At 45.7% G+C, this 71745-nt stretch overlaps 1 protein-coding gene and 1 long non-coding RNA gene across 4 annotated transcripts; one reads left to right on the top strand and one right to left on the bottom strand.

Annotated features, from left to right (window-relative positions):
• The first annotated feature begins 35150 nt into the window (after nucleotides 1-35150).
• On the top strand, nucleotides 35151-49153 carry LOC117312123 (uncharacterized). Of its 2 annotated transcripts, XR_004526283.2 has the most exons (7): nucleotides 35151-35441; nucleotides 36254-36321; nucleotides 36426-39485; nucleotides 41730-41837; nucleotides 43145-44992; nucleotides 45187-45275; nucleotides 45473-49153. It is a non-coding gene; the product is annotated as an uncharacterized lncRNA (long non-coding RNA). The 2 variants fall into 2 exon arrangements; XR_012331331.1 differs by lacking the exon at nucleotides 41730-41837 and having other exon boundaries at nucleotides 35157-35441; nucleotides 44432-49152.
• Nucleotides 39115-66840, bottom strand: RBP2 (retinol binding protein 2). Of its 2 annotated transcripts, XM_033855351.2 has the most exons (6): nucleotides 66742-66840; nucleotides 66537-66608; nucleotides 60999-61121; nucleotides 45911-46089; nucleotides 41015-41116; nucleotides 39115-39467 (listed from the first exon to the last, which is right to left on the bottom strand). In XM_033855351.2, the coding sequence occupies exons 3-6, from the start codon at nucleotides 61069-61071 to the stop codon at nucleotides 39417-39419; spliced, it is 405 nt and encodes a 134-aa protein (XP_033711242.1). In that variant the 5' UTR covers nucleotides 61072-61121; nucleotides 66537-66608; nucleotides 66742-66840; the 3' UTR covers nucleotides 39115-39416. The 2 variants fall into 2 exon arrangements, with proteins under 2 accessions (XP_033711242.1, XP_019789818.1); XM_019934259.3 differs by lacking the exons at nucleotides 60999-61121; nucleotides 66537-66608; nucleotides 66742-66840 and adding an exon at nucleotides 56691-56733.
• Between the last annotated feature and the right edge of the window lie 4905 nt (nucleotides 66841-71745).

Here is a 71745-nt window from a genome sequence, read left to right as displayed (position 1 = left end):
AAGGTGAAAACCAAAGACAAAAGGAGGAGGGTGGGATACCATCTGCCTTGGGCGATTGAGGAAGGCTTCTGGGAGGAGGAGACACTTAAGAATAGTCCAGATTTCAGCTGCTGGCTAGTAACAACAGTTGGCCATCTGCCACAGGGTTTGGCGCTTCATCCAGCAATCCTGAAAGTATCTCCATTTTGTAGATGAGAAATCTGGTGGTTGCAAAGGTTAAATAACTTGCTCCAGGTCACAGTATGTGAAAGAGCTGGGCCTCAAATCCAGATGAGTCTTGGAAGGTAACAGCCCTACCTATTATAAGGATAATGTTAACTTAACCGGGTCCCAGAACACTCAATAATAAACGAGCACTTGGTAAATGTTAGTTCCCTTCCCATCATTCTATATTGTGTCCCTTTACAGCATCTACCTCAGAAGTAAATGTTTAAGAAAAGGACCAAGAAAAAATGGGCTGGAGGATGGGGTTGAGGTGTGTAGGGCAGGAAACTGGTACAAATCATTGGGGCCTGGCAGGCTGGAAGAGGACCCAGTGCAAATCCCATGTAAAAGTTTCTAGCTGGTCTTCTATTGCTAAGGAGTTGAAAATAAGATCTTCACGAGGACACCTAAACCTACTATCTATAAATATTTGTTGACTGATTTCCAGAAAAAATACACACACACACACACACACACACACACACACACTAATATATGGTATATATCTAATACACCATATCTATTTATCATCTGTCTATCTGGATATCATGTGAGGGTAGCTATTTTTATTTTTTTCTAACTCATCTACAGTGAGCATTATTGTTTGTCTGCTCAGTACGTCCTTCCCATGTGGGGTATTTCCCCATCCCCTGGCAGCTTGGACTTAAGCATGGCCATGTGGCCTCGGTACAAACTGTCAGAGTGTTCCTGTCCGAGCTGAATCTTGAGAGACTGGTCAGCTGCTGATAATTCACAGTGGAATCCAACAGCATAGAGGACATGTCCAGGGTGATAAGCTGCAGTAGCACCAATGGACAGGATGCAGGACCATGATGCCTATGCAGTGCCCATAGCAGTATGCTGCATACACAGATCCTTGGTGGCATCATGGGTGGGCCTTGTTCCCCAGCAAATATGCACCTGATACATACCTAGAGTTAGTGTCTGTTGTTTTCAATAAAGAGCCCTGCGTAGTACAGCATCCAATAACCTGCCCACAAACAAAAGATGGTATGGTCCTCTCAACTGTAGTTTTGAAACCTGAAAGAAAGCCCCAGATGTCACGTTGATTTTAACAATAGCCAAAGCAAGTTTGGGGTAGTAAGTAGCCATTCCAAATTAGCCCTGGGTTTGGTTATCATTTATGGAAATTATGCTCTTTTCTCTCTTAGATATATGGGTGGTAAGAAAACAGTCTGAATCAACCATCAAACCAGGCCCGACCCTCGGCTCTGTGTGGCTCAGCTGATTTCTTGGTTGGTTTCTTATTTTATCAGAAGCCAGGTCAGACTGTTCAGGTGGAATGTTCATAAAAACCAAAGCCTTAGTGTGAACATTTTCTGCAAGGTCAGAGTAATTTACAGTCTGTCCAGAGAAGCTTTCAGAGATGTAGAACGTGATGTCGAATGTGACTGTTATCCACAATGCACTCTCGTTACCCTTCCCTCCTATTAGAAACTGGTTCTGGCATGGTTCCTTCAGGTGGAAAGTGACTCTGTCAGCAATTGCTGTTTCTTTTTTCACGCATTGGGGGTCCCCCAACCAAAGTATTAAAGCCTCTCTAACGTTCCTTTAGGAAAGGTTAAATACAGTTATCACCAACATTTGGAGTCTTGTATCTGCCTGTTATTTCTACTGTGATTTTCTCCTTGGACAATTAGCAATCATGTAGAGTGGAAGAGCTTTTCCTCAAATCGTGGGCTTGACTGTTCTCTATGCCAAGTGACCCTGAAGGAAAACATAGCCAAACAAGGCACTTAGCCCTGGCCGTGGTTTACAGCAGGTGTCTCCTTTTCTCCCTACCCCTGTGGATCTTCCTTGCACTTTAGGAACAGGTGACACTGTCACCAAACTATTTGTGACAACTTGCAGCTTGACTCTAGACAGGTCCAGAGAACACACTGGCCCCTTTCAATAGATGTGTTGAAGCTGACATAGAGGGAAGTCAATTCATCTTTGTATATGGCTATTAGAGTTCCTGTAACTTTCAGGGTAGGGTAATGTGATTGTTAATTTCATGGGTCAACTTAACAGGATCATGGGTGCCCAGCTACTTAGCTAAACGTTATCTTGCGGGGAGGGGGTGTCTGCGGGTGTGTTTCCAGATGAAATTAGCATTTGAGTTGGACTGAGTAAAGCAGATGGTCCTCCCCAGTGTGGGGCAAAAAAGTGGAGGAAGGGAGAATTTGCTCTCTGCCTGTTAGAGCCGGGACATCAGTCTTCTCCTGCTTTTGGACTGAGACTTAGACCTTTGGCTTCCCTGGTTCTCAGACCTTTGGACTCAGATTGAATTACACCACTGTCTTACCTGAGTCTTCAGCTTGCAGATGGCAGATCACAGGACTTCTAAGCCTCCATAACTGTATTCCTCATAATAAATTTCATTTTATGTATATATATATATATATATATATATATATATATATATATATATACACACACACACGTATTTGTTCTGTTTCATGAAGGACCCTAATACAGGTGGTGTCTCTTAATAGTGCCCATAGTGCTTACTTCCTGATATCATGTTTTTTAACCTGCTTAAATTCATGCCCTCTTTGGTTAAATATAAAAATTCTCCCATACCATATATTGGTCATTACATCTTTCACAGATTCCCAGATGTGAAGAAGATGTTAAGTTTAATTTTCTTTAAACCTATCACTTACTTTAAAACTTCCCAAATATGGAAGCATATTGAATATGCCTTTTAGAAATGAAGTAGATTCCCTGGAGATTTGGGTCAGCTAGCGTAGGGAGAGGCCCTTGGTTAACAGTTATGGATTATGGCAGACCTGCAGGGTGGTGGATCCAACAGCCATTCTCAACCTTCTCCTTATAGCCATCCACTTGAAACAGTGACCAGATTTTCCAGATTCCCTTGCAGTGAGCAATGGCCATGTTACATAGTTATTGTACCAGTGATATGCAAATAGAAGTCTGCCAGGTTCTGAAGGTTCTGGGAAAACCTTTGCTTTTACTAATAAAGGGGACAGACATAGCTGGCTCAGTCTCTTCACATCTTTTTCTTAACTTGGGGAAGTTCGCAACCTCTAGCAACCTCAGCCTTTTCAATGTAAACTGATAATAATACCTAACTCATGGATTGCTGCAAGAGTTATAAAGATAATATATTTGAAATGAGGATACCATTTTAAAAATATTAACTCATTTTTTTTGCACCTCATATTTCCTTTTTTTGTGTGTGCTAAAATTCCCCACCCCCATCCCCTTTTTCATATGATTACTACCACAGGGATGAGATGTACTGTATAAAAACAGAAGTCCCTTTTAGTCACTGAGTAGGTGTAGATGAGAAAAGAAAGACACAGGACATAGACCATAGAACTCAACAATTTGGATGTTTTAAAATTTGTAAATATCAGTACTTGACTTCCACTTCCAGGAAAATTAAATAGATGGATTTTTCCCTAGTCTTCTCCCTAAGTGTAAGACAACAGCTAGGGACCCCAAGACCCAAATAACAGCACAATGGTGAGTTCCCTGGCTTCTCTCTTTGTATTTACTATACATCCCAGAATTGAAGCTGAAGAAGCCAGCAATCTGGAAACACTGATGGGCACAAACAAACAAACAAAAAAGCCCAAATAAGAGCCTGTTCTTACTAATCAATGGACCAGGGAAGAGGCAGTCTAGAGAGACAGAAAGCTTTTAGATGATAAACACTCAACTCTAGCCAAACACCACAGAAAAAAATGCTGCCCCACCCCACTCATGACAGCAAAGACCAAGTAGTGAGCCTAGACTTCCACCCTGGTCAGACTATGATGAGATGTCCCAACCCTCTTGCTGCAGTGGTGTCAGAGAAGGCTAGCACAGAGCTGGATCCTTCGTCCCCACTGGATGATAAGGAGGCCCAGCTCTCCACAGTGTGGAGACAATGTGGGAAGCCTGGACTTCCCCCTCTACCTGTTAGTAAGGAGGTACCCCTCCATTCTGCTGGAGTGATATCAGTGGAGAGTTAGCAGTAAGGTGACCACCTTCCCCTCCCACACCGGGATGTTAGTGGAGACCACGTGGGGAAAAACAATGAGACACTCTTACCCCTCCCAGATAGAGAGGTATCATTGGAGGCTTAGTGGGGCCTCCCTCCACCTAACAATAACAGGGATCTTCCCCCATCCTGCTTTTAGGTGTCAAAGGAGGCTACATAGTGAACCTGAACTTCTATCTGCATCTGGCAATGAGATGCCCCTCTTCTCCCCCCATCACTAGAGCAGTGTCAGAGGAAGTCAGCTAAAACAGAAGGTTCAAATAAGGTCAAGAGTCAAACATAATACCCCAAATGTCCAGATTCCAATTGAAAATCACTCATCATACCAAGAACCAGGAAGATTTCAAACTGAAGGGGAAAATACAATTAGTAGATGTCAACACCAATATCCCAGAATTGTTAGAATTATCTGAAAAGGATTTTAAAGCAACCATCTTAAAAATGATTCACAAGCGATTATGAACATGCTTGAATAAATGAAAAGTAAAAAGAAAGTCTCAGCAAAGAAACAAAATATATAAGAAGAAGAATATTTGTGTTATCAGAGTCCTGAAAGGAGAGGAAAAGGAGGATGAGGCTGAAAAAATCTTCAAAGAAATAATGACCATAAACTTCCTAAATTTGGCAAAAGACATAAACCAACAGATTCAAGAAGCTGAGAGAACGCCAAACATGATAAACCCAAAGAAATCCATACCAAGACTATATCATAGTCAAACTTTTGAAAACTGAAGACAAAGAAAAAAATCTTGAAAGCAGCAAGAGAAATGCAACTTATAGGGGGAAAACCATCTGGATGGCAGATTTCTCATCAGAAACCATGGAGGCAGAGGAAGTAGCATAATATTTTTTATATGCTGAAAGAAGGCACTGTCAACTCAGAACACTGTATCAAGCAAAACTAACCTTCAAGATTGAAGGGGAAACTCAAGACATTTGCAGATGAAGGAAAACTAAGAAAACGTGTCACCAGTAGACCTGCTCTAAAACAGGGGTCCCCAACCCCCAGACCATGGACTGCTACTGGTCCTCAGCCTGTTAGGAACCGGGCTGCACAGCAGGAGGTGTGCAGCAGGCAAGCGAGCAAAGCTTCATCTGCCGCTCCCCATCATTACCCATCACTCGCATTACCACCTGAACCATTTCCGCCCCACCCACCGTCACTCCATGGAAAAATTGTCTTCCACGAAACCAGTCCCTGGTGCCAAAGAGGTTGGGGGCTGCTGCTCTAAAAGAATGGCTAAAGGAAATTCTCTAAACAGAAAGGAAATGATAAAAGAAGGAAATTTGAAACATCAGAGTGAAACAAAAACTTGAAAGCAAAATCTGGGTAAATACAATAGACTTTCCTTTTCCTGTTATGTTTTCTAACTATGTTTGATAATTAGGCAAAAAGTATACCATTGTCTAATATGGTTCTAATGAATGTGGAGGAAATGTTTAAGACAATTATATCAGTATCATAGGTGAGAGAGGGTGAAAATATGTAAAGGGTGATAAAGTTTCTACACTTCACTCAAACTGGTAAAATAATATCAGTGGACTTTGATGTTACATACATATAGTGTAATACCTATACCAACTGCTAAAAGAGCTATACAAAGAGATATGCTAAAAAAACTATAGATAAACTAAAATGGAATTCTTTAGAAAGTTTAGGTAACCCACAGGTAGGCAGGAAAAAGGAAACAGAAGTGAAAAACAGAGCAAATAGAAAACAAAAAATAAAATGACAAACTTATGTCTTGACAGATCAATAGTTACACTAAATGTAAATGGTCTGAATATCGATACACTAATTAAAAGACAAGAATTGGCAGAGTGGATTAAAAACTGACCCAATTACGTGTTATCTATAGGAAACTCACTTCAAATATAATGATACAGGCAGATTGAAAGGAAACGGATGGGATAAGATATATCATACAAACATTAGTCAACAGAAAGCATAGATGGCTATATTATATTAAATAGACTTCAGAGCAAAGAATTTCCAGAGACAGAGAGGGAAATTATATAATGATAATAACAATAAAAAAGACACAGCAATCCCAAATGTGTATGTACCAAAAATAGTGCCACAAACTATGTAAGGCAAAAAGTGACAGAACTGAACAGAGAATTAAACAAATTATAGCTGGAGATTTCAACACCCCTCTCTCAATGACTGGTAAAAACAACTAGACAGAAAGTCAGCAAGGACATAAGAGAACTCTATGAACTGAACAACATCATCAACAAACAGTATCTAATTAACATATATAGACCATTCTACCATACAATACCAGAATACACATTCTTTCCAAATGCTCACAGAATATACACCAAGATAAACCATATCTTGGGCCATAGAACAAAAATTCTAAAGAAAATTTTTTTAAAGAATTTAAATAATACAGAGTGTGTTATCTGATGACAATTGAATCAAACTAGAAATCAATAACTGAAAGATAACAGGAAAATCTCCAAACACTTGAAAACTAGATGATACACATCTAAATAATCAATGGATCACAGAGGAAATCTCAAGGGAAAGAAAAAAATACATTGAAAGGAATGAAAATGAAAATAAAACGTATCAAAACTTGTGGATCACGGCTAAGGCAGTGCTGACAGGGACGTTTATAGCACTAAATGCCTACATTAGCAAAGAGGAAATCTCAAATCAATTACCTAAGTTCCCGTCTCAAGAACCTAGAAGAAGAAGAGCAAAATAAACCCAAAACGCTTAAGCAGAAAGAAAAAAAAGTTGACCCTTTAACAACATGGGTTTGAACTGCGTGGGTCCAGATTTTTTCAATCAATATGTACTACAGTAGTGCGCGATCTGTGGTTGGTTGAATCTGTGGATGTGGAACCCAGATATGGAGGGCCGATTGCAAAGTTATACGGGGACTTTTTACTGTGTGAAGCGTCAGCGCTCTCTGCCCCCGCATTGGTCAGGGGTCAACTGTAATAAAGATAAGAGCAGAAATCAGTGAAATGAAAACAGAAAAATAATAGAGAGAATCAATGAAGCAAAGAGCTTGTTCTTTGAAAATATCAATAAAATAGACAAATCTCTAGCAAGACTGACAAAGGAATAAAAAAGAAAGGAGACGCAAATAACCAATAACAGAAATGAATACAGACTCTGCACAGACATCAAAAGGATAATAAAGGAATACTACAATGACTCTACATGAATATGACCACTTAGATGAAATGGGTCAATTTCTAAAAGAAACACAAATTACCATAACTCATCTAATATGAAATAGAAAATTTGAATAGCTTTATGACTACTAAGAAAATTGAGTTTATAATTTTAAAACTCTCCAAAGAGACTCTCCAGGCCCCAGTGATTTCACTGGAGAATTCTACCAAATGTTTAAAGACAAGTTAACACTGATTCTACACAGTCTCTTCTAGAGAAAAGAAAATAGAGAACTTTTCACTTCATTTTATAAAACTAGTGTTACCCTAATACCAAAACTAGGCAGAGATAGTACCAAAAATAAAAGTAAAAACCCTACAGACAAATATCCCTGATGAACTTAGAAACAAAAAGTCTCAAAAATATTAGCACCTATAATTCAGCAATACATAAAAATAATTATACACCAGGGCCAAGTGGGGTTTATTTACCAAGAATGCAAGGCTGCTTTAATATTTGTAAAAAGTGTAATCCACCACATCAATGGGCCAAAAAAAAATCACATGATAGTACCAGTTGGTGCAGAAGAAGCAGGTGACAAATTGTAACATCTATTCATGATAAAATCTCTCAGGAAAGTAGGAATAGAGGGAAACTTCCTCACCTTGATACAAAGCATCTATAAAAACCTTTAGCTAACATTATACTTAATGGCAAAGGATTGAATACTTTCCCCCTAAGATCAGGAACAAGGCAAAGATGTCGACTTTCATCACTCTTATTCAACATAGTGATAGAAGTTCTAACACATGCAATAAGGCAAGAAAAGAAAAATAAAAAGCATGCATATTGGAAAGGAAGAAATAAAACTGTTCCTATTTACAGATGACATGGGTGTCTATATAGAAAATCTCAAGTATTCTCCATATAACTATAACTAATAAGTGCGTTTAGCAAATTTGCAGGATATAAGATAAACATGCAAGAATAATTTATTGCTATATACTAGCAATGAACATGTAGACAATGAAATTAAAAATACAATACCATTTACAATTGCTTTAAAAATTAAATACTTAGATGTAAATGTAACAAAACATGTATAAAACTTGTATGCTGAAAACTGCATAACACTGATAAAATAAAGAAGATCTAAAATAAATGGAGAGACAGCTCTTGTTCACAGATTAGAAGACTCAACATAGTAGAGGTGTCAAGTCTCCCCAGATTGATACAGAGATTTGTACATATTTGCAATTCCTATCAAAATTCCAGAAAAGTATTTTGTACATATAGACAAGATTATTCTAAAATTTATATTGAAAGGCAACGGAACTAGAATGGCTAAAACAATTTTGAAAGGAAAAGTGAGAGGAATAGTCTTTTTAAGTCTTATTATGTAGCTACAGTAACAAGACCATGTGGTATTGGAAGAGGGATATTCACATAGATCAAAGGAACAGAATAGCGAATCCAGAAATAGATGCACACATAGATGCTGTACTGGTTTTTAACAGAAGTGCAAACACAATTCAATTGAAGAAATATGGGCTTTTCAACGAATGGTACTGGAGCAGTTGAATATCCACAGAGGGAAAAAAGAGAACCTCACGCTAAGTCTCATACTTTGCATAAAAATAAACTCAAGATGGATCATGGACTTAAATGTAAAACATGAAACTATAGAGGAAAAATAGGAGAAAAATCTTCATATCTAGAGTTAGGCAAAGAGTTCTTACACTTGGCACCGAAAGCACAATCCATAAAAGGAAAAACTGATAAATTGAACTTCATCAAAATTGAAAACTTTTTGCTCTGTGAAAGACCCTGTAAAGAGGATAAAAAGACAAGCTACAGACTGGGATAAATATTTGTATACCCCTTGGTAATAACTGAATAAATGACAGTGAGTATTGTGAATAAAGGTATATATATGCATATGCCTAGTAATGTATGAATGAGTATGAGTGTGTGGTCTGTTCTGAGCAGAAAGAGCAACATGCTCAAATCCTGGAGATAGAAGAGAGCATGTATATTTTGGGAACTTCAGACCATTCATGGGAAAGTACACATCAATTGGCTGTACTTGGCAGGTGGGGTTCTTATCTATACTGTGTTGTGTTACTTCTTTTACACAGTGACATGGGTGCAATGCACCAAGTTGTGATGCCAGGAAGAACATCTTTTTTATGAAATGCCATACCTACTATCTGGACAATGGTGTTGCATGTCTTTGGTTCTCCAGACCATCCCAGAGGGTGTGCTGCCATTGACCATGAGGGGGCGCCCTCAGCACGTTTATGAGTGTGGGTGGGGCGACTTGCCTCTCCTTCACCCAAGTGATGAGCCGCTGAAGGGACAGCTCAGCCAGTTCACCACCAAGAAAACTCCCTAACACCCTGCAGCTCTTTATGGACTGGGACTCAGACTTCCAGGCTTGTGGAATGATAGAATTTCAGACCAAAGAGGTTCCTAGAGGAGCCAACACCAAAGATTTTACAAGTGGAGAGACTGAGGCACAAATAGAGAAGGATTCCTGGTCTAAGCGTGCCCAGCAAGCCAGTGACTGAGTCTCTGGGTCTCTGAGCCCCCATCCCAGTGTTTTCTGGCTACTTCACCACATTTCATGACCCTCTGGGGTAGCCTCCACCTGGGAAAGCACTACCTGCTCCCGCAGCCCACCTAAATCTTACCCAGCTTTCAAATCCGCCCCCCCATATGTCCCCTGAATTAAACTTTATCATGACAATTCTTGTCAATACTATTTGGCAATTAAACAAGCATTGTCTTAATGCCTTATCTTCTACGGTTGTTCTGTCGGCTTGAATACATATGCATATATACATTGAGATTACTTAACTTCTTAACCAATTATGCATTACCTTATCCAATAAAACTATTTAATTCTCAAGGATGGGCATCATACTCTGTGTGTGTGTGTGTATGTGTGTGTGTGTGTGTGTGTGTGTGTGTGTTCTCTCAACAGTACCAAGCACAGTACCATGCATCAAGTGGATATACAATATTAGTTGATTGGATGCCGGTAACACAAGCTCACTGCAGTGTAATATGTGCCACAAAGGCAGTGTAATATGGAGGTTAATAACATGCGTTCAGGAGTTAGTAGGCTTGGTTTTGACAGGTTGTGTGACCTTGGGCAAGTTGCTTAAGTTCTGAGCCATATATATACATGGCATACAACATACTTATATACACACATGGTCACAGCCATAAGCCTTCAGTTCATGGCGGCTATTACGGCTACTAATGTCATGGGTTGGAAATCACTGAAGGTCTATTAACTCCATGGAATTCTGTGGCCTCAAACTCAACCTTCAACAAACACAGTCATTTCAACACCTCACAGAAGGGTTACAGGATCCAGGCAGGGACGTGTGGGTGTGTGACCATAATTCTCACCCACTCTTATCCCCATCCCACTCTCATCTCCATAAAAAATGGTGATGGGGACTTCCCTGGTGGCACAGTGGTTAAGAATCAGCCTGCTGATGCAGGGGAGATGGGTTCGAGCCCTGGTCTGGGAAGATGCCACATGCTGCAGAGCAACTAAGCCCGTGCGCCACAACTACTGAGCCTGCGCTCTAGAGCTTGCGAACCACAACTACTGAGCCCGCACGCCTGGAGCCCGTGCTCTGCAACAAGAGAAGCCACCGTGATGAGAAGCCCGTACACCGCAACGAAAAGTAGCCCCCGGTCACAGCAACTAGAGAAAGCCCACGCACAGCAATGAAGACCCAATGCAGCCATAAATAAATAAATAAGTAAATTTATTTTTTAAAGTGGTCATGTTATTTGATACATTATATATATATATATATATATATATATATATATATATATATATATATATATATATAATTTTCAACAGATATTTGCAGGGCATCCGCTCCAAAAAACCCCACACAAACAAGCCGGTATCCTGTCCTACAATTGTTAGCCATATTCTGTCTCTGCATAAATAGTTTCAGCCACTAGACAGTGCTTTAGTTCTCCTCAGTGGCAGCATTTTTGCTTGTCAACACCAGGGAGTCAGCTCTAAAAGCCTTTAAGTGAATCTTTCTTTCTCAACCTACTGCAGAGTGAGCAAATCATTCCCTCTGCTGATTCAGATGTATTATGATGTGTTGGGAAACCTGAGCATTCTCTCACTGCATGGAGATTAATTACCTTGAAATAGTCATTGGATTAAATGTATTTAAACATGCACTGTTAAAGCTCAGGGCTGCAAAATGCCATACTCAAGATCTATATTGTGGGCATCAAATAATAAACTTTATCGTGTGAAGGGGAGGGAGAGAGGGAGAGAAGAAGAGAGGAGGAGAGAAAGAGACGGGGGGGGGGAGCTTATTTAGTACTAGGCCATGGGTGAGACTGATAGCCTCCAAGTCTCTTTCCACAAATCCACGAAATCCTAGCTAGAATTATGTGACCTTGGGCAAAACACTTAACCTCCCTAAGCCTCGGCTTCCTCATCTGTAAAAAAGGAATGATAGGACCTCAGAAGTATGAGTGTTACATGTCGAATACATGAAAAGTCGTGGGCATCGTCTAACACATAGCAGGCACTCATATAAAACAAGATTCGGGGTTTTTTCTTTTTGCTCCTTTAGAGGCAGAGAAGGCCTTTGTCCTGGCTCTGTGGCACTCTTCTTCCTGCCCCGTGCCAAAGTGTTTCCCCTTAGCTCTGGGAGAAGCATTAGAGCACGGATGTTAAGTGCATGGACTCAGGAGCCAAACAGCCCCGGTCCGTGGCCCAGCTCCACCACATACCCGCTGTGGGACCTTGGGCAAATTTCTAAACTCCTAGTGCCTCAGTTTCTTTATCTATAAAAGGGGATAGTAATAGTACCTTGTCTCATAGGGTTGTTAGATGGGTCGAATGAGTCATCATTTCTAAAACCATGAGAACAGTACCTGCTGCATAGTTAGTGCTCTGCAGGTGTTGGCTACTCCTATTATTTCAGGTTCAATTCAGGACTCATGTGCATTCACCTCTTCGCTGGCCTTCACACCCAGGGTAGGGGCTGTATTGCCACCCAGTGCCCCAACCTGTTTGTCTCAGTGCCATGCTCAGATCTTGGAACTTCTAGAAGTCCCTATGCAGACCTACCTTCTGCATACGGCACCTGCCCCATGCTCTAAACCTTCCCTCTTTTACTTGTTGAAATCTCCCCCTCCTTAGTAGCCTGATTTGTAGCTGCTGTAGAAAATGGAGCAAACCAACTAATTCATACTAAGATGCTAATGACTGTTTATAAGCTCCAGGGGAAGAGGCGTCTCATCTGTCTTTTTCTCCGCCTATCCCTAGTACCTAACAGTTGCCAGGTGGGGTTCTTATCTATACTGTGTTGTGTTACTTCTTTTACACAGTGACATGGGTGCAATGCACCAAGTTGTGATGCCAGGAAGAACATCTTTTTTATGAAATGCCATACCTACTATCTGGACAATGGTGTTGCATGTCTTTGGTTTCTGAACGTAGAAAGTGCTCAATAAATATCTGTTGCATGACTATTTGGACCTTAGTTGAAAGGCATGCGTCTTGACTGATGGGATTTCAGACATCTTGACAGACTGGAGAGGAAAACGTGAAAGCAGGGGACTCCTACCTGTGTCCCTCAGACCACAGTGTCTAAGGGAACTCCTACTTCACTTAAGTATACAGCAGTATTTTTTTTTTCACTTTTTATTTTGAAATGAATTTTGACTTACAGAAAAGTTGCCCCGAAAGGACCCATCTCTCAGCTCCTCTGGAAGTAAATGCTAACATCTTACCTAGCTGTAGTCCAGTGATCAATACCATGAAATTAACAGTGGTACTATGAATGTTATTATTAGCACTATTATGATTTGAATTTCACCAGTTCTTCCACTGATGTGGCTCTCACATTGCATTTAGTTGCCACATCTCCTAGTCTCTACCAACCTGTGACCGTTTCTTAGTCTTTCCTCAACTTTGGTGACTTTGCCAGTTTTAAAGCATACTGGTCAGTTATACTGTAGAATATCTGTCAATTGGGGTTTGTTTCTCACTACTAGATTGAGGTTAAGGATTTTTGGCAGGAATATCTCAGAGGGATGTGACCTTCTCAGCGTACATATTGGGGGTAGATGATGTCAATATGCCTTACTACTGGTGATAATTAACCTTGAGCAGTTGGTTAAGGTGGTGTCTGCTGGGTTTCTCTACTGTAAAATTGTTATTTTCCCTTTATAATTAATAAACATCTCGGGGGAAATACTTTGAAACTCTGCAACTATTCTGTTTCTCCTCAAACCTTCTCATACTAATTTGAGCATCCATCTGTAGGTTTTGCCTGTGATAACTATCACTGTGGTGTTTGCCTAATCGTGATTGGTTACATTTCTTATTTCTTCTACATTTATTTCTTGGAATTCTTTAAGGAAGAGCTGTCCCTTCTTCCCCATTTATTTATGCAGCTGAAAATTTATATCAGTATGGAATCATGGATGTTTATGTTATTTTATGGATTATTACACAGTCCTTACTTATTTCTCATTTTGTTCCAGTTTTGGCCGATGGGGTTGCCTTCAGGTTGGTGGTGTGTCTTGTCACGTGCCCCAGTTTTTCCTGAGCCCTCCCATAAGGTCATATCTGGTAACCGTGGAGATCACCTGGGCATATCCCCCATCATACACTGGGGGGGAGGGTCCGAGAAGGCAGGCTGCTGTTAGGGGTGGTTGGGCTTAGAAGCCAGGTCTCCTGAATGCCTGTCCTGCTCTCTGCCAAGGGACCTGTTGCCTCTCTGCACTTCACAGCCTTTGTTTACCAAGAAATTCATGTAATCCCAGGCATCCCTCCCATTTCTGATTCCCAGGGCTCAGCCTGTCACTGGGAGGCTGGGAGCCATGGCTCTCTCTCCACTTACGCCTGACAACTCCTGGAGCCAAGTGCCATGGAGGACTGGCCTCTGGTGGCTCTTTGTGTCTTACCCAGCTCCTGGCAAGCAGTCAATCGTTTGGGAAGGTAAACCTTTAGGTTATCGTTATTGTTGCTGTTATATGACTATAAAAGTAAATCATCTCATTTTTCAGCTGGTGTGGACAGCCAGAGCTCTTGTAAGTACAATGCATTTCTTATTCACATAATAATGGTTCAAATGCAGATGAGGCTGGTTAAAGGAACCAGGATGTCTAAGCTGAAAACTCTTTCCTCTACAGAGAGAGGAGTAAGTGAAAGCATACCACCAGGAAACATCAAGACATATCCAGAGTGTGGAATGTTCTACAAGAAAATTGGCCTGGACTCTTTACAAAGTCAGTGTCGTAAAAACATAAAACAAAATACCATGTGTCAATCCTTGATGGGATCCTGATTTTTAAAAAGTTATAAAAGCCGGGCTTCCCTGGTGGTGCAGTGGTTGAGAGTTCGCCTGCTGATGCAGGGGACACGGGTTCGTGCCCCGGTCCGGGAGGATTCCACATGCCGCGGAGTGGCTGGGCCCGTGAGCCATGGCCGCTGAGCCTGCGTGTCCGGAGGCTGTGCTCCGCAACGGGAGAGGCCACAGCAGTGAGAGGCCCGCGTACAGCCAAAAAAAAAAAAAAAAAAAAAAAAAAAAATTTATAAAAGCCATTTTGGAGACATTTGAGGAGATCTGAACTCGAACTGGATATTAGACACCAAGAAATTATTAATTTCCTTAGGTGTAATCATGGTATCATCATTCTGTAGAAGAACATCTTTGTTCTTAGGAGATACATGCTGAACTATATAAGGGTGAAGTGTCTTAAGGGTGATGTCTGCAACTTACTCTCAAATAATTCCGAGAAAAAGTCTATAAAGTAAAGCAAATGTAGCGAAATGTTAACAGTTGTTAATCTAGGCGTATAACACGACAGTCATCCTCATTCAGTATTCTGTTTGAAATTTTTCAAAATAAAAAGTCTGAAGGAAAATTACTTTTACAGCCTGGTTTTATATCCTTCATTTATTGAAGAAACACCCTCTTCCCTTTATTCCCATAAAACTGGCAAAAGTCACTTCCATCCAACTGAAATGATTACGTGAGCAGGGCTTCAGGAACCCACACGAATGGGATCACAAGTATCAAGCCTGGATCTGTGGAGAGATGGTTAGGGGTGGGGAGTAGAGCTCTAGTCTCTGCATATCTGGCCTCAAATCCCAGCTCCCCTGCTGTTTCATCATTCAGTGACGTTGGCTAAGGAACTTAAAACTTCAGGGCCTCAGTTTCTGCAACTGTAAAATGAGGACAGTAGCATGTTATTTCCATTTGTACATGCTGTGTAATATGGATGTGGGTAACATATCTATCCATCTCTTGTGAGTCCCTGCCTGCCCTCCAGTCCTTCTGAAGAGTGTAGGGAGTGTGAAGATAATAGCTCAGGCCCTGGGGAGTTACAGGTTGACTGATGGAAGAAGGCTTGTGGGTGGGGCCTGTCTTCAGGGACCTCGAGATAATTTGAGCAAATGAGATTTTACATATAATCACTGTCTCATCATAATTTGAGGTTAAGAGTACTAACTTATTAAATGTGACCACTTAAAATACTTGAGAATATTTTAAGATTCTGTTTTGGTGTAGCTTCTTTTTTTTCAGTATCAGGAGCCTCAAGAATAGAAGGGTTGACAGTTGGATATCATGCAAAAACACAATCCTTGACCCTTATGTGACACTATATACAAAAATTAACATGAAATGGATCATAGACTTAAATGTAAGAGCCAACTAAAAGACTTCTAGAAGAAAATATAGAATAAAACCTTAATGATCTTGGGTTAGGGAAAGATTTCTTAAATAGGACACAAAAATTATGAATCATAAAAGAAAAAATGATTAAATTGAACTTCATTAAAAGACAGTGTCTTAGGGGCTTCTCTGGTGGCGCAGTGGTTGAGAGTCCACCTACCGATGCAGGGGACATGGGTTCGTGCCCCGGTCCGGGAAGATCCCACATGCCACGGAGCGGCTGGGCCCGTGAGCTGTGGCTGCTGAGCCTGCGCGTCCGGAGCCTGTGCTCCGCAATGGGAGAGGCCACAACAGTGAGAGGCCCGTGTACCGCAAAAAAAAAAAAAAAAAAAAAAAAAAAAGACAGTGCCTTCAAAAGACACTGTTAAGAAAATGAAACAGCAAGCCCCAGACTAGTAGAAAATGTTTGCAAAACATATATCTGACAATGGACTTGTATCTAGAATACATGAAACATTTCTTACAACTCAATAATGAGAAGACAAGCAACCCAATTAAAAAAATGGACAGAAGACTTGAACAAATACTTTAATAAAGAACATATATAGATGTCAAATAAACACATGAAAAGGTGCTCAATGCTAGTCACAAACTCTGTGAGATACTACCACACACCCACTAGATGACTAAAATTAAAAAGACAATACCAAGAGTTGGCAAGAATATGGAGCAACTGAAACTTTCATACACTGCTGGTGTGAATGTAAAATCATAAGGCCACTTGGGAAAACAGTTTGTCAGTTTCTTATAAAGTAAAACACACACTTAATATAATTCCTAGAAATTCTACTCGTACGTATTTACCCAAGAGAAATGAAAGCATAAGTCCTCACACTGCTTGTATGTGAATGTTCATAGCAGCTTTATTCATAGTAGCCAAAAACTGGGAGCAGTCCAAATGCCCATCAGCTGGTGAATGGATGAAAGGCTGTGGTATGTCCATACAATGCAATGCTGTGCAGCAATTTTAAAACCAGGGATGAACATGCAAAACGTGAGTGAATCTCAAAAACATGGTAAGTGAACGAAGGCAGACACATAATTACACAATTCCACTTACATGGTGTTCTGTCAACTTTAAACAGGGATGTTCTGGGAAAAGTGATTTAGGGGTGATGTGGAGGTTACTTGACTTGTGGAGAACACCATGGTGGTGTACCTGCCAGGAGGTTGGCTATAACCTTGATATGACCTGCTGGGAGCCTGGGGGGATTAGAGAGAAGGTATGAACATCAAGGGCATTATACAGAGACTTGGCTTCTCACCCTGGCTCTACTAGAGATGGGCTGTGTGCCATTGAGCAAGTCACTTAACCTCTCTGGGCCTCAGTTTTCTCATCAGTAAAATAGGAGTAAACTGGAGTTATAGGTAAAGTGTCTCATACCCAGAACAGAGGTGGGGCTTTTTGAAGATTAACTCTTTTCCCTGTGTGTTTCTTCGCCTTGCACCTCATTGACATGTACCTTGCCCCTTCCCTCTGCTTCTCTTTGGTAAGAAATATAAGCATAAACCTGGGCCAAAATGTGTCTCCTGGCCAGCTTTTTCTCAGCACCAGCCCTCAGTTGGGTCTTTCTTCAGCACACCTTGGTCACTAACATCCTGTGTGACTTGGACAAGTCAACTTCCTTCTTTGGGCATCTTCTCCAAAATGAAAGGCTTGGGCTAGATGATTGCTCTGGGTTCCACTTATCAGCTCCTTCACTCCAAGATTACAGTCTAGGAGTGAAGAAATGGCAGGACTCAAGAAACAGTTGCATATGAAAGTCCAAGGGAAGAGACAGATCCTCTGGGACCTTGGGCCTGGGCCTGTGGTCCAGCTGTGAATGGAAAGGGAAACTTCGTGTCTGTCTAGAGCTAGAGAAGAAGGATGGTGAATTCAGAGTGGTCTCTGTTTCCCCTCTGGCACAACGCCCCACCCTGCAAAATGTTGTGTGTTGGATGGGGGCACTGTCCTTTCTCGGAGGAAAGTCACTCAGGGTCCCTGAGTGTCTAAAGCAGAGGCGCTGACCTGCTCTCTTCCCCAGCACAGCAGACCCATCAGTGGCTTCCAAAGAACAATGGTACTTGGCAGCAGCCCGCCTTCTTGAATTTCTAGTTTTCCTGTTCTTTCCTTCAGACTAAAAGCAGTGAAAACAACAGCAACAAACAATCTAGCTTCTCAGCCGCCTACTTTTGGTTGGGGGCTACCCATTTTGGCATGTCTTTCTGTAACCCAGCAGGACCCTATGGGTCTTTCCCGGGACAGGCCTTCCCTCATATCCTCTGCTTTAGTTCCTCTCTGAAGTACCTAGATAACAGTATTCGATGCCCATTTCCTGAGTTGTTTTACGTATGTGAACTCTGCCCCCCCAAATGGAAGATGTTAACTACTTGATGACCATGAGCGCATAGTCCCAGGCCTCCTGGAGCCTACGGACTGATAAGGTTAACCCCTGTGACACTGCCTGGTTACCTCACCTTCAGCCAATCGGAGAATTGTGCCCGAGCTGATCACTTACCCTGGGACCCACCCCTCCCTCACTTGGCTTTTAAAAATGCTTTGCTGAAACCCTTCGGGGAGCTTGGGGCTTTTTAGGGCACGAGCCACCCATCTCCTTGTATGGCCCTGCAATAAACCTTTCTATGCTCCAAACTCCGACGTTTTGCTGTATTTGGCTTCACTATGCGTCGGGCCCACGAACTCGCGCTAACATGTCCTGAGCGGGGGCTGCAGTGTGGACTTGGCTCCTTGCTCATCTGTATCCTTCGTGATGAGTAAGACATCTCCTATGGGAGCAAACTACCATCTAGGGAGTGCTTCAGATCCTGGCCTCACCAGACGGAAAGGGTCTGCCTTCCCAGGTTTCCTCCCGCCCTGCCTGTCCAGCTCCAGCAGTGCGTGGTCTCTGTGGAGAAAAATCAAATGGCGGCTCATCTGGGGCACTTGGCTGCTCTGTGACAGTTTCTGTTCTGCAGGCTCTTATGTGTTGGTGTATTCTCAGGGTAGGGGTATGATGGCTGCGGAGATTCTAGATGTCACACCCAGACTTTGTCAACACTGCAAGAAAGAAATCCATTTTTGTGGCTCTTTCTTTAGGAACCAGGAATCTTTTTCTGCAAGATCCTGGAAGGGTTACCTTCAGGTCTCATTGGCGGGTCCTAAACTACATGCCCACTTCTAAATCTGTAACCAACAAGGTGGTGAAGAACCGTATTGGCTTATACCAATCTTGGGGAGTTGTTATGGGTTGAACTGTGTCCCCATTTCCCATCTCCCAAATTTCCATGTTGAAGTCTTAACCTGCAGTACTTCTGAAGGTGACCTTATTTGGAAATAGGGTCATTGTAGATGTATTAGTTAAGATGAGGTCATACTGGAGTAGGGTGGACCCCTACACCAATATGCTTGTTATCCTTATAAAAAGGGAAGCTTGGACACAGGGAGACCTGCACACAGGGAGAACAGTATGGGTAGATGAAGGCAGCTATTGGGGTGATGCAGCAGAAGCCAAGGGACACCAAACATTGCCATCAAACACTAGGAACTAGGGGAGAGGCTGGGAGTAGATTCTTCCTCACAGCTGTTCGAAGGAACCAGCCCTTCAGACACATTGATCTTGGCCTTCTAGCCTCCAGAACTATAAGACAATACATTTCTTTTGCTTAAGTCACTCACTTTTGGTACTTTATTATGGCAGCCCTTGCAAACTAATACAGAGGCAGACTAGACGTTGGGGAGCGAATCATCATGTTCACTACATTTACCATCAGGTAAAGAATGTTATACTAATATCGCTACTATGATGTACACTTAAAATATGAGACAAGCAGGATCATGAGATAGAAACTGCCCAGGCTTTGGAATCCGAAGGTCTGGGTTCAAGCTGTATCCCTGACTAGTTATGTGACTTTGCGCAAATCAACTTAAGCCCTCTGAACCATTAAACTGTAAAGGCCACTACTGAACTTGAGATAAGATACCAATTATTAGCATGGAGAGATTCAAAGATATTCCCCTCTCCCAGCCCACCAAAGAGAACCCACTCCCCTTAATTTCTACCTGGTTCCATTCTAGTCCTACCTCAATACTTTCCCACCCCTCGTCCACACCAGGAGAGTAAAGAGTTGAGAGAAAAAATGGAGGAGGTGAGAAAAAAAAAGTTGTGAAGGCTAGAGGTAGAGAGTCATAAGTTTGAGGGCATTTTGGCTGATGAAGGTCTTCAGAGAGGGTGGAGTAGAAGAGAATTAGGAAGGAGAGAAAACATTTCCAAGGAGATTTGCTGGGGGTTATGGGTTGGCTTCACCTTTGTGTTTTTCAAAACGTTCCAATAGAGAATATAATTCCTGAGCTCTAGAGAGAGAATGAAGTTGGATCACAAACTCACTTTCCTGGGATACTTAATGAAAGAATCACAAAATTAAAACCAACCTCCCCCTCCCACCCACCCCACCCTACAAATAAAAACCAGCAGCAGCCAATCAAGGAAAGGGGTACAACTTCATGCCAAAAAGTCCAAAGAGTGGCGGTCAAGGAACAAAGCAAAGAAGTCTGGCTTGACTTGCCATGACTTGTAAACTTTCCAGAAGAATGTGAGTGAACAAAATTCTGAGAATTCACACAACTATGCCCGCATCTGGAGCAAGAGTGACAAAGGCAGGGCTGCCAGCTTAAATATAGAATATCTAGTGAAATGTGAATTTCAGATAAACAATGAATAATTCTTTGTTCATTGCAATATAATTTTAAATTATACTTATAAATATTATAATATAATATTTATTCCATGCAATACTTGGGACTTATGGATCCTAAAAAATTATTTTTTTTCTTTATCTGAAGTTCAAATTTAACTGGGAGTCCTGGTATTATTATTATTATTATTATTATTATTATTATTATTATTATTATTATTAAATCTGGCAACACTAGACCGAGGTAATGAGCAGATACTCTGTAGAAAATTAAAAAACAAAACATAAGCACCGGGGCTTACCTGGTGGCGCAGTGGTTGAGAGTCTGCCTGCCGATGCAGGGGACACGGGTTCGTGCCCCGGTCCGGGAAGATCCCACATGCCGCGGAGCGGCTGGGCCCGTGAGCCATGGCCGGTGAGCCTGCGCGTCCGGAGCCTGTGCTCCGCAATGGAGAGGCCACAACAGTGAGAGGCCCGCATACAGAAAAAAAACCAAAAAAAAAAACATAAGCACCTCAAGTAGAAGCCCCTAACTACCCTAGAAAGGTCTCATTAGCAATAAGACTTAACATTCCTTAGGCTCCTTTCTGAAGGGGGGTTATAAGGGACCATTCTAAAGCCTTAGGGGAGCTGCCTATAGCTTAAATAAAATCCCAGGAGAGGAAGCCAAAATCCTCCAGGTTTATACATGAGTCCTCTTCCTTACTGCACCCTCAGGATATAAAAAATTGGAGAGACTTGCATTACCCCAGTTTCTAGAGCTTGGAGAAGACAAACAGCCTTTGGGTACATTGGAACAGAGTCCACAAAGGAAGTTTTGTCAGAGGTACCTACATTATAATGACCAAAGCAAAAAGAAATATGTAAATATGAAAGCAAGCAACACATAGAAGTCAAAGGATAGATGAAGAACATTGATTAGAAGAAAATCTCAAGGAATAAAAGAAAATTCCCTCTAGCCATTTTGAGGCAGTTGTTTTTGTCCAGTTGGCCGTTCACCAGATTTTTATAGCAATGAAAGAAAACGAAAAGAAAGAAATGGCCTTAGATCTTTGATTAGCCCTCTACTTCTGGGAATTCATGCTTAAGGAGAAAATGAAACAAACAAAAACAATATACGTTCAGGGATATTTCTACTGTTGTCTACAATCATAAGCAAAAATGATTTATATAGTCAAAACTTGGTTGGGTAAAGGATGGAAAATCATACAAGGAATACCTTGTAGTGTTGAGATTGAAGATTGGGATTTTAAGATTTCTGAGTGAAAATAATTAGGATATGAAGCAACATGTAAAGGAAGACCCCACCCCCTTTCATTTCTGGCTGTACCGTGTGGCTTGTGGGATCTTAGTTCTCTGATCAGGGATTGAACCCAGGCCCTTAGCAGTGAGAGCATGGAGTCTTAACCACTGGACCACCAGGGAATTCCCAAGGAAGACCCTTTGGATGCTGATCTGCATACTTGTAGTTGTGTACTTATGTTTGGAAAAGTGCCCAAGAGAGTGTTTGCTAAGATGTTATCAATGGCTGTCTCGGGATGATGGGATTTCTCATTTTTCACTCTCATTTCTCATTCTCTGCATTTCTCTGTATTGAGTTGACTTTTTTCTTCTACGTCATATATATATTGATTTCATTTTTGTTAAAAAAAAGAAGCTTGTACCCCCTTCTGCCTTTCTTGGGCTCAGGGGACTTGCAAGGTCGCTGAAGCCATCTGGGATGAGATGGACCAGACAGAATGAAACCAGGTCACGTTTGCTTTGTAGTGAGTGGCCGAACACCTTGCCTGGTCTTAGGACAGTTCTATAGCCCTGAGCCTTTGGGAAGTTTCAGCAACAGCTGCTTGACCTAAAGCTACCGATGACCAGCTGGGCAGGCAGCTGTTGGGACGTCGGACTTGTGGCAGATGACCTGTTTTGGGAAGCAGAATGGGGTGGTGAAAGATTAAGAACCCAGCAACTTTTTGGCAAGGCAATCTTGGGCAATTATTTCTCCTCTCTAGCTCAGTTTCTCTGTCCATAAAATACAGTTAATGGAGCCTATGTTATAGGGTCATAGTAGGAATCAGATAAAATAACATACTAGAAAGATACTCCATAAATGTCAGTTTCCCTCTTTAAAGTCTTTCCATTGTGCTGTTAAAATTAGATTTTTAAAATTTTATTGATGATTGGACCTTGGGTTGAGGGCAAATTTACAAGGAAATATTTGTGGAGGATAAATGCCCTCCCTGTCCCCTGGTCCGTATCCACATATCTAGCCTTCAACACAATTTAGGATTTCACTACTGGCGGGAGACTTATAACTCAAATATTTGTTTCCAGAACTTGATTTCCCTGTGCATTATCTTATTTGATATGTGGGAAACAAGAGAATTCTACTGTAACTTCTATGAATAGAGCATGATTAAACATTTGTCAGGAAATCAGAACAAAGGGAAAGCTTTGCGCTGAAAAGGCTCACGGTCAACGTTGAGAGGTCAGAATGGCGTTTGTCCTCTGAGATGAGTAGGGTTTCCATTTCCCCCACGGGGTGATGGGCTCTTGCTTCCCAGCTCTTCATCTCTGGATTTCAGCTCAATCAAACAGCAGAGTCAGCCTGCTGCCCTGGGCGGAAACACAAGTTGAGCACATTCGGTTCCTTCTAGCTTATTCAGAACAGCAATTTGGATTTTAAAAAATAATTAAGATGAGTGAACCAGCCCTCCATGTTGTTTTTGGAGGGACAGCCTGTCCCAGGGTACGGTGAAAACATTCTCTCTGAAGTCAGCTAACACAGGAACCCAGCAAAATGGAGCTGTTCACAGGATCAGAGTTTTGGAAACAACGTTTAAAACAAAGCCTATTTTATGGCAATTAGTATATCAAAGCAGTGAACTCAAAGAGCTGAGTTCCAGTTCAGGCACCAAGCCTATAGCCATGAACCCAGGATTCATCACAGCAAACAGCACGCCTGCACATCGTCCAAGCGATTTCTCCCTCAGAGGACAACATCTGCTTTTTTCACTGAGGTCAGTGTTTAGAAAAATGGATATACAAGTGAACCTAGGTGTGTGCTTAGGCCAGGGCCTTCAGAATTTAAAAATGCATGAAGGTCCAGGTGATAACTTTCCCAAGTCAGAGTCCCTCCACTAGGTAAATTTCATCTCTGTCAGGTGGGTGTGCCTCTGCATGGGGCTTGACAGTATCTTGACCCTCATCAACCTTCTCTGGATGGGAGGGTATCAACATCCTCGGTGTGGGAGGAGGGGATGAGGTGACGTCTTGGGGTGAACACGATTAGGAAATGATGAAGCTGATGAATCAGCCATGAATCAACCACCACCAAACGGTCAATCGTTGAGACTAAGCTCTTCAAAATTTCCGTCATTGGTAACCATGGGATTAAGTAACTTGGCCCGTATTGTGAGGGATTGTGTGTGTGTGTGTGCGTGTGTGTGTGTGCCTTCACACACATTAAGTGGACTAAGAGAACAGAAATAAAAGATTGCAAACAATTAATTGCCCAATTAGCTGTCCTTGGAATCATGGGAATGTGACATTTAGTTAAAAACGGAATGATTTTTTAAATTAAATTGCCCATTTTGAAAGCACCTTCCTGGCTCAGTCGCTGTGCCAACTGGTTCTTACAGTGGTGCCCTTGCTTTTGAGAAGCAGGCTCAATAGTCTCCCTTACAACCAGGCCCAGTCTGCTTTCTTAACTAACAAGGTTGAAACCAGGGCGGGAAAGTGCTGTGACTGGGATATGGGAGCTCAGCTAGACTCCCTTTTCAGTGATTTCTCTGGCTTGAGGGCGGCCTGCCTGGCCTCTGCATTGGAGGAAATACTGCAGGCGGAGGCAGGGCAGGGCCAGAGTCCGGCTGATCAGGGACGTTTTGCAATCAGCTAAAGGTCTCTTTTTTCAAAGCATGGTGGTGAATAAGCAAAAATGAAAGACAAGTGAATATAAATAAAATCTCAGGGGCTTCCCTGGTGGCACAGTGGTTGAGAATCTGCCTGCTAATGCAGGGGACACGGGTTCGAGCCCTGGTCTGGGAGGATCCCACATGCCACGGAGCAACTAGGCCCGTGAGCCACAGCTACTGAGCCTGAGCGTCTGGAGCCTGTGCTCTGCAACAAGAGAGGCCGCGATAGTGAGAGGCCCGCGCACCGCGATGAAGAGTGGCCCCCGCTTGCCACAACTAGAGAAAGCCCTCGCACAGAAATGAAGACCCAACACAGAAAAAAATAAAATAAATTAATAAACTCCTACCCCCAACATCTTTTTTTTTTTTTTTTTTTTGCAATACGCAGTCCTCTCACTATTGTGGCCTCTCCCTTTGCGGAGCACAGGCTCCGGACACGCAGGCTCAGTGGCCATGGCTCATGGGCCCAGCCACTCCACGGTATGTGGGATCTTCCTGGACCGGGGCATGAACCCGTGTCCCCTGCATCCGCAGGCAGACTCTCAACCACTGTGCCACCAGGGAAGCCCTACCCCCAACATCTTAAAAAAAAAAAGAAAGAAAGATCGTGCTTTAAAAAAATAATAATAAAAAAATAAAATAAAATCTCAGGTTCTAGAGATTTAACAACATTACTGATTGAGGTCCTGCTGGATTCTTACCAGCATTTCCCACTGGCATCCAGAAATCCAAAAGGGGACAGATCATGAAAACTTTTCTTCCTCCTCTTCGTTTGCAAGTATCTGGTCTTGTGGACTGACCTGCTCACCCACCCAGGGCCCACCTCTAGGACACACAAGAACCTTGGGGTTTTTTTGGCATGCTTTCCCCAGCCCCCCACCGCCGGCATCATGCCCACCCACTGCCCACCCATAAAGAGAGCACAACCTGAATACAGTGGGGCCCACTGTTCCCACATGTATCATTTTCACATCCCTGAGCTCAGAGCCGAGGGGAATCAGGATTCTGAAGGGCCTTGAGACCTCCTCCTAGACTGGCCTCTTCTGCCCTGGGTGGCCGCTCAGGTCCCAGAGCCCGGGGAGGGCTCTGCTCCAATGAACAATGAACAAGCGTATCCAACACGGTGCTCCTGAGAAAGCCCCACCGGCCAGCCCTTCTGCTCTCCTGCCCTGTGAGATGTGCTGTTCATGATGTGTGTTATAGGACGGGAACCAGCACTTGCTTAAGAGCCAGTGGGGCTTCTGGGTCTGGGTTTACTGTGGGCTCTGCTGCTTTGCAGCTGGGGGTGCTTGGACAGTTTACATAAATGTTCTGAACAGCACGGAGCCTCATCTCTAAAATGGGGATCAAAAATGGTTATTGAGCTATTGTGAGGACTCAATAAGTAAATGGTTGGGAGGGGTCTAGCACTGTGCCTGGGATATGGTAAGTATTCAAAAATGGGAACCTTTATTACTGTATATTTATTATTCCTTTCAAAACAATGACTCAGTGTCAAGGCTGGGACTCCAGAGAAGACTGATCAACCTGTCAGCCTTGCACAGACCCTGGGGCCTGAGGCCCAGACACAGGTCCACTGGGCCCACTTCATGATCCACCCTCCACAGGGCCTCCAGTAGGGTCTTTCTAAACATGGAGCTATTAAACATACCTTTCGTACTACTTGAAGCCCTTCGGTGGCTGCCACTGATGACAGGAGAGGGGCAGGGGCTTCTTGTAAGATGGAGGGTCCCTCTGAGTCCTGTGGGGTCTGGGCCCCTGAGCAGAGGCGAGGTGTGCAGGTCCAAATGAGGAGTCTGCCCATAAGGGAAGGGCCTGGGGGTCTGCATGGGTCAGCGTCCAGGGTTCCATCCAGGTCTGGAGAAGAATCAGGAACAGAATGGAAACAGAGATTTGGGACAGGCATTCCAGGACGTAAGGCAAGCTGGGAGGAGGAGAGCACCTGAACGACAGGGGGCCCCGAGAGTGACCATTGATCCTGGGGGTGGGGGGAGATAGTGACCTCGCTCTGTCCCACCACCGTGTGGCTGCTTTGCTTCCTAAGGTGTGAGGAGAAGTGTGGCAGTTTCTAGCAGCACCTGGGACAGCTTCAGTGGCTGGTGTGAGAAAGACACCCACACCTCAGGCAGTTAAGATGCTTGGGTAGCCAGTCTCAGAAATGGGCTTGAAAAATAGGGCTATTTGTTTTCGCACAATTCTAGAAGTGCAGGGGTAAGGCGGGCTCCATGTGAAACTGAGCAGGACCCAGCGGGGCTCTTGGGCACAAAAGCCTTTCTGTGTCCTCCTGTTTTCTTGTTTGCAGGAAATAGGCTTCATTCAGCCTCCATGACCTTCCCTGAATTCCAACAGGCAGGTTCAAACAGTTGCTAATCAGAGAACGGAGGGGATGGAGAGGCAGGAGAGTAACAGTTAAAAGAAACAATAGTGCAGTCATGGGGCAGGGTCCTGGCACCCCCTCAAGGGATACACACAACAGTATCTTTGAGCTGTTCTGCAGATGCTGAAACCCCCTGCAGGTGGGAGAAGTTAACTGTATGCTGCTCACAAGCATGTAGACTCCAGACCTACTGGAACCAGAAGGTTGATGAGGCTGACTCCCACTTACCTCCCCACCAGCCAATCAGAAGAATGTCCACGAGCTGATCACACCCTCTTTGAACCGTTACTGTAAAACTCCTCACTACCCATTCCAGGTCGGGATGCACAGTTTTGAGGGCATTAGCCCACTGTGGCCCCTTTTGCCTGGCAAAGCAATTTTTTTCGACTTCACCCAAAACTCTGTCTCCGAGATTCAATTTCGTGTCAAGGTACAGAGGCTGAATTTTGACGACACAGGTGAGGGACTACAGGTGGCTCAACGATGCCATTAAGAATGCTGGCCGTCCTTGCGTCTGGGCTCTGCCATCTTGCTGTGGACATCCTCCTAAGATGGTTTTCTTCAGTCTCCACATGGCTGCAGGGAAAATGGCAAGTACCTGCCTTCTTGTGAGGGTGGGGGATGAGTACAAGAGCCCCCTCCCCTAACCATGAAATGTAAATCCTTGCAGCCCGACCGGGCAACTAAGGGCACCCCAGAGCCAATAACATGGTTTCCTGCTGGAGCTGGGTGGGTCCCAGAACAAACGTGAGACTGGACTGGAAGTGGGGGCAGGGGAGAATTGTGGATTGGGTAGGCAAGCAACCCCCCAACATGTCCTAACAGATACATGCCTCACCCTGGCACACGGGAAGCACTCCCAGGATTTTAGGACTGTCATATCCTCTAGCTTCTTTTTTCTTTTCTATTTTTTCTTTTTTTTTTTTTTGCGGATGTGGGCCTCTCACTGTTGTGGCCCCTCCCGTTGCGGAGCACAGGCTCCGGACGTGCAGGCTCAGCGGCCATGGCTCACGGGCCCAGCTGCTCTGCGGCACGTGGGATCTTCCCGGACCAGGGCATGAACCCATGTCCCCTGCATCGGCAGGCGGACTCTCAACCACTGCACCACCAGGGAAGCCCCTCCTCTAGCTTCTTGAAGTCTGTTGGGATGCACCCAGGAGGCCTACAAGGCCTGTGCTTGCCCAGCTTCAAGACCAAAAAAGAGTCCAGAGTCAGCAACAGAGACGTCTGTGTTTTAATGGATAGGAGAGCTTACACATCTGAAGTAAGGTCCTGGAGTGACACTCCATCGTGTGAGACAGATGGTGGGCAGGAAGTGGTGGCAGTCTTCACGCCCAGGGGCAAGGGGGGGTTGCCAGTTATAAGGGAGTGACATCAGGTGGGTTCATTAGTTAGCAGGGAAACCAGCAGAGGCGCACACCCCTCACCACCCCTTTGAGAAGCTGTCGCTAGCTGGGGCAAGTATGTAGAAAGGTCAGTTATGTGTGTAGGGTGTAGGTGAAACAGGCACTGGTTGAGCCGGGGATGTCCAGAGAACAAGAGAACAGCCATCTTGAGTAGCCTGACCATAAGAAGACCCATGGCAACTTTGAGAGGTGGGCAAGGATTAGTCTACCTACTTGCCAGAAGGGGCTCAGAGAGGTAAAGAAAGGACTCAGTGTCACACGGGTGGAGGAGAAACAGTGGGTCTTTTTTCCCTTCCCTGCCCACTCAGAGCTTCTTCGTGGTCTAGAGCCCTATGGAGGCCCAGAGGCCATTGAGTTTGGGCTCTGTAGTTGACTGGTACCCAACAATGCACTCAGAGACAATCCCGCCACATGCACATCCTAGAACTTTGGTGCTAGACTTGTACCAACCCCCAGCCCTTAGCCGCCAACCAGCTGCTCCCCGGCACCCAGCCCTTCCCCTGCGTCCTACCCACAGGCAATGCTTTTTCACGTTTTCCCTTCCTACCTCTATGTACCTTTGTCTCCCGACTCCCCACTATCAGTTAATGATGAAGTCCTCCCAGTGTGGGTGTGACAGGCAGGGGACAGGGAGGAGGGAGAGAAGAAGGACATTCCCATACAGAGAGGCTGGGGCAGCTCCCCCGGAGGCTACATGGCAGTGAAGCCCATCCGGGCAGGTTTGAGTGGATCAGTACAGGTCCTGCCCCTGGAATGTCGATGCCATTGAGGCAAACACACTGACTCACCCATTGGAAGATGTGGTTCCTTCCAAGGAGTTTCCCTGTTGATATTTGGTACAAAATACGGGAATGGAAACAGGACTTTGGACAAGCTGGTTTTCAAAGTAGCCAAGGGGCAGAGTCCACTTGTGGGCTGGAGGCGCCTAACCTTTGCTCCTGGAGGGGTGCAGGGAGATGGGTGTGTGTGGCCTTTTTCTCTTTCTTCTTCTTATTCTGATGGGAGAACCAGAGTCAAGGAAGATCCATTCCATCCCCCTGCCCTGGACAAGGGGCCTTCCCTTCCCAGGCGCCAGCAGGAGGCTCTGGGCTCCTCTGGCCTTTCAGACACCCACCCTCCATGTCAGTGAGTGCCTTGTTCTTCCAGGTTCTTTCTCTCCTTTTCCAAAGGGAGTCTCCCAAACTTGGGTGGCTCCCACTGGGGATTTCTGGGCACCCTGAGGCTTCTACTGCCTTTTGGATTTCCTGGGGCTGGAACAAATGTAGTCCTCAGAGGAGTGGGTGATGGCCTGGAACACGGGTTAGGAGAACTGCAGCTGAGGGCCTGCTCTGCTGTTAGCATCTGAGTGACCTGGGGAAAGTCACTGAACCCCATTGTGCCTCAGTTTCCTCATCTGCCGAGGAAATTTTAACACTACCTGCCTTTTCTTCCTGGTTTTTAAGAAGATTACACACAATAACAAGGATGAAAATTCCGTGCAAACTTAGAGATGTTTCATGAATGTCAGGTGGCCCTTTTAGTGACCCCAGCGCTGTGCCTTATGATTTCTCCCTATTTGGAAAGAAGAGCATGGGAGTGGGCAGCATGGCATTCAGTGAGGAGGTTATTCTACTTAGGTGCCATTGTGATTGGGAAGCGATCTAGAGCGGAAGTTGGGAAAACATGAATTCGAGTCCCAGCTTCCACATCAGTAGGCCATTTTAGCAAGTCCCTTCTCTGGCTTCTAGCAGGGGGAGGGATGTCAGATGACCACCAAGGCTCCTCCTGGCTCCTGTTCTGTGAATTTTATTGAAATCCTTATCTCTACAGCCAGAGTTATAACCAGGTTCCCACCACAGAGCTTTGACTTTTAAAAAAAGAGCTCTATTGAGGTGCCATGGACATACGACAAACTAGGGACCCGACCTCTGGCCAAGGTAGAGCAAAGGGACTAGGGTCCCTTTGGTTATGTGTGAAGGGTATCTTGGAAGGTCTTCTATAGCCTCACCTGTTACAGAAGATGTAGCTGCTTCCCAGCTGACACCTCTGCAATCCTAGAACCTCACTCGGATTAGAGAAAGCGGCACCATATTTTCTAATTATCCCTACAGTTCCGACAAGGCCACTGTTCTTTAAGTCTAAAGGGATTTGAAGTTGTTCTAATCTGGCTGGGCTCACATCACATGGCGCTGGCTTTCAGATTTCCCATTATTGGAAAGTGCATTAACATTCCCTCAAGACCATAATGGGGCTAAGAGGGGCCTCCAGGCCTGTGACAGGGAGAGAAGGAACTCAGAGAGGGAGAGCACTTAAAATAGGAACTAAGTCTTGGAGTTCTGACTCTTTCTGCAAAGAAGTAGGTCTTGTCTAACTCCTCCATGGTCCCTGAGAGAGCCAACAAGATGGAGGGGGGGTGGGATGAGTCAAAGGGTGGCAACGTGCCGAAGCTCATCTGTGAAGCTGGGATAAAGCAGATTAATCCTATACTTAGGTTACAAAGAAAAAAGAGTCTTCCAACTGTCTAGATCATCAGCCATGTAATCGATCTCTCTGTGTCTGCTGAAAATAATGTTATAAAAAATAATGATGCAAGAAAAGTCTCCAGGAGACCGGCTTCCCATCCTCTGCACTATTGGCATTGGGGCCACAACATTCTTTGTTGTAGGGCCGTCCTGTGCATTGTAGGACGTTTAGCAGCATCTCTGGTCTCTACCCATTAGATGTCAGTAGCACCCCACCCCTAGCTATGACAACTGTCTCCAGACAAGGCTGAATGTCCCCTGGAGGGCAACATTGTTCCTTTTTGGGTTTTAAAATATGGTCCCATTTTGTTCTTAAAAACAAGTAATTACAGACTATTGTCTTAGATTTGTTGTGTGACTGTTACCTGCCAGGTGCTGGGTTAAGGGCCTTACAGACAAGAACTTTTTTATCAGTGGCTAGTGGATTACAAGGGTCTTTTATTTTCTTCTCTTATTATGGGAAACACATAAAGCAACAGCATCTTCCAATTTCTCTAGTTACTTTGCAGGTTCTCTCTCTGCCTCCTGCCCTGCCCAGCAAGGAGGAGGGGCAGTGCCGGGCAGGGAGAGGAGGTGAGATGCCTGGCCCGGTCACTTCCAAATCAGGAGTGTGCTGTTGGAAGCCTTCTTATCCTGTTTGAGCCTCATGTATAAAAAGAGGATAATGACGCCTGCCTTGCAAGCCTGTGGGGCTTAGAAACAAAATTTGGTAGGAGGGAACATGGCTACTTTGTTTCTCTCTAACCCGTCAGTGCCTGGCCACTGGGTCTGGTTCAGAGTAGATGATTGATAGTGTTCCTGGAATGAATAGGTTGATGAAGAAAAATGTCTGCATCTGTCACAGGCCCTGGCACCGAGGTGTCTGATAAATCCTTCCTGGCTGACCATGTCTGCGATGCAGACAGGCAAAGGGCAGAGGCAGCAGCAGGCACCAGAGGTTGTAGAGAGCAGGATACAAACCGGAACCGCCTCTGCCCTTGCGGGAGTTTGTGAGCCAGGAGGATGGGAATGACAATGAATAAGAATTACAAATCACTATACAATTACAAGTGTGAAAGGTGCCACAAAGCGGGTGTTCAGAGTCACTCACATCTCACACTTGCCCAGACACATGTAAGCACGCCGGCTACAGCCGTGGGCTAGCCTGTGGGATTGTGGTTAGCCAAAGATCTGGGCTCTAGGGAAGTTTTAGAGAGGTTTCCATCGCTTTTTTTTTTTTTTGCGGTACGTGGGCCTCTCACTGCTGTGGCCTCTCCCGTTGCGGAGCACAGGCTCCGGACGCGCAGGCTCCGCGGCATGTGGGATCTTCCCGGATCGGGGCACGAACCCGTGTCCCCTGCATCAGCAGGCGGACTCCCAACCACTGCGCCACCAGGGAGGACCCTTCCATTGCTTTTAAAGCTTAAAACAGTGAACTTTAATAAAAGAAAACATTTCCATTGAGCTTTTAAGTACTTAACAGGAGTTAAAAGTAAGGCGAATAAAATAGTCTGTTTTGTTTCAATTCAGTAAGTGCTCCCTTTTATCGACTTCATTGTCCTTTAGGATTGGGATGAGTTTGCCTGCATTTGGAAAAGGTCACATTAGCCCAAAGGCTGACGGATGTCAGGAGTAAGGCAGCCACAGGCACTGGAAATGCCAACAGCAGCCTGGGCTGTGTGAGGCTGCATCCAAACCCCTGCTCTCCCGTGTCTTTACTGTCACCCTCCCAACCCTGCCAAGCCTCAGTTTCCTCTTGTGTAAAGTGGGGATGGTACTGCCGTGCAAGGTTGTGTTGAGGATTAAGAGAGCTACGGTACATATGGAAAGCACCTGGCACACCGCACGGCACAAGGAAGGGTCAGTTCATCATGACCCCTCCCCTCTTCCCTGGCCTGAGTCAGACTGGGAGCTCTTGGAGGGCAGGGCCTGGGGGCCACTCCTCCGAGTGCCCCTCGGTGTCCATTTGCTCTCAGATGCCTTCCCCTCCTTTCCCTGTGCTGTTGCCTCCGTTTCCTAGGCTTCCTGGCAACAGGCTTTGGGCTAGTTTCTACTTGTGGGAGCACTGATTGGAGATTGAGACGTGCAAAGAAAGGAGAAGCCAGGGTGTTTCTCTGTCTTTTCCTCCCTCTTCTGTTTTGGTGGTGCTTTTTGGTCTCATCGGATAGCCTCTCCTGTTATGGTCCAGCCCCACCTGGCAGCTGGCTTCTGGCTTCTGATAACCATTTTCCTCCTGACGCATCTGTCCCTCAGCTTCCTGCTGTGGCCAAGCTCCCAGCTGTTCCACATCTCCTAGTAGGCTTCCAAGCTTTCCCATCTTCTGTGTAAGCAATCCCCTGAACTGAATGCCCTCCATGAGAAACGCCTTCCATGGCTATTTCCCTGACAGGAGCAGACTGACACATCTGTGTCTCCAGCCTCTGACCATGGCAGGAGTTCACTAATCTCTTATTGGTCAAGTGCGTTTTCTATTATAATATTCTAAAAAGGTGGAATCTGACCACATTTTCCAGGCCTTCCCCTTGGCGCTCCTTCATTTTCCATAACCTTAGCAATCAGAAGCATGAGGAACAACTAAAGTAAGGGCCAGTCCCAGAAAATCTATGAACAAATCTTGAAAGTTCTGAAAATTCTATTTCATTTTCTTAAGCCCCAGCTTCTAATAGGATCCATCTATATAACCAGTGTAATCAGTGAGCCAAAATTAAATATCCCCAACTCCTGACCTTCTAATCAATCACAAATCACGAGTGAAAAATGCCAGTGCAAGTGGAAAAATCAGTTCCAGGAAGCCTGCTCTGTCCATCAGCTCTGTCAGGCTCTGCACAGCGGCAGGACCCAAGCCCCCAGCCGGGAGAATGAAAATGAGTCACTTCCAATGACGTCCCGTCAGCAGCAGCATTAGTCTTGAAGGAGACAAAGTGAATGTTGATTTAAGAAAAATAAAACCTGATTTCAAACGATTGGGAAAAAATGGCATTCGTGGTCTCCTGAACATGCCGGGGGCCCGGAGCCTGCAGGGGTGGGACTGGACGTCCAGGAATGGGGACGGCCACCTTGTGCCTGACAGGGGCTGCCTCCTCGGTGGCAGGTCTCCAACTCTGGAGACAGACCCACCTGGGTTCGAATTCTGCCTCTGTGACTTACCAGCTGTGGAGTCCTGGGTGTTGGACTCAGTCAGAGCCTCAGTTTCCTCCTCTGTGAAGTGGGCTCCTCTATCCTAGTCCTAGAAAGTGCCCCAGTACTGATGAGGTGCCTAACAAAAGGCCCAGTATCCTCTCTTTGAACACCGATTAAGGTGTTCAAGCCTATTGAGCGCCTGTAATTACAACTGCTCTGTGTTGACTTGCCTAGTTATATTTAAAGAAACCTTCCTGTGCTTCGGGAGTGTCTGTGGGGAACAAAACTAGATAAAGCCCCTGGGGTGTGTCTCAGTCACTGCCACTCTGGCTATGGTCTGTGTACTTGGTTAGTCAAGGCATCCCTCCTCCTCCCTCCCCTCCCCTCCCCTCCCCTCCCCTCCCCTCCCTCCCCTCCTCCCCTCCTCCCCCCTCCCCTCCCCTCCCCTCCCTCCCCTCCTTCCCTCCTCCCCCCTCCCCTCCCCTCCCCTCCCTCCCCTCCTCCCCTCCTCCCCCTCCCCTCCCCTCCCCTCCCTCCCCTCCTCCCCTCCTCCCCCTCCCCTCCCCTCCTCCCCCTCCCCTCCCCTCCCCCTCCCCCTCCCCTCCCCCTCCCCCTCCCCTCCCCTCCCCCCCTACCCTCCCCTCCCCTCCCCTCCGCCTCTCTCCCCACCCCTCCCCTTCCTTCCCCTCCTCCCCTCTGGTGTCATCATCACTTCCTGGCCTCATGAGTGTCTGTGACAGCTGGCCACTCCAGCCCCAGCCCAGCCTCCCACCCCAGCAGGAAGGTAAGATGAAGGGGGTGACACTTGGCTATCGGAGGGTGGCAGTGGGTAATGGGAGAGGCGTGTGGGCTTTGCCATCACTGCTCTGTCACCGCATGTGCAGCAGGCCTAACCCAAACCCATGACCTTCCCTCTGGCCCCACTCCCCACCCCCACCCCCACCCCACTGCTAAGCCGCATTGAGGCTCCTCCTTCCCCTCTTCCCCAAACTCACACCATCCTGTTGCCTCACGTCCTCTAGGAGCTTTGTGCAGCCATCACCTAGTGCAGGGGCCCCTCCCAGCACCTCTCACCTCCCTCCCTCCCTCCCTGCAACCACTCCCTGGCCCTGAGGTGGGTCCCTCACAGCCTCTCCTGGGAATGACACTGTAACAGCCTCTGAGCAGGTAATCCTGAGTCCCTCTGCCCGCCTCCATCCGTCCTGCCAACAGTGGCCGAGCATTACTCCTGGTGCATGAATCGGATCACATCACTTGCTGCTCAGAAGCCTGCACCGGCCCCCATGATGCTTCCATGAGGCCCAGCAAGGCCTTTACAACCTCCCTCGGCTGACGAACACCTTCCGCACCCGGCCTCCTCACTGACCCTCACGGCAGGTGCTCCACTCCCCCCACCCCAGCCCGCTTTGCCTTTTCCGCCCCCTGACTTTGTTCACGTCACTTCCTTCTCCGCTGTGCCCTGTCTCCATCACCCACCGCCATCCTCCAGGGCCCAAGTGCGTCCCCTGTCACACAGCAGCTCCAGAAAGTGTGCCGTCACTTCTGTTACAGGGCTCAGCCACACAGGCAGCGGCCCCGATGCCATATGGCAGGAAAAAAAACGTGTGGGTGGGTCACGTGACCTTTGGCCACCTGCAGAGATAGACCCGGCTTTTGCTTGAGGGTGTTCGTGGGTGACACGTGGGTGGGTACACGTTTAAAGTGAATCATGCTTTACCTGAACAACGTAGCGTTTGTCGGTGTGCTTGCCAAGCACCTGAGGGCGCTCACCTAGGGAGCTTGTAAGCACACACATGCCTGGACCCCGCCCGTGACCTCAGAGCCAGAATCTCGGAAGGGGTGTGGGGGGCAGGAATCTGTCTTCTTAGTAAGTCTTACTAGTGATCTTCCCATCTGGGGATTGTAGTAAGGATCTCAGTGTTGAAGCTTTTAGAAAGCAAAGAGTTTTAATGAAGGGAATCACTATCTCACTATGTATGTATGTATGTATGTATGTATAGATATGTGGGACTGGGGTGGAGAATGTGTATATATATGTGTGTGTGTGTATACGTAATATACACACACATGTGGTCGTCCCTCAGTATCCGAGGGGATTGGTGCCAGGCTACCCACGGATACCAAAGTCCGTGGATGCTTAAATCCCTTATATGAAATGGCATAATACAGTTGACCCTCTGCATTGGCAGGTTCTGAACCCACGGATTCAACCAAGCGGGGATCTAAATTCAGAACCTGCGGATACAGAGCACTGAGGGTAGGTAATAAGGGTAACTGCCTGTTGGTTCGGTTACCTTGCTAAGGTCTTATTCAATCCTGACTACACCTTATGAATCACAGTCCTTATTCCTCATTTTGCAGATGGACAAACAGAGGCTCAGAGGGGGAAAGTAACTGCCAGACTGTCACACAGCTGGAGAGAGGCGGGGCAGGATTTGATCCAAGGGCTGACAGAGAAGGCCATGCTTAAACCACTCAGCGGCACTGCCCAGATGTGCACTGGGATTTTCATGGGACAGATCAGGCCCCCTGGTTTATGTTAACCCCAGTCTCTCTCCTGACACCCCTTGGAGGCTGGGGTCCTGAAGGTCTGGGCGCCTTTCCCACCAAGGTGACCCCTTCCACTCTGTCCCCAGACAGCCTTGTCGGTATCAGGGTGAGGCATTCCTGTCATGATTTGGTTTTGAAATAGGCTGAGGGAACAGGAATAGGAGTCAGGGGACTTGCCCTACATTATCCGCAGTGAGTGCAGGACTGGGAGGCCAGCCCTGGCCCCAAATACCTGCCCTTGCTTTAAAATGGGTACCTCCCTCTTGACTACTTCTGATGAGTTCAGATGCATCTTAGTTGAGAAAGAAGGGTCAGTAGAATGAATACTGCCACAACCAGTCTTTCATACCATATGTAAAGTAATTCAGTTACTCTTCCTTTGTGGAAAGAAAATATACTGAGAAAATCCCACTTGGGAAAGGGGAGTTTTAAATGATACTGTTTGTTTTCTCTCGTTGAATGCAGATGTACAGTGTTTCCAAAACACCCTGTGGACAGGAAACGCTGCAGGGTGAAGGGGGTCCTGGGGTTTAAGGCCGGGCTTCTTTGCTACAGGAGTTTTCAGGGCTTTAAACACACTAATGCTCACTGTACACTTCTAAGAAGGCGATATAGTTCTCAGCATTTCCGACGTTCATTTGACCATGAACCGTTTTGCAGAATCTTGAGTGGCTAACATTCCCTAGAATATACTTTGCAAAAGCTAGGATCAAATATTACTAATAAATATAACCCCTTACATGTGCAGAACACTTTTTAGCTAGTCCTCAATGATCTCGTTCAACAGAGTTTTCTTGAGCAACAAAGGAGAGGGTCATTTGAGGCTGTGGTGAGCAAAGGCAAGACTTGGGAGGGGTCATCTGGAGACATGGGGCTCCTCGAGAGGCTCTGGGGAAGCTGGGGACAAGGGGCCCACTTCACCAGTCCCTCCACTTGGTCCCTGGTCTGCCCCAGGAGACGGGCCCGCACCTCCTCAGGAGGCCCGCCCTCCCCGGCACCTGAGAGAGGACCACACCTCCCCTAGGTCCTCAGCCAGCATGAGGCCCCACCAGGCACTTTCTTGGACATGGCAATAGTTGCTGGAGAGCACGGCCTGCCAGGAGGTCCACGTCGCGGCCGCCTGTCACAAGCACTTGAGCGAAGGCTGGCCCTGGGTCACGTGGGCAGCTGACAGCCTTTCTCTCCTTTTAGGATGTTCAGGATCAGTGATCATTCAAATTATACCAGAGGGCTTCCCTGGTGGCGCAGTGGTTGAGAGTCCGCCTGCCGATGCAGGGGACACGGGTTCATGCCCCAGTCCGGGAAGATCCCACATGCCACGGAGCGGCTGGGCCCGTGAGCCATGGCTGCTGAGCCTGCGTGTCCGGAGCCTGTGCTCCGCAACTGGAGAGGCCACGACAGTGAGAGGCACGCGTACCACAAAAAAAAAAAAAAAAAAAAAAAAAAAAATCATACGAGAGGGTGCTAATACCACCTGCTATCCCTCCTGGCATGAACCTACCTTTCAAAGGCAGTGCTTGTCTAATGGTGGGATTCCAGGCTCCGCTACAGAAGGATACAGAGATGGCTCTGACCTGCAGTGCCTTCTCAGGATCCCATGAAGGATCCAGCATAAATCCATCCCTATTAACTACTCTCCTGTTCCAGGTGCACTATTCCATTTGCATATCCAGCAGGAAAATACAGTGCTTCCTCGGAGTAACGCACCTAATGTTCTGGAAGCAGCAGGAAGTCTCGGAGGTGTTGACCTACTGCTACTGAGCGTCCACTCATCTGGACCCCAAAAGTGGTGGAGGGGGCAGATCCACACAATGACCAGAGCTAGCAGGGACTGAGCCCTCACCACGTACCAGGTCCTGTTCCAAGCACTCTGTACGTGTTAACTCCCTTAATCCTCACAGAGACCCATCCCAGTGGAGGAGATGCTATTTTTGTCTCCTCCATTTTATAGAAGACATCAACAAGGATAGAGAGTCCCAATGATGTGCCTATGGTCACCCAGCTAAGAAGTGGAGCACAAGGCTTGAACTAAGGCTACCTGGCAGAGCTTGGTGACCCCTCTGCAGGGGTGAAAGTCTGCCCAGGGCTGAAGGGCAAAGGACTGGCCTGGACCAAAAGCAGATGATACTGCAGACCTGCAGAGGCCTTTAGAGGTTAGAGCCACTCAGGCTGCTTAAGGGGAAGTACAAACTGGAAAGCGTATGCTTCCTAAAATAGGACCTTGGAGAAATAAATGTGCTACCCATAGGAAAGAATCTCCAATAGGCAATGTCCACGAATTAGCAGGGGATACGTTGTGCTGGCCGGAGAGTGTTTCCAGGTAAAACAACCCCTACACCCAAACTAACGACAAAGAAACGAAGCTAAACTAAACTGAAAACTAAACAACAAAAGCTGCACAGAAAACCACCATGCAGGCAATGACCTCTTCTGCTTGCGGATAAAAGTGACAGTTCTAGAAATAAAGGGGAATAGATGGAAGGGTTTCAAAGTATGGGAGTGATTTTTGTTTTCTCGTTTAATGCCAGTTTTCAAGGAAGGCTGACTATGTCTGTCACATACTCGTTCTGTTTAAAACCCATCCAGGTGCCTCCATGGGCTCTATCGGGAGTAGGGGGTTCCTGCGGCTGCTCCCCAAAGCCAGCAGAGAGCTCTTCATGGGGAGCATGGAGCGCGTGCTTTTGAGGGTCATTTGAGGCTGTGGTGAGCAAAGGCGAGACTTGGGAGGGGTCATCTGGAGACATGGGGCTCCTCGAGAGGCTCTGGGGAAGCTGGGGACAAGGGGTCCACTTCTCACGGCCATCACTTCTTCTTGAACACTTGATGGCACACCTGGTCGTCGCACGTCAGCTCCTGCAACATCAGAAGCAGGTGAGTGACTAACAAGCCAGGCCTTCCTTCCGCGCACCCCCAGCCCTCTGGGTGTCTGTGAGTTGGGGTGGGGGAGGAGCCGGAATGAAGAGGACACTCAGTCATTCTGCGCAAAGAGCCTCTCAGAGACCCAATCAGCTGGCGTGCCCTGCAGGTAGCAGTAATTTGATTTTGACACTTGAATTGAGCTTGAACAACTATAAAAATGAAAAATGCAAAGAAATTATCCTCTTGAGCAGGATTTCTCCTACTCTCGTGATTAAAGCAACATCGCTTAATTTATAAAAGGCAGCAAAGCCACAAAGAAGGGCAGGATCTAGTGGGGAGCATTTGGAAGGCAAGGGCCTGGTGAGCTGTCCCTGCACCCTGTGGGTTTTCTGGCCTCTGGTGATGAGAACGTTGGTTGGTGGCAGCACAGGCAATGACAGGGCATGGGCTGCGGAAGGGCTCCCCCAGGCCTGCCTGGGCAGACAAGATGCTGCCTTTCATCTGGACAGAGGGAGCCCCCAGGCCTTATCTGCGCCTCGTGACCCTTTGAGGGAGGAGAGGAAAAACACGAGTGTGGGAACGACCACAAAAATCATTGCAGTTGATGATGAATCCCCTGGCTTAGCCACAGGGACAGCTGGGGTTTGTACTACAATTAAAAAAATCCACCTTCCAAACCGGAGCAGGTAGGGAAAACTGTCGATGGAAAACAGTGACTGCTTCCCATTTATCACCAGTTGACATTGTCTCTGAAATAGAGAACTCAGGTGAGGCAAGGCTGGCTCTGAAGGGCACCCGGTGACATGAATGCTGACACTAGAGCCAGGTACCTGCTTGACTCCACAGGTGAATGAATAAAGAGCCATCCATTAAATGAGCCATTCATTGAACAAACGACTGACTGAATGCATGAGGAGTGAAAGATCTTTCACTATTGAATGTTGGACAAATCGCTTGCCTTAAAGACTGAAGAGTGAAAAATTAAGCTATGTAGACGGATATAATTTATACAAGGAAATCAGAAATAATTTATTCCAACTGCTCTGTTCCGGTGTCAAATTAAACTAAAATATTTGGGGATCAGGTGGACATAGCTTAGGGTGTGAGGCCAGTGCCTGCGGTCTACAGGCAGTTCCCAGTGCAACCCGCTCCCATGCATCCCGAGCCCACCGCAACCCCTCTCCTTCCTAGGCTCACGTCACTGAGGAGGCCGGGTCTCACCCTCCTCCAGGGCATCTTAATTCTGTGCCTCGCATTTCTCCCCGGCTGACCTTTGACAGCTTCCCTGTATTTCTCCTTGGATCTCGGCTTCCTAACTCAGCATCTTGAACTTTCCTTTTAATTTCAGCCGTTCACAGAAACAGCCCTATAGCTTTCCTCCTGGAGTCCCCTGAGCCAGATGGGAATGGCTCACGCATTTGACCACAGGCATTTGGCTGGAGCTTAGGGGAGGAGGGCAAGGCCGTTTTTTCTCGTCAAAGCGCCTGGCTGGGTGAACCGGCGGTTGGCATAAGCAGAGTGGAGGGGAGCTGGGGACTTACCAGGTGCAGCTTGTCCCCCTCGACCCACTGCTTCCAGCCTCGGTTCTTCTTTTCCCCCTTCTGCACGCACACGAGGACATCACCTTCCCAGGTGATCAGAGTCTGTAATGAGAGGTTTCCAGGCAAATGAAATGTATGGTCTTGATGGGGACTGAACACATGTAAACCTGCAGTTGCATTTCCTGCAGCCACTCCTGGGCTTCTGCTCCGTCCCCAGAGCAGAGCTCTCGGCCACAGCCACGCCAGCATCCCACCAGCCTCATTTCCACATACGCCCTTCATTCTAGCCAGACCAACTTATCTTGGCCGGTTCTGTTCCCTTTGAAAGACTTCTACTCTTCCATTTTACCATATGGTAAAGACAGCATTCCAAATCGGTGGGGGAAAAGAGGATGAATTGAACTATGTCACAAGGTAAAATTTCTGGAAGGGAAAGATACCTCAAAGTCAATAGGTGAATAACAAACTGGGAAAAATAATTGTAACACATATCAGACAAAGACCCGATTTCCTTACATACAAAGGACACCTGTACATCAATAAGGAAAAGATCATTAACCTAATAGGAATTTCAACACAGGACACCAACCCAACAGCTTACAAGGATAAACAAAACAAAGCAAAACACCCTAGCAGATGGCTTTTAAACATAAGAAAATATATTCAACCTCACTTATAACAAGAGAAATGCAAGTTAAGTCTGTTTGTTTTTCAGATACAATTCATCCTGTGGTCAAAGATCAAAGAGTCTAATAACACGCTGGGTTGGAGGGGGTACAGAGAAGCATGGACCCTCATACAGGGCTGGTGCATATATAAATCGGTATGAATCTTTTTGCAGGGCAATTTTACATTACCTTTCAAAATATAACATTGTGTATACTCTTTGACCTAGAAATTTTACTTCTGAGAATTTTCCCTACAGGAAACACGTTGTGAGGACTGCCCACCGTAGGGCAATAATAAAGGCAGGGAAGCTACCTAGTTAGCAGGGGGCTGCACATATGACTCCAAAGCCAGAACTGGGAGATGGACCTTCTCCTGGTCCTGGGTTTCCTCCAGGCAGCAATGCTGATCAATTAGCACAGGGAAGGCAGCAGAGATGCAGAGCTTGTGCTGGACAACCAGGCTGAGTTGACCAGCAGGTTGGAGAAGCCACAAGAGGCTGAACCACAAGAGGCTCTAACCCCTCTTACTAAATTTACAAATTTCACACCCTGCCCCAGTTCCTCTTCCTCCTGTCTTAGTACCTGCCAAGGGACGATGTGTACTATCCCTAAGTGGTCCTTCAAGGCCACCCACCTCTGTGCCCACATTAGGCTTGCATGTGAGGTTGACGGTATCATTCCCATCCGGGCAGTGGTGGTGTCTTGGTGCTGCCCTTTCTCGGGGATGATCCTGATGTGAGTTGGTTTTCTTCCAAGTATGTGCAAACCATATTACACCTCTATGAACAATATTATGCTAAGGACCAGGCGTTTATTTTCCTCCCTATCTTGCAAACCCAGTTGGTGATAAACGAACCTGTGTTTTTGGTTTTTTTTAATTCACTCCAGGTCTGTTTTTTGGTAGATATCTGTTTTCTACAGATTGTTAAGTCTACCTGTTTCTAAAGCAATATTTGACCTTGACCATATTATATATTTTAGGTACAATTTTATTCCTCCTTATTTTGCTCTTCAGCCCATCACAGCGTTGTTTGTTGCAGCAAAGGCCTGGAAACCTCATAAATTGCGTCAGTGGCGACTGGTTAAATACGGTGTGGTTCCTCCCCGCTCCGTAGCCCTTGAAAGGAGAAGGCAGTTCTGCACTTACAGAGAAGAGCAGTCTCCATAGTGTATAGTTTAAGTTAAAAAAGCAAGGAGGAGGGCCATGTGCATAAAAGAAAGGAGCAGTGGGGATGCATGCATATGTTTGTACACGTTCTCTCCAAGGAGGCAAAAAAAACCCTTAATAGTAATTGTCCCTTGGGGAGGGAACTAAGGAGCTGGGGGCCAGGATAGGAAGGAAGTTTCACTTTTTAGTGTTTAATTTTTTTTAAAGCATGCATATGTATTAATATTCCCCCAATTAATTTAAAAGTAAAATTCTACATGTTTTCTAAAGAAAACTTGTCTCCTCCTCCTTTAGGACCATCTTAAGCCTCACAGTTTCGAATGTCTTAGAGAAGCTTAATTCATAGGTTGTTCTCTTTCCTCTTCTGGAAGCGAGATGTTGTCTGGAATATTCCAGAGATCCCTCCCACGTAGACGAGAAAGGACTCACATCTTCTATTTGGGCAAGGTCTGTGTCTTCCAATCCCCCAGCCCATATGGTCTTACACATCAAGGACACCTAATGCATGTTGATTGAATGAATATCTGTCTCCCCTCTTTCAGAGGGGCTCGGGAGGGTGACCAAGGAGTTAAGAAGTGGAGTCCTGGAGAACAAGGGTAGAGGAGCACTACACGCACACGCAAGTGCACACATGCACACAGACGCAAGATTTTTGTGCACTTGGGTGTGCCACCAAGGGTGGGCAAAAGAAATTAATCAGAGAGATAGACTCACCCACTCCCTGCCGTGCCTCTCCAGCTAAAGGGTTGCAGTCAAGTCACAGGAAGAAGGTAGTGCCAAGGGCACCTGCTCTGTGTTGTGATTCCCATGGGAACAGCCCTTTGCTGGAGGCTGGGCAAATTCTGTCTGAGTACTTCTCAGTCTCGTGTGTGTGTGTGTGTGTGTGTGTGTGTGTGTGTGTGTGTGTGTGTGTTTATTAGCCCTGGCTTTTTGCTGCAGGCAAAGCAGACACCAGAAGTGAGAAAGGGGATTATCTCTCTCTGCAGGGCTAAGAGCCGATCCTGGAGAGAGGATGGCACTCAGAGAGGACAGAGCATGGAAGGGAGAGGCAGAAGCCTAGGTGTTAACAGATGGAACCCTTTAAGGGTCAGGAAGGGCCAAAAGGACATGACTTATTTCAGTAAGAGTGAGTTCTCCACCATCAAAGATGATAAAAAATGAGTCAGAGAGGACAGGCCTGCTTTTCAATAGCCCACGCCCCAAACTGAGAAGCAAGGGGAAAATGGATCATTTGGAACTGATTAGGTTAGAACAGCAGAGGGTTGCAAAAATTCTGAGACAAATTTTCCTATCATTTCTGGTGTCTGATGAATTGGCCTCGCAGCCACACAGCTCAGAAAAGCTTGCCGATCCAGCAACTGCTCGGGGCGGGATTCTACAAGGGGCCGTTCCGGAGCTCGGGAGCTTCGCGTCTCCTGCCAAGACTGGTTTGATGGAAGCATTTCCAAAGGCCTTTCCATTTCCCACTTTTCTTTTCAAGGAGCCCAAACGTCATTCAACCCTGACTCATTGGCTGAGATGATCAATGTGGCAGGACAACTTGGTTGAGAAATAAAATGTGTCCTGCTCTTTTGGCTTTAGAATCATCCCCAAAGAATGATGACAGCTTTTCCTCCCCACCCCGGGAGAGCAGCCAGAGCTTTGGGGGAAGAGTTGAGACTTCGACTTGGAAGGAACTCCTGGAAGCACCAGAGAAGAGTGGGGCTCTGGGGGGAGTGGGGCTCATGGGGAAAGGGGAAGGGCAGGGTGGAGGGCCCTGCTTCGTTGTGGTGCTCTGAGAGGGTGGCCCTCTGCAGGCTTGAGAGCACGGATACCTGGGCACAGGAATCTCAGCCCGGCCCTCCTCAGCTTGGGAGCCAGGGCAGAGGTCTTGGTGGCTGCGTTGGCACAGAGGGAGTGGGTGCCACAAGGGCTCAAGCTGCCCACTCCTGTATAAACCACATGGGCTTGCACTGGACCGTGCAGTCCCCGGCATTCTCGATTTGGGTGCGGGAATCCTTAAATGCGGCTGAGATTGGATTTTCCCCCATTTCTGTTGTTGGGACTGCCCAGGTGTAATTGGATTTGGAAAACCAAAGATGTTCACACTGAGCGTGAATGTGGACCGTGCAACAATCAGTCACTGGGCTGTGATACCACCAGGTGATGCAGGAGGAGAGGGGACCTGCCGAGGGCCCCGCCTTTCCCACCACTGCCCTACTTCTCCCCGCTGCTACCAACCTCTGACTTATTCACAAAGAGCCCCTTGGATGAGGGCCTGCCTACTCTGCAGACTCCAGTTCTCGGGCTTGGAGATAACTCCCCACTCTGCACTCAGAGGTCTCTGCTCATTTTAGGGGCCTCCTTACATCCAAAAGCTTCAAGCGGCTAGAAGCGTGCCTTCTGATGCGTGGAGGATTTCCTCGATTATGTCCTGAGAGTTAAGGTGAGGCTGAGACTGAAGCCATAAGCTTGCCAGAGATTTATCTGGGTTTCTAGGATTGGAGAAAGCCTGACTTCATCTAGTCTACTGATTTTTTGGTGTGATTTGCATTGCATTTTTCTAAAAAAAAAAAAAATTAAATCAGTTGGAATCATCTAAAATTGAGATATTTCATATAAGAACCTATGAATGTTCAACAGCTCCTGAAAAGAAAAAAAAATTCTAGCAACATGAGGCCTCAGTTCTCCATGGCAATGATTGTCTGCTGCCGAGGAGCTGCTCCCAGGATGAAGCTATGCTATCCTGCTGGCACCGTCAACGTCCTTCCCTACGAGCCCACCTGGCCTCTTTGCTTTGCCTGCCAGGCCCATGTCAGCGTATGAGTTGGTCTCCTACCCTGGCTCCTGGAGAGGTCAGCATCCTTTAATCCCTCCTTGGCTTATAAGCTACACGCAGAAGCCAGCCTGCTTCTTCCCACTAAGCTTTCAATACTTGCTTATTGCCAGCATCATTAAGTCCATTCTGGTCCTCCTCTCCTGACGCCTCCCAGGTCGTTTCTGTCATTTTTTCATCGTGCAGCTAAACAGCCAGCCCCTGCGCCAAGACCGTGCGGAGGAAAACTCCACTCTGGTCAGTACCTTAACATTCCGGTTGTCCAGGCCCTTCGTGTACTCGTCAAACTCCACCCCGACTGTGAAATCCAAGTTGTAGTTTCGGAACGTGCTGTTGGTTTTCGTCTTGAAGTTATCACCGTCTTGCTCAATGATCTTCGTCTGAGCCAGATGGATGGCGATCTTGCGGGTGGCGAAATCAATATCTGTGGGCAAAGGGAGTGGTGGAGGTTATGATGTGCTCAGCCAGACGCGTTCATTTCTTTAACAAGGCCAAACAGGACCAGAGATGCAGACCTCAGGCCGGCCACATTCTTTGCTCAAGTGGGAAACGAGAGCTGTCTTGCACACGGCCAGTTTGGGCATCTCAGTCAACGGTCGGGAAACCCAGGGTCCCTGGGCATCTCCTCGGGAGCCCTGGTGGGAGGGGAGGTAGCACCCCTGAGCTGCAACTCCCCAGTGTGTGTGTGTGCACGCCCATGCGCACATACACATATATACACGCACACGCCTACATATACACACGCACATGCCCCTGCCCTCACAGCAGCTCCCTTCTATCTATTTGACATATTGGTTTCCTCCTAAGAGTTTGCTGAACAGAAGACTTCATGGTTTAAAAGGAAAAAGACTGTTTAAAAATAACCAGTCTAGATCCTGGGTAAAGATGAATCTTTTGTTCATGCCCACTGAAGGGAAGAATACCTACAAACTTCCATTTTTACAGCAGATCTGGGGAAGGTTCTGCCTCAGTCATGGCCCCAGCGCAGCTTAGGCATATTTCAGACACTTAATAAACACTTGCTCCGGGGCTTCCCTGGTGGTGCAGTGGTTGAGAGTCCGCCTAACGATGCAGGGGACCCGGGTTCGTGCCCCGGTCGGGGAGGATCCCACATGCCGCGGAGCGGCTGGGTCTGTGAGCCGTGGCTGCTGAGCCTGCGCGTGCGGAGCCTGTGCTCCACAACGGGAGAGGCCACAACAGTGAGAGGCCCGCGTACTGCAAAAAAAATAAAAAATAAAAAAAAAATAAACACTTGCTCAGACATTTCTTTTGTTGTTTTTAAGGAAAAGATGAATCATTGTTTATATTTTTATTATGAAAGATTTCAAACAAACCAAAGTAGAGGGGAGAGTACAAGGAACCCGGTACACCCATCATGCAGATTGAACAACTGTCAAGGTTTTGCTGCATCTACTCCATTTACATCTGTTTTTTTGCCTTGATATTTTAAAGAAAATCTTATTCGTTTCTGAGAGACCATTTGTAAGTAAAAGGGAACATGCCCTTCAATAGAGTGTTTCATTTCCTAAGCTAAGTGCTGAGCCCACCTCCTGTTAACCTCTGATTGTGCATAAAATGTCACCCAAGCCAAAATGTCACTGTCCTATAGAAATGATGTAGAAACAGTATAATACTGGAACTGCTACATTTCTACCCTTGCTACAAACATCATTAAGCCTTTTGTCTCTAGCCAAATGATATTTGACCTTTGACCTCCTTTATGCCTGTGAATTCTCCAGATATCTTCGGATGCCAATATAAATCTTTAATTTTTTTTTTTAAGAAAGTTTACCTGGAAGATTTCAAAAAACACTGAGATTGATTCGCTCATAACCCAAGGTAATAACGACTTCAAAAGTAAGAACAGTTCAGATTCACTGAGGGCTGTTTCTCTGAGATTTCCAGCCTCATCTCTATGGTAGTAGGTGATTAAACTTCACACTGTGTGCTATCTGGTGGGGGATAAATACTAGTGTGCGCATGAGTGAGACCAGCGGTTACCAACAGTTCGTGGAGCCGCTTTCAATTCAGAGAATGAACATCTCCGATGGTCGCATCCCCACCCCTTCTGCTGTCCTTCCCTGGTAGCCAAGCATCACTTCCCTCACCCTCTTTCCCCATTTCCCTTCTGACACATTTCTTCTGAATCCCTCTTTGGTCATTATCATCTTCCTTCTCCTAAAGGACCAAGAAGAAGAGGTCCAAGCTGGATGCTTGGACCACAGCAGAATCCAGGAAGGACCTTGGCTGGTCTTTTGGACTCTAAATTGTATAAAATCAGGGAATAATTTCAAGTAATAACAGGCAACCCAGAAGGTAAAAGGATTATATACCTGTATCCTAAGTTGAAAAGAGAAATAGGTTCAAGTTGGCCTGAGCTGGTGTACGCACGCCAGTGCTTTGTTCAACTCTTGTTCACTACTATCGGTTGAGAACTTGCCCGGTCTAAGAATTCACCGATGGCTGCCCATCAGAATCACCTGGGAAGATGTAAAAACTACAGATCTCTGGGCCTCATCTCAGACCCTGAATCTCTGGGTGGTTTTAAACCTTGGATTTCCTCTCAGGGGGCTGTTTGGAGAAAGACTTCAATGGTTTAAGAGATTTGAAAGCTACTGTTTAAGCACCTACTCCTCTTGAGGTAGGAAAACTCAAGGCTGGGCCCAAGCACAGCCTCTTCATGCATAGGTATTAGGGCGAAGGCAAAGCCACCTCCTTGTTTTGCACTTAACGAGGCCAGGACACATGGAGGAATGGCATCCAAAACGGAAACTTTGTAGCATCTGAGCAAGAAACTCTGCCCATGAAAACCGTGGAGCCTGTGCAATAAAAACACTCAGGTGGCTGATGACTGGATGAAAGGCAAAGGAGCCCACTGGCAGCCTCCTCATTCTTGCCTTCAGAGAGGACTTCTCAGCCCCACACATGCACAGAGGGGGGTCTCAAGTCGCCCTCTAGTAACCCTGGCCGTATTGTAATATCATTATAATATCATTAGCATTGCCGTTGTGACCCCATCCCCACCCCTGTGGGTTTCGCTTAGGTGCTCATGGGAAGGTTTCAGAATGGTGCCTGGTGGAAGTCCAGATGAGGAACTGCCGATGACACAATCATAGGAGAGGAAAAGGGGAGTCACCCTCATCTAAGCCCCAGAAGATTAACCCCATGTTAACGACCTAAGCTGCCCCTACTGCGTGCCCCTCACTTCCAAGGACGCCCCACTCTTCTCCTTCGAGTGTGTAACTTGCTTCTGCCCTAAGTAAACTGCTTGTGTGCTCTCCCACATGTACTGTGCTTCTAATAAACTCTGTGCCCACTTTACAATCTTGGTCTGTTTGTTGAATTCTTTCCTCAAAGAAGACAAGGACTGAGGTCCTTTTGCTCGCCAAAATCCCTCCTGGTATAGGTGATGACGCGGAGGCCCAGAGAGGTTAAGTGACTTGTCTAAGATTACACAGGTGGAAAGCAATCACAAGGGTTTGATTATTGGAAGGATGTGTGGAAGATCAAGCTGGGAGGTGAAAACAGAGGTTCTCAGTTTAGGTAACCAAGGTAGAAGCAGAGAGGTAAAGAATTTTATGGGGGAACTTAGGAGCTAAGTTTTAGGTAAGGTGACTCTGGGGGCCATGCTGTGTGGACCTTTGGTAGTATTTGGGGTGATAGTTAAGACATGCCTTTTAACCAACCAGGAATGCTGTCCCATAGTGGAACCTCCCTTGGGAAGATTCTCTCACTTCATTCTCCCAAGAAACCCACGAGATAAGTACTATGTTATTCTCCATTTTACCAGTGAAGAGCCTGGCTCAGAGAGGCTGTGTCATTTGCCCTCGACTATATAGTGAGGAAGCAGTAGAGGTGGTAATTGAACCCAGGATGGCCTGGCTCCAGGGCCAGCACCGTGCTCCACAAGCTCTGGGCTGACCCGTCCCATCATGTCAGACACCCCAGTTTGGGCACTTCCAGTGGCTGCCCAAGATACCAGTAACTTCTGACTCTACGTTTCCCCTGGAGCCACAGGGGCTTCTGGATGCAGCTGGATGAGCCCTCTCTGTTTGGGGCAGCTTATGTTCTCCAGGGCTCATGTACACTGCCCCCACTAGACAGCAATTGTTCTCTAGGCTTAGGGCTCTACAAGAATTCAAGCTGGAGCAACCACGTTCCAACGCTGGGCATTTTCTGATAGCTTCAGCTTTGTGGCATATGAAATTGTACCGGGGGCTTCCCTGGTGGCGCAGTGGTTGAGAGTCCGCCTGCCGATGCAGGGGACGTGGGTTCGTGCCCCGGTCCGGGAAGATCCCACCTGCCGCGGAGCGGCTGGGCCCGTGAGCCATGGGCGCTGAGCCTGCGCGTCCGGAGCCTGTGCTCCGCAGCGGCAGAGGCCACAACACTGAGAAGCCCGCATACTGCAAAAAATAAAAAATAAAAAAAAAAAAAGATTGTATCGGGGCAGGTCAAAGCCACACAGCCTGCAGGCCCCAGGGCATGGGGGTAGATAAATGCTCTCTCTGCTGCTGTGAACCCTCCTAGGCATCTAGGCCAGCATTCATAGAGCCCAGGGTGCCCCACTGTACTTGCCATGGACTCAGCCTATAAAAGACTGGTGGTCAAAAATTGTTTTTAAAGGGGAGCTCATGATCAGCTAAGTTTGAGAAATGAGCAATTAAAACCAAGACAGGCTGACCGCTTTCTTTACTGAAGAATTTCACAGAGATTTTAATCTGGGAAAAATGCTTTGTAACTCCAAGAGCAGGACAGAAGATGCAGCCTTTCCCAATCTTAGGTGGCTGTAGAACTCTCCGTGGTGGCATCTCCAGCTGGCCAGGGTTCCACAGAACATAAGACAGGAAAGTTTGACAAACCCCTTTCTGAGGCATTTATCTCTGTCATCTGGTCCCTGAAATTATGGTAATACCCCTTGTTTAATTTTTCTCCCTTTAAGGCAACTGCTGGCCTGTTTGGAGAGGAGAAGACTAGACGGCACCAAGTGGTCAACTATATCTGACTTCACAATGAATCCTTCCTTAAAGCTGCGAAAAGCCGCAAAAGAATGTTCTCTGCATTCTAGTCGGTATAAACACGTCCTTGTGCTAGGCAGAGGCTAACGTGTTACACTCCAATTCATGTTCCTCTCCTTCTGCCCCAGAAACACAGCCTAAAGAGCCAGGTGACATCTAACTTCAGCTCCATCGCTGGACACTAGGGTCCAGATCTGGAAGCAGCAGAGAGCCAGTAGCTGTAAGTAGAGTTATTACTAATTGCATCAGGCTGTTTTGAGGATGAAATTTGATGGTGTTTGTGAAGAGATCTGCCCAGTGGCTGGTGGCTTGTGGTAATGGCCCCATAAGCGGTAGCTGCTGACACCATCATAATCAACCCCCTGATCTCATAAGCCGGCTTCCTCGGAGCCCCCTGCATTTTTCCAGATGCTCCCTGCACACCTGGTCCCTGAATCCCTGCCCCTCTCCTCCCAGCCCCAGCCTTGTCTGCTCTAGCATGGTCTGTTCTTTCTTACCTCCTTCCTCACCTGCTTTCCAGGCCCAGGGTTTAACCCGCAGGAGGTACTACCTGGCATTTTCCTCTCTTTCATGGGGTTTATTATTTTTTTCTCCAAGTCTCAGCTCTGTGAGTTCAAGGATGATGTTGTCTCTTTGCTCCCGTGTCCCCATAGAACCAGGCTCAGGGCTACGCACACAGTAGGAGCTCAAGAGATACTTATGGTTTGGTTAACGTGGGCACCGCGGTCCAGGACGGTGGTTCTCAAAGTGAGGCCCCTGGGCTGGCAGCCGCCACAGCACGTGGGACCCTCTTAGAAATGTAAATTCTGGGATCCACCCTAGACCTACGGGGGTTGGGCCCCTCTTGTTTTTACAAGCCTTCCAAGCGATTCTGTGCACGCCAAAGTTTAGAACTTCTTGCATAAAAGAGTGAGGGTCAGATCCAGGCATAAATCCTGTCTCTGATCTCCCAGCTTTGTGACCTCAGAGAAGTCACTTTCCCTTTCTGAGCCTGTTTCTCACTGTAAAATGGGGAAAAGAAAGCTTATCTCATAGGGTTATTTATGTAAGGATTCAGTTAAAATAATGGCAAAAATGCTTTACACAGTGCCGAGGAGCTGGGGGGTATTTGATGCACATTGGCTTCCACTCCTTGGCCTTTTGCCCTCTGGTCAAACAGTGGTCAGATCGGCATTCAGTCCAGAGTGAAATATTCAGGTCATGTTTATGCATCTCCACAGCCATCTGCCACTCCATGCAGCCCAAGTGTCCTGGACTCTGAAGAAACATAATGGTGGCTGACCTACCCCCTCCCTCGTCACATAGCCCTGGTCTGTCACATGGGCATTTAATCCAGCCTGGCCAAACCTTTTTTTGCATGGACTGGTTTCCTCATTCCATAGGTTGACCAAAGGGTAGAAACGACTTTAGTTCCTACTCTAGCCCTCTGTGTTGAGTGAGGAGAAGTTTAGGCTGTGCTAAACCCTGCTGGAGACACAGTTAGGAGCTGAGGAAAGAAAACCACAGGCCATGAGTTGACCACATGAAACGGAGGGGAGGGCACCAGGCAAAACTGCAGTTGACCCTTGAAAGACACGGGTTTGAACTGCACGGGTCCACTTACATGTGGATTGTTTTCAATAGTAATTACAGAACTACACCATCTGCGGTTGGTTAAATCCATGGATGCAGAACCACGGACACGGAGGAACCACATATATACGGAGGGCCAACCGTAAGTTACACGCAGAGTTTTGACTGCACGGAGAGCAGGGCTCTCCCCTAACACACCGCTGCTGCCTCCGCCCCCACTGTTGTTCAAGGGTCAACTGTACTAAGGAAGAATTGGGAATTACAGAGAAACTTAGAAGTCTAAATTTAAGTGGTCTTCAGAGAGCAAGTCTATTTTCACTCCACAGATGTGGAAATCAAAGCCCAGAGAATTGAAGTGGCTGGTTCAGAGTTGCCCAGCTAGGACAGCACTCCTGGCAATTTGCCTACAAACACATTCTGTTTATCGTCCACCGCTAAAACACATTGTGTTTAAGTCTCCCCAAATGGAAATTACTGCTTGTCCCTGGTTGCCCAGAGAGGTAGATCGCAGCTAAAAATGTCTACTGCCAAGAGAAGAGGTTTGTCCTGGAAACACCACCCCCAGTCAGTCTTTCGGACCAGAGCCGGGGAATCTTGCTAGGGGCTCTATGCAAATTGAATCAAACATTGCTTCTTCTCTGGGTTGAAAAATGGCTTGGCCTCTTGGCCACCCTTCACCGTGGGCGCAGGCTAGTTAATCATGTCACCTCTGCTCCACCCCAGGGAAGGAAGCCAAACATTCTGTTGGTGGATTTGTGATATTTCTAATCAAAAGGAAACGTTTAACTGCAGCTGTAGAATACACAGGCATACACACACAGACTACAAAAACACTTACTCTTTGTACTTTGCAGGGAAAATTATTCTCCTGGTATGGTGTTTGAACACCAGGGTTATCAAATATGTTTCATCTGCTTTTCTGGATTAAAGGTATCTCCGAGCCTGATTTATAGCCAGGTGAAATGAATTTCTATCTCAGAGGAAAACGTACAAAGGCAAGCTCTTTCTGAATAATATATACGGCTTATAGCTGCTGCAGAAGAAAAAACGAGAACACTGAAGTGACTTTATTAAAGCATACTTTTCATAACTGCATTCTGAACAATGCAGGCCATAAAGTTGAAATATGAGTATGCTACTCAGCATTAAAATGCTTTGTAATATGCTTGTGGAAAAAGCTGAAGTTGTAGCCTAAAAGGGTAGACGCGATTTGTCGATTAAAGAGCAGAAATACACCCATTTTCATCCTATGGAACCTGGAACCCATTCGAAGTGCAGCTTCCACGGGCTTCGAACCTGAACTCCTTGATTCACAAACCCTCAGCCCTCGGGCATTGTGAGAAGCAGAGGGAAAGAGCAATCTTCTCCGTCTTTCCATGTCGTTTCCTCCTCCAGATAATCCATGGAGAGAGGAACCGTCCTTGCCCCTTCCTGCCTCCTTCTCTCTTACCCTCAGGGACACCTCCAAATGCATTCAAACCCTTCCCTAGCCAGCGGAGGCAGGCTGGAGACCCTGGGGTGCCTCCCTGCTCCCCTTGTACTTTTCACCTCCCCCCCCCCCCACATAATCTAGTCTGCACCATTGGGATGGGGGTTGAGGAGGAGAAGCTGCCACTACACGCCAGGGGAGACCCATAGGAAGGGACCAAACTTATCTTCACCTGGGCTTTTCCCACCTACAGCACTGTCCCTGTTTGAAAGTCCAACTAGAGGCCACACAAGCAAATTCTTTGGCAAGTGTCTAACTTTATTGACTTGTGAGCACTGGCAGGAATCCAAATGCCGTGAAATTAACTCCTCGTTGGCTCATCAGACATTCATTCATTCATTCATGTATTCATTCATTCATTTTTACCCAGGGACTCCGAGTGACCCTCTTGCAATGTATCTGAGGGTCCTGCCTGCCTGCTTCGGAGGCCCCCATCCTGATGAACTTTGCTCAGCACGAAGCTCCCCCTCCCCTAACCCCACGCTTAGCACCTGCACCTGGAACCGAGCTATGGCAAGTGCTTGGGGGTTAGAAGCAGGCAGACCAGGCTCCTCTCTGAGCAACACCAGTTTCCAGCCACAAGTGATCCCAGGGAAGTTCCTTCACTTCCCTGACCTTCAGATTCCTCGTTCCTTAAAATGGCAAGCATTCCTTTGGCTCTATCCCTGGCTCTACCCTAAGCTCTAGATCTTATATCAACATGCCAATTTTAATACTCCACTTGGATGGGTAATGGGCATCTGTAATCAAAAGATGTAAATCAGAATTCTTAACGCATTCCCGCCTGTCTGGCACCCCTGTCCAAACTCACTCCCCGCCATGTCTTCCCCATGTCAGCTGATAGGGTCACAGCCATCCCAGCTATTCAGGCCTAAGCCTGGGGGCCGTCTTCGTTTCTTCCATTTCCCCTCACTTCATTTTTATCTGCAAGCCCTGTCAGCTTTATCATCAAAATATACACTGAATCTGTCCTCTCTTCTCCAGCCCTGGGCGCCACCCTAAACCAACCATCATCATTTCTTGCCCGAACAACACAGAAGCTTCCTTAATGGGCCTCCGTGTTTCTAGTCTTGCCCTCCTGTGATTCATTCTTCACGCTGTAGTCATAGCGAACCTTAAAGAATATGAATAAGATGGATTAAGTCTGCCCATCATAAGGCCTGACCTACCCCTGGGCTCACCACACGCCCAACACACCAGCCTTTGCTGTGCCCTGTGCCTGGAACAACACTTCACAGCATTCAAGCCTCGGCTCCAATGTCACCTCCTCAGACAACCTTCCCTGACCGCCCATCACTCTCCACCCAATAATTCCTTTTTATTTTCTTTAAAGCACTTACCACTACCCAGAGAGTCTTAAACTATTACCCTGTCTCTCTCCCACTAGCGTGCCCACTCCGCAAGGGCAGGGAACGTGTTGCCTCATTTACCACCGCTTCACCAATGCCTAGAGCTCTTCCTGGCATGTCATAGGGGCTCAGGGCATTTGTTGAAACTGAATTAATTAAATGACATAATGTAGAGAAAGCTCATGCTAGCACGATCTTATCATGGCCTGAGAATGTTTTGTTCATGCGCTCACCTCTGATGTTACACTTTGGCCCCTTGCAGTCAGGACAGGCTTTTGAACGTCGTGGGTAATTAGGAAAGATTTCCCAGCAAAGACCACTCAGGTGGCAGCTGCTTGACTTCAGCCTCTAAGGTTACCGTTTTCCTGGTAGAATTTTCCAGAGACCCACTAGGACTTTTTGTAGTAGCCACTGCTCTTTATTTTTTTTTTCTTTTTATTATTTGACCTACATGCTATTTATGATTGTATTGATTAATTTTAAATTCTTTTCTTTTTTTTTTTTGAAGCCCACATTTGTTTATTTATTTATTTTTTGGTTGTGTTGGGTCTTCGTTTCTGTGCGAGGGCTTTCTCTAGTTGTGGCAAGCGAGGGCCACTCTTCATCGCGGTGTGCGGGCCTCTCACTATCGTGGCCTCTCTTGTTGCGGAGCACAGGCTCCAGACGCGCAGGCTCAGTAGTTGTGGCTCACGGGCCTAGTTGCTCCACGGCATGTGGGATCCTCCCAGACCAGGGCTCGAACCCGTGTTCCCTGCATTAGCAGGCAGATTCTCAACCACTGCGCCACCAGGGAAGCCCCGCCACTGCTCTTTTAAATCTGTACATGTTGATTTCAATGAAAAGATGCTCTTCATAGAAGATGATCCCCACCTTCTTTTGTGAATTAAGAGAACTGGATTTTTCCTAATGGTTACAAATTATTGAACAAAGATTTCCTAAAATATGTCTAAGTTTAATGTTAACTGAGTATTTTTATTTATTTATTTATTATTTACTTTTGACTGTGCTGGGTTTTCATTGCTGCGCGTGGGCTTTCTCTAGTTGAGGCGAGCAGGGGCTACTCTTTGTTGCGGTGCACAGGCTCCTCAATCCGGTGGCTTCTCCTGTTGCAGAGCACGGACTCTAGGCGCGCGGGCTTCAGTAGTTGTGGCGCACGGGCTCAGTAGTTGTGGCGCACGGGCTTAGTTGCCCCTCGGCATGTGGGATCTTCCCAGACCAGGGCTCAAACCCGTGTCCCCTGCATTGGCAGGTGGATTCTTAACCACTGGACCACCAGGGAAGTCCCTGAGTACTTTTGGAACAGATGCCTTCCATTATACATTCCTGTCTTCCTGATTAAAGTTACATGGTGGGGTTTTATTTCTTAGGCTCACCCCCTGCTTCTTCTCCACTTAGTTACCAAATCTAGTCAGTTTCCTGCTATGGACAACCCCTTGGACACCCTCCTTGGCACTGTTCTCGCATCTTCCCAGGACGACTGCAGCCACTTCCTCCTTCAGTTCTCTGACTGTCTCTGCTGATCTATTCACGCCCTGGCTGTCAGTGTGCTCATGGCCCTTCTCTCCTCTGTACACAGTTCTTCCCAGGACCCTCTCCTTACCTGATGTCCTTGGGTGATGGTCACACATGGTGTCACACCGCTTCAAGATCCAGCCCTGGTACCTTTCTGACTCTTCTTACCCCTGCAGCCGCCCTTGCACTTCACTCCCTGGTAATATGGCTTCTGCTTCCTTTGGCCGCCCACATCCTCATCAGCCTGACCTTGGCACATGCTCACAGGTCCAGACCTGACTCTATCCTTGTGTAGAGCACTCCTCTCCTTCCTTCAAAACCCCACCCAGAATTACTCAGGAGACCGTCAATGATCCATCTATTGTAGCTCCCTCCACCCTCACTGCCACACACACTGTTTTAAAAAATTATGTACATTTCAGGTGTACAGCATCATAATTCAACATCTGTATAGACTGCAGAGTGATCACCACCACAAATCTAGTTACCATCCATCACCATTCAGCGCACACACTTCTGGTCACCATTGTTCTATTGCCACCATAGCCCTTTCAGGCCCAAGGGAGAGAATCGCCCACTGTCCCATCTGTGGCAGACTATACTTTCTTTAATGCCTGCAATACTACCACCTCTCATCCTACAGGCTGTTCTTACAATAGGATTTTGACATTTTGAGAGGCGGGGTCTATGTACCTTCCCCTTGAATGTGAGTGGGCTCATGACTGCTTCAACCAATAGAATATGGCGGAAGTGATGCTGTGTGACTTCTGAGTCTGGGTTATAAAAGGTCATTCAGCTGCTGCCTCCTGTCTCTTTAGACACAACCAGAGTGCTATGAGGAAACGCAGGCCACATGGGTCACCACGTGTAGATGAGGTCTCAGCGGCTGGCCGGCACCAACTGTCAGACACAGGAGCCAGAAGCCTTTGAGATGGCTCTGGCCCCAGCCACTGTCCTACCGCAATGGAATGAGAGCCTCCTAGCAAGAACCCCCTCTGTGAACCTGGTCAGTTCCCATAACTATGATAAAATCACTGTATAATAAAATCAAGCCGCCACGTTTTGGGGGTGATTTATCACACTATAATAGAGAAGAGGAATGCAATTTGTACACAGCTATAGCTTGACTCTCTGCACCAGTTTGAGCTCCTTGAGAACAGAGGCTGGGCCTGGGCCTGCTGCAAATGGCACCGTCCCTGGCTTCCACGGGCGTCGTCTAAAGCTTTGGAAAAGAAGCTGAATGATTCCCCAGGTACGTGCAGTGCTGGTCTCACTCCGGGGCAGAGTGAATGGACTCTCCCCAAGTGTTCTTTCACAGCACGGGGACCTCACTTTGAGAGGTCTGCCCTTTAGATTGAAGACCAATCCTCCACTCCCTGACTCCCCGATCCAAGCTGAAGGAGGACCTCAGGGCATGACAGCTTCCTCAGGGTAGAGGAGTTCACCAGCTGCTCTCCTCACTGTCAAGAAAGAGTCTAGGGCCTCAGGAAACACAAGATCTAAGAAGGCAGGAGAGGAGGTACAATCGACCCTTGTCACCCATTCTCTGAACAGCGAATGAGTTTGAAAATTTGGGGCAAACCCAAAGGTTGCCCTGATGTGTCATTGCTGAGGCTGGCAGCCAGGTCATGTGGGGAGGCGGGGGGTGGAGTGAGTCACCAACTGGGAACAAAGACAGTTTGTCCCCAGACCCACCTCTCGACAGGAGTATCCCCTTCCTAGGGAACCAGCCGCCAGGCCCACAGAGAAAGCCGACTCCCTGGTGCTAGGGATTAACATCTAAGAAAGAGACAGCTCTTTGGCAGGGAATGGCGTTATACTTAGTGATATTTCCATATCTGGGGATTTGGGAGGATCTCCACATATGTTTTTCCCAAATGCGAAGGGCTTCGCGCTCAAAAGGGCAAGAAGACAAGCTTCACTGACTTGTCATGTTGGGAAAGCAACCTCTGTCTTGTGGGGTGGATGTGGAGGAAATTGTACAGATCTGCTGGGTTGCATTTTGGTGGGTTTTTTTTGGCCACACCACATGGCATAGTTCCCACGTACCCTGTATTGGAAGCATGGAGTCTTAACCACTGGGCCACCAGGGAAGTTCCTGCTGGGTTGCTTTCAGCAGATTCAATTGTGGGAGGCAACCCCACCTGGCTGCTTCTGGCTGAGCCCTTGAGACCTGTCTCCAGTGCCTGTCTGCCCCACTTGTGTCCCAGTGCCTGTCTGCCCCACTTGTGTCCCCATGCGCAGGTGAGAGGGGTCAGGTGTCCCATCTCCACGGTGGGAAGGTGACTCTGGCTGAGTCGTTTCTGCACAGAGCCTCATGGATTCAAGCTGGGGCAAGCTCCTGGGATACTGTAGGCCATCAGCAGCTGGGTAAACCAAGGCACCAAGCACATCCACGTTCTGCGTTTAGCTAGTACCATCCCCTATGGTGTTAATCTCCATCAGGAAAGTGGGAGCCCACCCCTCTCCACTGCAGAGACTCGTACAAAGGGGTCAACCTGTTTGCTCATTAGAGTGAAATCAATGTAGTTAAGTTGTTGAATTGGAAGTCATGACTGTAGCTCTGAGATAAGAGGTGTCCGATACCAAGGAGAACTGGAAAGGCCACTCCCTCCAAAACCTCCTGGACAGAGACATCCAAACATCACATTCACGATCCACGCACCCCTCCTGCACAAGGAGGGTGTAAGTGGGTGTGAAAGAGTCCAGAGGAAGGCTGCTTTTAGGAAGAGGACTTTTTTGCACAGAGCTGACAGGGTGCCCTGCATCCCGGCATCCCCCAGAAGGAATAGGGGATGGTGACAGGAGTGCTTGCCTCTCACCTTAAGACTAGAAAGAGGGGCTCCAGGGGCCCACCCTGTACAGCCGAAAACTAAACTGAGACTCGATTTTGTACCTAAAGCCACCATAGGACTTTATATAATTTAAGAATAAGCAACAAAGGACACAAAATTGCTTTCTTATTATATTCCCTGAGTTGGGCTTGTTCAGCTCACTGCTGAAAGCTTGAAACCACCAAAAAGCTCTTGATAAAGTACTTTCAATCATTCAAAACAACCACCAACATCATCTGGAGAAACAAGGCTGGTGTTATTTCTCTATCTGGTGGATGAGGAGACTGGTGCGGAAAGGTTAAAATATTGGTCAACGTCAGAGAGAAAGCCTCAGCTGGCCCACTGGTTTTGTTTCCTCCTCTGTATGATCTTGTTCAGAATTCTGGTTCTGAGCTCATTTCCAGCCCATTTACTCACGTATGGAAGCAGGATTCCATTTCTAGTCTCACTCAGGGTGCTAAAAGCAGGGGCGACAGGGTTAGGGTTCTGATACGGGGATTTTTGTCTCCTCCCCCCTCTCCCAAGTATATTGGTAACATTCTGTAGCCAGGAGGGGAAAAAAAGCTATCCAGTGCTGTAAACATGTCTAAAGTACATGAAGAAATTTCCAACCTCTGTAAATTGCAAAACATGTCACATGAGCTCTCCTTGTTTGTTGACACGGTGGAAGTGTCATCAAGCTAGAAGTGAATTGCACAGAAAAACCCACAATTCCCATTCTTGATGAGACTTCCCATCATCACATCCAAATTATTGGGCCTCAGATCGCACCCGCAGCCATTTTTTCTCATGCTTCACGTAGAGAAGTTCCAGCTGGGAACTCCCTATGCGGAGAGATCTAAAGCTAGAAAAGGTGATCAGGAGGTCATTGCAGAAATAAGGACAGGCAGCCGGTGCTCCTTGCCGGGGCCTGGCCTATAATATCTGCCCCCAAAAGTGAGCTCCCCTCTGTGGGTCCACTTGCTCTGGTTTTGTGTGTTTTCTGCCAGCCCCACAAGAGATCCCACAGGAGAGTCAACTCGGGACACATGGTGATGGAGCCCCTGGCTTGGAGCCTAGTTCAGAAGTCAGGTGAGCAGTGAGTTGTTTGATGTATATGATGAAAGCCTTTCCTAGCCTGATTTTCTCTAGGCTGAGAGATTTGTTATCTACTCTTTTTTTGTGCTTCTCCACTATAAGACTAATGAAAGAGCAATGCAGGGGTCATGTGTGCATCATATCAGATCCAACTTGTTATCTAAGGGATGGCAATCACAAGGCAGGGGAGCTACTGCATTTTCCTCTCAAGTCTGGCTTTCCTCACATATGCGTGTGTGTGCCTCCCCCATTCAGTGAATCTTTTCTGTACGCCAAAGACATTCTAGACATAACCTCATTTATTATTGCTCCCAACTTGCCGATGAGGAATCTGAGCCTCAGAAAATGAGTGTGACTTGCCTGATATTACACAGCTGGTAAAGAGCGAGGAGTGAGGCTTGCACACAGGTCTGGGGAGCTCCACAGTGCCCTCCCTCTCCCTTTCCCACCTCCTCCCCCTTTCCCACCTCTGGCAACCCCCTTACCCAGAGCCTTCATTAAGCCTTCAAAGTTGTCATTACTCTCCAACTCCCAGGTTCCATTCTGGTCCCTTGTCATGGTGGTGGCCTTTGGTTACTGTGGGTGTGTGCTGGACGGCAAGGAGCAGGCTGCAGGGCGAACGTGTTAGAATGAGCTACTTTTATAATCCAGTGGACCAGGTTTATGGCTTTGAAGATAACACGCTCAAAGGTCAAAAGCACAGCCCAAAGGAACTTTCCTTTCCTTTGCAAAATTCAGCAGGACCATGAGCAACCCATGCTCAAAACCTGACGTGGCCGGGCGTGGGTGTCCTTGTGACCTCCAACGTACACAAGGCTTGGAATAGCTCATTTTTGGCTGGCTGGGCTCCCATAGAGCCCCTGGCCCCATGCAGAATACTCTGTGCAGCAAACACCCAGTACCCACCCAACATGCACAACAGGCCATCAGATCCCAGGCTTCAAACCTGGAGTCTCTCAGCTGTGTAGCCAGAGCTTCTGGCCTGGCTGGTAAAGTCACGAAGATGGGAACTCACACCTGTGGGCCTCTACTCTACTTTGTGCTGGGCAGGAGACACCCTTCATCTTGTTTTCTTACAAGAGCCCTGAGCTATGTTTAACCATCTCCATTTTACAGATGAGAAAGGCTCAAGGAGGTTAAATCACATGCCTAATAACTACTGGTCAGTGGCCGAACTGGGATTCAAACTCAGGCCTGTCTGGCTCCAAAGTTCTTTCTAAGGAAAAGAGCTTTGTTAAGACAGTGTGCTAAGTTCAGCTTGGAAAGGGCAGCTTGGGTTGGGGTTTGACTTGAGAACCTGATTCTCACTTGCTTCCCAGCAAGGTACCCTGAGAGCATCTACGCAGTGGGGTTACTCAAGAAAAACATTTTCTCAGAGCATGAATCTACTAAAAGCAAGCAGGACCCAGAGGGAGGCCAGATGGAGGGCAGCAGGGTAGTGGGACTCTGCTTTAGACCCCAGGAAAAAGCTGAAGATCACCTGACTAAGGTGAATCGCATGGCTGGCATTTGGTCAAGGACTCTTGGTTCAGGACTGTTCTTCATACTCGCTATCCCAGTGGGTCAGAAAATGGGTTGGCTTACTGCTCTGACACATGGTTCTGAGAATTGGGGCTTGAGCAGGGGCTCCTACACTCTGAAGAATGGAAGTGTGAGCTGAGATGGATAAACCATGAGTCCCCAGTTTTAATCTTGACACTTTGAAGCTCTAATGTATGTATCCTTGTGCTATGAAATCTAAGCAAATGGTTCTGCTGTGTGTGGTTTGAGAGGTATAAAACGACACATTTATTTTTCAGTAAATATACTGGAGTCAGAAAGACACACAGTAAAAATTGGCCCAGCTGTTTTCAAAAGACCAATGTAGGATGAAGGGAAGAGGGGAGTAAAGGACAACTTCACTACAAATGGAATGAGTGAAGGCATCAAAAGTGGACAGATAGGGAGCCTTGGGCTTCATCCTTTGAGGTCCAGCCAGAATCTGCTGTAGGCTGAGCACTCAGCCTCCTGGGAGCTAGGTATTCCCCTCCAGGCTCAGATTCCGATTCCTACCTGAGTTCCCTGTAGGCCTCCCTTGCAAGAAAGTAACAATAAGCTGGCCATGTAGGGGAGGAGACCAGGGACAAGAATGTGTTTGCCAGTTGCAAAAAGCCAGGGACTTAGGTTTTAATGGGCATGGGGGTGGGGGGTGGGAGTCATTTACCCTGTGTAAGGCAGGAAGTTGAAACTGAGATGCTTGCATAAAGCCAAAATACTTGATGGATTAGTCCCTCAGTGAGAGTGTGAAATAATCAAAATCTACCTAGAGACAACAAGAAAGTTTATTTGGCCTGGGTTCTACATGAGTTAAAAAAAAAATGTACTTCGCTGTTCTGACTCTGGTTTGGGGTTTGAATTTATGCTGCCTGGTAGTCAGTATATTAAAATAAATGCAGTCTTGAGCTTACAATACTTATAGGCTGCTGGAAAGAAGTAAATGTAAAAGCTGTCTGGAGGGACACAACTTCAACCCACACCAACCAGAATTCTCTGTGATAAAGCCATGCCAAATGGGAGCACATAATCCCAAACTGCAAAACACACATGAAAATAATCCACCAAAAAGTGAGCACCAGCAGAAACATATAGTCCAATTAGACTTCCAAGAGCTTCAGATAATAAAAATTGTCAGATATAAAGTATAAAATAAGTATGTTAAAATTAGAGAAATTTAAAAGCACTTAAAAACATAAAAAAGGATAAAATGATTTTTTAAAAGATAGATTAAAAATAACCAGAGAGTAGTAGAAATTTAAAAATATAGTCATTAAAAGTAAAAAGGTAATAGAGGAGTTAAACAGCTGATTAAACACAGCTGAGGAGAGAATTAGTAAATTGGAAGAGAAAGCTAAGGAAATTACCCAGGATATATATACCACAGAACACGTTGGTGGAAATTTAGAACCTCAAGATACAAATAAAATTCTAAAATCTTACAGAGAAAACAAAAACAACCATATAGATTACCTATAGAGAAACAATACAATAGTTAAAATGGTATCAGACGTCTCAACAACTCTGATGGAAGACAGTGATGGAACAATATCTTAGAGGCATAAGGGGAAATACTTTTGAATAAGAGTTATTAACTCAGCCAACTTCATTAAAATATGAGGGTTTTAAAAACTAAAATAGTTTCACATATTATAGCCCCAAACTGGAAATAACCAAAACATCCATCAACAAGTTAATAAAAAAATAAATTGTGGTGTATTCATACAATGGAATACTGCCCAACAGTAAAAGGAACAATCTCCTGATATATATAACATGGATGAATCTCAGACATTATGCTAAGGGGCAGAAACTTGACAGAAAAAATCACATACTGCATGTTTCCATTTATATGAAAGTCTAGAAAAAAACAAATCTCATCTGTAATGATAATAAAATAGGCCATGGCTTGACAGGTATGGGAAGAGAAGGTGAAATAGGAAAGGGCACAAGGAATATTTCTTGTGGAGGTAAGATGAAAATGTGCTACAGTTGAGATGGTTGTTGTAAGAAAATTGCCAAAACCCAAACTCTACAATTGATATCTCTTCCTTTTTATTGTATGTAAATTTTACTTAATAAAAATGAATAAAATTGTTCTTATTCATGTATTCATTCATGATTGTTTATGTAAAACTATTTAGTTTCAACCAAAGTTAAAATCCCTCATTATGCCCACATGAGAAGTTAGCTGACTGACATGAAGTAAACATGTGCTAAGGAGGCTATAATTGTTGATTGACTAGATGTTTATAAGAAATAGAGGTTAAATGATGAACAACACAATAAATGAAATTAAAAATTCTCTAGAAGGAATCAATAGCAGAATAAAAGAGGCAGAAGAACAGATAAGTGACCTGGAAGATAAAATAATGGAAATAACTACCACAAAGCAGAATAAAGAACAAAGAATGCAAAGAATTGAGGACAGTCTCAGAGACCCTGGGACAACATTAAATGTACCAACATTCGAATTATAGGGGTTCCAGAAGAAGAAGAGAAAAAGAAAGGGACTGAGAAATACTTAAGGAGATTATAGTTGAAAACTTCCTTAACATGGGAAAGGAAATAGTCAATCAAGTCCAGGAAGCACAGAGAGTCCCATACAGGATAAATACAAGGAGAAACACACCAAGACACATATTAATCAAACTATTGAAATTTAAATACAAAGAAAAAATATTAAAAGCAGCAAGGGAAAAACAACAAATAACATATAAGGGAATCCCCAAAAGGTTAACAGCTGATCTTTCAGCAGAAACTCTGCAAGCCAGAAGGGAGTGGCAGGACATATTTAAAGTGAAGAAAGGGAAAAACCTACAACCAAGATTACTCTACGCAGCAAGGATCTCATTCAGATTCAATGGAGAAATTAAAAGCTTTACAGACAAGCAAAAGCTAAGAGAATTCAGCACCACCAGCTTTACAACAAATACTAAAGGAACTTCTCTAAGCAGGAAACACAAGAGAAGGAAAAGACCTACAATAACAAACCCCAAACAATTAAGTAAGTGGGAATAGGAACATACATATCAATAATTACCTTAAATGTAAATGGACAAAATGCTCCCACCAAAAGACACAGACTGGCTGAATGGATACAAAAACAAGACCTGTATATATGCTGTCTACAAGAGACCCACTTCAGACTTAGGGACACATACAGACTGAAAGTGAGGGGATGGAAAAAGATATTCCATGCAAATGGAAATCAAAAGAAAGCTGGAGTGGCAATTAGCATATCAGACAAAATAGACTTTAAAATAAAGACTATTACAAGAGACAAAGAAGGACACTATATAATGATCAAGGGATCGATCCAAGGAGAAGATATAACAATTGTAAATATTTATGCACCCAACATAGGAGCACCTCAATACATAAGGCAAATGCTAACAGCCATAATAGGGGAAATTGACAGTAACACAATCATAGTAGTGGATTTTAACACCCCACTTTCACCAATGGACAGATCATCCAAAATGAAAATAAATAAGGAAATAAAAGCTTTAAATGATACATTAAACAAGATGAACTTAATTGATATTTATAGGACATTGCATCCAAAAATAACAAAATACACTTACTTCTCAAGTGCTCATAGAACATTCTCCAAGATAGATCATATCTTGCATCACAAATCAAGCCTTGGTAAATTTAAGAAAATTGAAATCATATCAAGTATCTTTTCCGACCACAATGCTATGAGACTAGATATCAATTACAGGAAAAAATCTGTAAAGAATACAAACACATGGAGGCTAAACAATACACTACTGAATAACCAAGAGATCACTGAGGAAATCAAAGAGGAAATCAAAAAACACCTAGAAACAAATGACGATGAACACACGACCACCCAAAACCTATGGGATGCAGCAAAAGCAGTTCTAAGCAGGAAGTGTATAGCAATACAATCCTACCTCAATAAATGAGAAAGATCTCAAATAAATAACCTAAACTTACACCTAAAGCAATTAGAGAAAGAAGAACAACAACAACAACAAAAATCCCAAAGTTAGCAGAAGGAAAGAAATCATAAAGATCAGTTCAGAAATAAATGAAAAAGAAATGAAGAAAACAATAGCAAAGATCAATAAAACTAAAAGCTGGTTCTTTGAGGAGATGACCAAAATTGATAAACCATTAGCCAGACTTATCAAGAAAAAAAGGGAGAAGACTCAAATCAGTAGAATTAGAAATGAAAAAGGAGAAGTAACAACTGACACTGCAGAAATACAAAGGATCATGAGAGATTACTACAAGCAACTATATGCCAATAAATTGGACAACACAGAAGAAATGGACAAATTCTTAGAAAAGCACAAGCTTCCGAGACTGAACCAGGAAGAAATAGAAAATATAAACAGACAAATCACAAGCACTGAAACTGAAACTGTGATTAAAAATCTTCCAAAAAACAAAAGCCCAGGACCAGATGGCTTCACAGGAGAATTTTATTAAACATTTAGAGAAGAGCTAACACTTACCTTCTCAAACTCTTCCAAAATATAGCAGATGGAGGAATACTCCCAAACTCATTCTATGAGGCCACCATCACCCTGATACAAAAACCAGACAAAGATGTCACAAAGAAAGAAAACTACAGGTCAATATCACTGATAAACATAGATACAAAAATCCTCAACAAAATACTAGCAAACAGAATCCAACAGCACATTAAAAGGATCATACACCATGATCAAGTGGGGATTATCCCAGGAATGCAAGGATTCTTCAATATATGCAAATCAATCAATGTGATACACCATATTAACAAATTGAAGGAGAAAAACCATATGATCATTCAATAGATGCAGGGAAAGCTTTCAACAAGATTCAAGACCTGTTTATGAAAATAATCCTCCAGAAAGTAGGCATAGAGGGAACCTACCTCAACATAATAAAGGCCATATATGGCAAACCCACAGCCAACATCTTTCTCAATGGTGAAAAACAGAAACCATTTCCTCTAAGATCAGGAACAAGACAAAGTTGCCCAACCTCACCACTATTACTCAACATAGTTTTGGAAGCTTTAGCCACAGCAATCAGAAGAAAAAGAAATAAAAGGAATCCAAATCAGAAAAGAAGAAGCAAAACTGTCACTGTTTGCAGATGACATGATACTACACATAGAGAATCCTAAAGATGCTACCAGAAAGCTACTAGAGCTAATCAATGAATTTGGTAAAGTAGCAGGATACAAAATTAATGCACAGAAATCTCCAGCATTCCTATATACTGATGTTGAAAAATCTGAAAGAGAAACACTCCCATTTACCATTGCAACAAAAAGAATAAAATACCTAGGAATAAACCTACCTAGGGAGACAAAAGACCTGTATGCAGAAAACTATAAAACACTGATGAAAGAAATTAAAGATGGTACAAACAGATGGAGAGATATACCATGTTCTTGGATTGGAAGAATCAACAGTGTGCAAATGACTCTACTACCCAAAGCAATCTACAGATTCAATGCAATCCCTATCAAGCTACCAATGACATTTTTCACAGAACTAGAACACAAATTTCACAATTTGTATGGAAACACAAAAGACCCTGAATAGTCAAAGCAATCTTGAGAAAGAAAAATGGAGCTGGAGGAATCAGGCTCCCTGACTTCAGGCTATACTACAAAGCTACAGTAATCAAGACAGTATGGTACTGGCACAAAAACAGAAATATAGATCAATGGAACAGGATAGCAAGCCCAGAGATAAACCCACGCACATATGGTCACCTTATCATTGATAAAGGAGGCAAGAGTATACAATGGCGAAAAGACATCCTCTTCAATAAGTGGTGCTGGGAAAACTGGACAGCTACACAAAAGAATGAAATTAGAACACTTTCTAACACCATATACAGAAATAAACTCAAAATGGATTAAAGACCTAAATGTAAGGCCAGATACTATAAAACTCTTAGAAGAAAACAGAGGCAGAATACTCTATGACATAAATCACAGCAAGATCCTTTTTGACACACCTCCTAGAGAAATGGAAATAAAAACAAAAATAAACAAATGGGGCCTAATGAAACTTAAAGGCTTTTGCACAGCAAAGGAAACCATAAACAAGATGAAAAGACAACCCTCAGAATGGGAGAAAATATTTGCAAATGAAGCAACTGACAAAGGATTAATCTCCAAAATTTACAAGCAGCTCATGCAGCTCAATATCAAAAAAACAAACAACCCAATCCAAAAATGGGCAGAAGACCTAAATAGACATTTCTCCAAAGAAGATATACAGACTGCCAATAAACACATGAAAGGATGCTCAACATCACTAATCATTAGAGAAACGCAAATTAAAACTACCATGAGGGGCTTCCCTGGTGGCGCAGTGGTTGAGAGTGCGCCTGCCGATGCAGGGGACACGGGTTCGTGCCCCGGTCCGGGAAGATCCCACATGCCGCGGAGCCACTGGGCCCGTGAGCCGTGGACGCTGAGCCTGCGTGTCCAGAGCCTGTGCTCCTCAACGGGAGAGGCCACAACAGTGAGAGGCCCATGTACTGCAAAAAAAAAACACAACAAAACAAACAAACAAAAAACTACAATGAGGTATCACCTCACACCAGTCAGAATGACCGTCATCAAAAAATTTACAAACAATAAGTGCAGGAGAGTGTGTGGAGAAAAGAGAACCCTCTTGCACTATTGGTGGGAATGTAAATTGGTACAGCTACTATGGAGAACAGTATGGAGGTTCCTTAAAAGACTAAAAATAGAACTACCATACGAGACAGCAATCCCACTACTGGGCATATACCCTGAGAAAACTGTAAGTCAAAAAGAGTCATGTACCACAATGTTCATTACAGCACTATTTACAATAGCCAGGACATGGAAGCAACCTAAGTGTGCATCGACAGATGAATGGATAAAGAAGATGTGGCACATATATACAATGGAATATATACACATATACTCAGCCATAAAAAGAAACGAAGTTGAGTTATTTGTAGTGGATGGACCTAGAGTCCGTCATACAAAGTGAAGTAAGTCAGAAAGAGAAAAACAAATACCGTATGCTAACACATATATATGGAATCTAAAAAAAAAAAAAAAAACGGTTCTGAAGAACCTAGGGGCAGGACAGGAATAAAGACGCAGACGTAGAGCATGGACTTGAGCACACGGGGAGGGAAGGGTAAGCTGGGAGAAAGTGAGAGAGTGGCATGGACATATATACACTATCAAATGTAAAGTAGATAGCTAGTGGGAAGCAGCCGCATAGCACAGGGAGATCAGCTCAGTGCTTTGTGACCACCTAGAGAGGTGGGTTAGGGACAGTAGAAGGTAGACGCAAGAGGGAGGAGATTTAGGGATGTATGTATATGTATAGCTGATTCACTTTGTTATAGAGCAGAAACTAACACACCATTGTAAAGCAATTATACTCCAATAAAGATGTTAAAAATAAAAGAAATGTAAGTTTAAATATCTTAAAAACTTCTGAGAAACCTGTACAGCAGTGGTTCTCAAACTCTAACAAGCATTATATTCATTTGGGGGGCTTATGAAAACAGAGATTGTTGGATACTACACCTAGAATTTGATTTAAAGGGTCTGGGGTGGGACTGAAGAATTTACATTTCTAATAAGTTCCCTGGTGGCGATAATGTTGCTGGTCCATGACCATGATTTGAGAACTACTGTCAGAGAGTAATGGAAATAAAAAAGGAAACCAATGGAAAAATAAAATCTTAAAAAAATTTTGGAGCTGGACACACGCAGTTTTGAATCCAGTTTCACTACTTCCTAGCAGTGGGATCCTTGGACACCTATCTTGTTTGAGTTTCAGATTCAGTTTTGGAGTCTTGGGGTCTTGGTAGGGATTAAAGGAGATCACAAACATGAAGCTGTTGGCAGAGTCCCTGACCCAGAGCACACATTTATTCCAAGGTAGCGGCAGTGGTAGGTGTCGTAGCTCAGGCTCCTAGCGATGCTTGACATATGTCCTCAACAGAACACAGCTTTGGCACACTCTTCCATCTCAGATCGTGTGTGTAGAGGGTGGCATGGGCAGGGGAGGGCTCTAAGGGGAAAAAGTGAGGGACAGTGGATGAAAGAAGACAATTGTCACTCAACAACTCAGACAGTATTGTCCCCTACACCTTCTATTCAAGGAGGACCACTCATTTTAGAATTGGCAGCAAGAGCCCAAGTTTCAAAAGTTCTGTCCTAGGGCCCCTTAACTCTCCACTCGTACTAACAAATCGCATGCCAAATGTTCCATTTTCTCAGGCACCTGGTGTCTCCACTTCTGAATTTATGTACCTGACTCTTTGTGGAATCCCTCAGGTGACTCTTAAGACTGGGAAAACTCATCGGTCATAAACTAAATCTTTCTAGGTTGCAAGAAGCTTTCTGGAGACCACACTAAAAACTGAAGATGTGGACCTGTCAAGAAGCTTGGGTCTGAGATAGATCAGTCAGCTAAGAGCAAACACAACCAAGATCCCGAGGCGTTTACTGGAGGTCCTGTGGACCATCTGACTGTGGTCAGCTGGGCTCCTGGAAGCCAGACGACCCCTCCAGCCCAGGCCTGCTTAGCTCCGCCCTCTCTCCTTCTCTTGAGGTGAGAAGGCGATTCCTTAGAAGACAAATGGCATCAGTTGGGTACTCACTGAGCTTCTCTGCATGGCCCACTCCTTCCCTTCCCATTGAGCAATGCCCTTTCGACTTGCATGTCTGGTCCAGCTGAATGTGCTTGTTATGGGAACTAGACATTCCATAAATTTGTCTTCATCTGGAGACCCAGGAGGAAGGGGACCTGGGACTTTCTCCAGCCACCATGCAGCACTGGGCCTTGATTTAGTTTTATGTAAATTGTGCTGCTTTTCCACTTTTGCCCCCAGAAGTCAGGCCTGGAGAGTAGGAGGTCACAAGCCCTCATCCCTCTCTTGGCCACAGGGATCAAATTGCCCTGGCCCAGGAAGGGGCCCATTTGCGATCCTCTTCTCCTCCACCCGCCCCACAGCCTGGAGGAGGTAAGGAGCTGGCAGGGGTCACCCCAGACCACCTCTTCCCAAGGGGGCTGTTCCTGCCTTTCCTCCGAGGATTCTTGGACTGCCCTTGGCAGTCACACCTGGTAGAAACTTGTTCCCACTGACCTTTTCTTCCACCAGACCTAAGGAATGTCTCACATTTCCCAGGTTAGGCACAATCTGTTTATTTACTGTTTCTCTCCCTGAGACTAGGGGTCATTTTCTCTTTGGTTCACCACCATACCCCCAGTGCCTGGCACGTGGCAGATGAGAAATAAACAAATGTTTGTGGAGTGAACACTGCTTGTCTTGAGTGTGAGTAGGGGAGGGTCTTTCCACAGCAGAAAGCCCCAATTGTCTGCATATTCTGTGGAAGGAAGGGCAGAAAGACTTTGACTACCAGTGGTGCTATGAGCTACTAGCAATCTTTCTTTTCAAGACTTCAAATTAAATGAAAGCATTGGTGAGTTAATCGATAATATATTGGTCCATATACTCTCCCATCATTTATCAAATGCCATTTGATGTGTTAAAAACAATGAAGATGTACCCATTCAAAAACTGTTATTACATAGTGTTTTGTTTCCAATAAGTGGTTTGAGCCATGATTAGAAAAAGAGTGTGACTTTTCGTTGTGAGTGCTGAGCACTTGTCCCGGCTTGTTTCTTTTAACTCTCTTAGCAACCCTTTAAGAGAGGG

Source organism: Tursiops truncatus, chromosome 4 (genome assembly GCF_011762595.2).
Source record: "Tursiops truncatus isolate mTurTru1 chromosome 4, mTurTru1.mat.Y, whole genome shotgun sequence".
NCBI classification, from domain to species: Eukaryota; Metazoa; Chordata; class Mammalia; order Artiodactyla; family Delphinidae; genus Tursiops; species Tursiops truncatus.
Note: the sequence above shows the minus strand (reverse complement) of the source record. Positions and strands in the feature narration are given on the sequence as shown.

Excerpts from the sequence above, each read along its gene's own strand:
- RBP2 (XM_033855351.2), bottom strand. The coding sequence starts at position 61,071 with ATGACAAGGGACCAGAATGGAACCTGGGAGTTGGAGAGTAATGACAAC. Across the intron at positions 46,090-60,998 it reads AGGCTTAATGAAGGCTCTGG|ATATTGATTTCGCCACCCGC; the intron begins GTAAGGGGGTTG and ends CTTTGCCCACAG. Across the intron at positions 41,117-45,910 it reads TGGACAACCGGAATGTTAAG|ACTCTGATCACCTGGGAAGG; the intron begins GTACTGACCAGA and ends CTCTCATTACAG.